Source organism: Coenobita brevimanus, chromosome 19, assembly GCF_032717465.1.
Source record: "Coenobita brevimanus isolate Jiangsu-jjx chromosome 19, ASM3271746v2, whole genome shotgun sequence".
Lineage (NCBI taxonomy): Eukaryota > Metazoa > Arthropoda > Malacostraca > Decapoda > Coenobitidae > Coenobita > Coenobita brevimanus.
Window position 1 is genome coordinate 10,179,769 of NC_136972.1, and position 72,089 is coordinate 10,251,857.

Consider the following 72,089-nt stretch of genomic DNA (forward strand, 5'->3'; position numbering starts at 1 on the left):
TCAAGGATGTTGTCACATCCTCCCATGCCTTCCTCTTCCCTTCCACGGCCGTAGCTCTGTCTTGGATCCAGTAATCCCGCATATTTCGCGGTAGTTACGTTCTTGTAACCCCCGCGAAAAGTCAATTCCGCGAATACTCTATTAACAATTGAAAACTTGCACTTGTGTCCACCATGCTGCCCATCACACAGTCATGTCCATACTGATTGCGAGACAATTCGCCGTCAGACAATTCCCCGTCAAAACATGGACGATTCCCCTTCAGAACAATTCGCACCCTGGACGATTCCCCGCCATTCTATAAATATACTAATCAATACTTTCATCAATATACTTATTATTAATTAATCAATACTTTAATAACTATATTTCAGGGGGATCCAGCAGTCTATGTTCAGTAGCGTAGGTTCTGGATATTATTTATTAGTTGTACCTTTAGTCAATAATTAACTTGTTTCTTCCTCGCTGTAGTCGCCTTTGAATTATATTCTAGCGTCACCCATAGCTATCTTCATTAATGAAGGCGAATTGTTTTGTGTTTGTTGTGACTGCGAATTGTCCCGAAACCTCCATACTCATCCCGAAATACCTTCTTACAAGATTGAAAGCACATACTCCATTATGAAGGAAAAACGTAAACACCGTACTGTAATACACAATTATCTACACATTTATTAACAAAACAGTACAAAATAAAAAGATGCATTAACTGGTGATAGCAAACACTCGCACGGTCGTTTCTTAGCTTGTCCAGTAACACAATTTTCTCTGCTAAGGTCATAACTTGATCGTTTTGTCACTTTGGAGTTCTTAATAATTGTATTATTAGCCTTTGGTGAGGCTGGCTTAAGTCCTGGGGCCATGTGGCAAGCAAGTGGGAGGCAAGAGGCTCATATCATAGTGTGGTTACAACCACAACATCCACCTAAGGCAGTCAGGCGTGGACTGAAGAATGCAGGACAGAGAGCAGTGTTGCCATATCCAAACAACGAAATTATGCTAGGGCAATGAAAAAATTATGCTAGATTGAGCATATTTGTTCCAAGTAAAAAAATGAATTATGCTACCTTGAAGCTAAATGATAAAATTCTATACATATTCGTGCAACATATTAATTATGTATTGTTTACTATGAAAATATTAAAATGAACCTACATACAGTAAGAGGATAAATATCGGTATCTACCCATACTGCTTTTTCCCACGAAACTTACATTTTTCTGATGGATTTTGATGTGATTCGTTCGATTTTGAGCATCATTTCCGTCGGAAATAACCAGATTTTGAGATATGACACCCCCCCATCCCCCTGAAATAATGAGGGATCTTTGGGGAATCGGAGGTTGTAGGGAGGGGGGAAAACACAGAAAATGGTCATTTCCGACTGAAATGAAGCTGAAAATCGAATGAATCATACCAAAATCCATCGGAAAAACCTAGGTTTCATGGGTGAAGTACAAAGCTCAAACTTATCCTAACCTAACCGAACCAAACCGAACCTAACCTAAAACCTAACCTAACCTAACCTAACCTAATCCAACCTAACCTAACCTAACCTAATCCAACCTAACCTAACCTAACCTAATCCAACCCAACCAAGCCCAAACTGAAAGTAACCAATTATTCAAACATCTTACCTTGTTCGTCTCTCTCTCTCTCTCTCTCTCTCTCTCTGATTTGTAGCTTTTATAAAATTATTCTAAAAATATTCCATTCCATTCTAAATTATGCTAGAATGATTCTAAAACTTCTAATATGCTAAAAAATATTCCAGACTCGAAAATTTGATCAAAATTATGCTAAAAGAATAAAATTATGCTAGATATGGTAACACTGGCAGAGGGGCCACGGGAAAGGGACAGAGGGTGGCGTGAGTTTACCGCGCTACAATTGGAAGCTGCGGGAATTTCAATTTTTTTTTTTTTTTTTCTGTATATTCAAGGATATTTTTGTTGAACTTATTAATGCTAAGAAAATCCGCCAGAGGGCAAAACCGTAGACAAAAAATCCGCAAAAAATGCGGGATTACTGTATATATACATACATAGGCCTAGGCCAGTCCTGCAGCGAACACTCAAACGGCTAATGATGATTATATATATATATATAGGCCTAGGCCAATACATAATGTGTATGACTGTAATCATACTGATGATCAAAAAACATCATTTTTCAACATTTGGCCACTAGCCATAGGTTACCTCAATCGACACCCAATTCTGACAGTTTCATAGGAAGAAAAAGATTGAATGCAAAAATAACTAGGATCTTTATTTAAAGAAAAAAATATATAACAATGCTGATACATGCATGCATAACCTAATGTACATTATAAACCATTACTATAATTTTCAACATGTAAAAAAGGAAAATGACAGTTGAACCATGAGACAAGAGTATTCAAAAGTAAAGTAAAAAAACTTACATTAAAATACTTTTGTAGAAAAAAAAAATGCTCGAAACAACGTCCTAGCTGCTTGGCCGACCTGGGGTTTTGGTCGGGGTTAGAAGCGTTCAAGGATGTTGTCACATCCTCCCATGCCTTCCTCTTCCCTTCCACGGCCGTAGCTCTGTCTTGGATCCACTTTTCCTTCTCTTTTATCAACTTCAGGAGCAGCACTTGTTGTGCAGAGGAAAGCGGTGGTGCTCTGTCCTGCTCCATATTGTTTATCTTGGCTACCAGAACTACCAACCTATAATATGTTGCTGTCATCATCGCAACCGCTAATTCGTACGGGAAGGAGTACTGGTACCAGTAACAGATGAATGATCCAAAGACACCTAATGAAATATAATAATCATTAACAAGTTATATAGCCATTACAACCACTTTCAGCCAGAATTTCTTGGCCTATACATCTCTAACGCGCATAGGTTGGTACACATGATCGGGAAGCCTGGCTGGTTGCCTTTACGAAGCGCGTCGGGGTGTCTTGTAATACGACTTCCCCTAACCCGATCCCCTTTCACGATCACCATCACTTTCAGGTCCCGAAGGTGGTCGGGTGCGACTTGTAATACGGCCGTATGACTCACTCTAAGCTGAATAACATCGTCTGTGATGTCCTGAGCGACTGTTACAGTGGTACCATTATCTCACTCATGACTGGAACATCTTTTTTTTTTTCTTTTAAGTTTACGTTAGGTGATGATATTCGGCTGAGAGTCAGTCATAGGAGCCTGAGTGTCCATCAAGAAAAACCTCCTTAACAGAAGCAATTAATAGGTATCGATTAAAACCCTTTCACCACCAGACATCATCATCTTCATTATCTTCCTCTGTTCAAGCATCAGTGTTATAATAAGCGTCGTTGTGCTTGAACGTGGTGATAACTGTTGTGACAGATGTGACCTGGAGGAGTTTAATAATATGTGGGAGAGAGAGAGAGAGAGTGGGGAGGAGTGGGGGGAATACGGGGAGGGATAGACAGAAACAGGCAGAAAGACAAACAGAAACACAGTATCACTGTGTGTGTGTGTGTGTGTGTGTGTGTGTGTGTGTTAATAAACTATCTCGTGTCAGACTGCTACTGTTTGGATCAGAGGTAGCATATACTTTGAGAGTCTGGGAAGAGATGGTTAGGTTAACTGGAGATCGGACAAAGGTAAAAGGTCGTGGGTGACGGTCAACGTTCAGGGTGCGGCGTTATCTCATTGATGTTTCATCTTATTAGCATAAAATTTCACACATACACTGTGTGTCGGGATGGGAAGAAGGGAGCCCTTATTGGTGCAGATCAATTAAATAACAAGGTCGTTGGCAAAGGTCAAGGTTCGGGCGATGTGTCTCTGTCTTCCTTAACCCGCGGCGTCCCGTCAACGTTCTTCTACGTCCACACGTTTTGTCACTGCCAATCCCATCGACGTACATAAACGCGAAAAAATTGCAAGGTCCCTAATTTGCACAATTTTCAATTTTCGCGAGTCATTTTTGGTACGTATACACGTGACACCTTCCTCAACAAGATGCTAGGCAGAGACAATGCCTTACCCAGCATGACCTCCTCCCCCCCCCTGCATGCCACTGTCTCAGCAATTCACCTGTTATCAGTGACCTGGCCATTATAGCCATGTCATGCCACGGTACGAAATTCAGGGTCAGAGCGATTCCCCAATCAATGACAATGTGGAGGACAAACTTTACATAGCATTAGAGGAAGAAACAGTTAGAAATGATGATCAGGTAATGTGGCAAAAAAAGGTCAGGTATTAGTGAGTGAAACAATGCTTATAATGCCTATATTACTGCTTGAAAACCAATATACTCTTGTACTACATATAAATTCGTAACAGTAAATAAATAAATACCGTTTATGAGTGGTGTGAAATAGTTATCCTCCCATAGAACTCGTTTTCTTTGGTGCCAGCCTGATAGAAAACCCAGTAAGGTAAGGAGGCACTCCTACCTGTAATGAGTATTTTAAACCTCAGGTGAGCGATTTCTCTATGAATTTTCGATGTTTCTCACCAAAAGCGAAGGTTTGAGCCAAAAAAAATTTTTCCTAAAATGGTCGGGATTGGGGGGAGTCAGTGGTGGAAAAGTGGTCGGGATGGGGCGGGTTAACTCCACCCTTTAGTTTGTTATACATTCCCATCCTTCTGGATTTTCCATGCTGGTCTTCCTCTCTGGGTATGATCTGTGTTTCTCCCTTCAGCCCCTCATGCACTGTTACATTTTAGGTTCATTGTATATTATATTTTTTTCTTTTGGGTAATAATATGTAAATCCATTTATAATCTTCCCCTGCAGGATATTCAATGTCATTCTATTCTTATCTCTTTTTTTTTCTTTTTGCCATCTCGAAACCGTTTCTCGAGAGATTTTGTAAAAAGGTGAAGGATTGTATAGAGCCTTCAGTAGTTCCTTCATTATTAGGGTGCTGTCTTAAGCAGAATAAAATTGTCTCGTAACAGCATGATGGAATAGAATTGACGTTCAAAGGATGAAGGAGTTACGGCTATGACATAATTACTCCCTCCAGGCTGTGTCACTGTCACTTGGTTATGATTATTTAATTTTCTCCGACCATCAGACAATACTATTCAGCTTAGGAGTCACAGTTCTGAACTGGAGGATATTCGACGCAACTCTACCCTTCTGTCCATATAAATAGTGTAGTTTTGTTCTTAAGGCTGGTATATGCAATCTCTCCCTGTCTCTAACGCATTCTTACTTCTCAAAATAATTCAGTTCTCCCTCCAGGACAAGATATCATTAACCCCTACGCCGCGGGCATGTTTACCAATGTTTTGCGTGTCCCACTGGGTTATTTGGCCTCCGACAGACTCTCAAAAAATATTTGCCAAAAATCAGTTATTAGTCCTAGAATAATAAAATTACATATGCTTATGGCACATACCTTCAGCTTTCTCCTAGAATGTTTGTTGAGCCTTCGTCGTTACCGTAGGACTTGTGGAGACCTCTGAAGTAGGGTAACGAAGTCTCCACTTTACACTTCCCGACAACCCGTAATATGATTACCACAGCCAGATATAAACACTATAAACACTATTCTATAATTTTCAAGTAGTTTGGGATCCATACTCCAAAAAAAAAAAACTGTGAAAGCAATGGAAATTACGAGCGTGTCTGATCGTCGCACTTGCGCTAGTTCACTCTTGGTACTCTGTCATTTATTATTCATAAAACCCCTCACACTTTATATTTCTATTACTATATCACACTTATATATATCTGGAGTCTTTCTCCATAAGTTTCCTTCAGTCGTATTAGTTTATTGTCACTGAAGTCATTCAATTTTTCATTCAGTAAAATACGTAGAGAGCCACGGATTCACTTTCACTGTTATAACATAAATTATTTGTACTCAAATTCTTATATTACTAATTACTTACATTACTATTTACATTTTCTGTTCTATTTTCAATATTTACCCTTCTATTTTACTTACACTATGTTATTCACTGTCACTTTCAGTACGATAAAACTATAATACACTGTTCAATCATATGTACTGAACATCCATTGCTTTCACCTGCTATTTACACATTATTTACACATTATTCACACATTATTTCCAAATCATTCTGCTTCCACACTTGCACTGTTAGAACTGCTTCTGGTTGTGGTAATCGAAGAAGCAGGTAACACAGAGGGGAACCTGGCACTCAGCGCACTGCCAAGAGGTGCGTTTGTGCTCAGGTGTGCGGCGGGTGGTATGCGCACATACCTTACACCTGCGAATCGCAGCCTTCCTCTTCCCTGTGGCAGGCATAAGCTCAAGTCTGTGCCGATCCATATACGCCCTCTGCTCAAGTCGGTCGGGAAGTGTTACTGGATGGCGCCTTGGAGTTGCTGCTGTCACCCTACCATATCTTTCCAGCAGCTGCTGGACACAAGTCCTGGCGAACAACCTCAGGGAGAAGGACTTGGGTGCCTTGACCTTCATCTTGTACAGGATGAAGGAGTTCAGCATCGTCATATCTATCAGATGCAGAAAAACTTTCCTATACCACCTAGTATTCTTCCTGAGGCAGTCGATCTCACCAATCATCATGTCGGACTTGTCCACCAACCGCATGTTGATATTATAGTCCAACACAGCATCAGGTTTCATCACAGGTTCGCCTGTCCTACGGTCGACCTTCCCACTGTCTCTCATCTCCCCCTTATGTACGGTGGTGAGCATGTGCACGACCCTCTTGTCATGCCACCGTATTGCCAGCATCTTCTCAGACTTGCATAGGTGCACGTCTCCTCGCTGCGAGGTTCCCACCTCTGGGAATTTGGGGAAGTGGGCACAATTACTTTTCACAGTGCCGCAGGAGCCAATGCCGTGCTCAGAAAGGTATTTGGCAAGTTTCGGTGCTGTATAGTAGTTGTCTGTATACAGCACATGATTCCCACCAAAATACTTTTCTAGGAGCACTTTCACTACACAGCCTGAAAAGCCAAGGGGGTGTGTTTTATCCAGATCGACAGTGCTGGCTGAATATATGATGAAGTCAAGGATGTACCCCGTCTTACAGTCGCACAGTACAAAGAACTTAATTCCAAAGCGATGGCCTTTGCTTGGAATGTACTGAACAAACCGAAGACGTCCTCTGAACAAAACCAAGGATTCGTCAATGACAACCTTCTGAAAGGAGTGGAAGAATGACATAAACTTATCCTTCATTCTGCTCAGAATCTCCCGGATCTTCCAGAGTGGGTCGGTTTGGGAAGGTACATCGTTGTCGGCAAAGTGCAGGTTTCCCATGATGTTCCGGAAGTGATCTCTGGCCATGTACTTATTGAAGGTGGGTGAGGGTAGTAAGGGGTCCATGGACCAGTATTCTTCCAACTCATGCTTCTTGGAGTGTGGCATGAGAAGCATGAGGGCAAAGAACACATACAGCTCCTGCACTCCCAGCATGGACCACTGTTGCATCTTGGCTGCACCTGTACCACTTGCAGCACGTTGTGATTCATACCTGTTGGTCTCATCACATATGTGCTGCATGACTTCGTCATCTAGGAAGGCCAAAAGGTAGTCGACACACTCAGCATTTTCGTCCATAGTGAAGGCAGGCTGAACTCCTGAGGAGCTCTCATCAAAAACTAAATTTTCTGGCACAAAATCTGACCCTTCCGTCCACGCGAAGGTGTCCAGGATTCCCTGTCATGGCGGTGTAGGGCGGGTGGTGGTGGTGGTGGTGGAGGTTGGCTGTGAGGCAGATTTATCTCGGTCAAGGTCACTCGCACTGACCCTAGGTTGCCGTACAGCACTAGCAGCCCTTACCCTACTAGCTACACTACTTTTCACTCTCCTTGATTTACCTCTACCTCTACGGCCTGCCTTCACTGTTGATGCTGGTGGTGACTCCGATGACGAAGACTCCGGAGATAACTCAGCCGACGATGATGAAGAAATGAGTGAAGTGGGGCTTGGGGAACGGGGAGGTGAATGCACTCGTGACTCATGGCGGGCTGGGTCACGTGGGGGCATTGTTCTGGGGCTAACACACCGCCTTTTCACTCCCTTCCCAAATTCCTGTCCTTGCTGCACTAAAGGCTCCTTTCCCTTGGAGCTAGACACTAATTCACACACTGTAGCACTCGTTGTTGCTGTTTCTGGCACGATAACCTCACCCGGCTCATCACAAGATTCACCCGAATCGTCAAAGTCACTGTCCATCATAATCATGGACAATTCTGCCAGTTCACGTGCCACTGCAGAGTCACTAAGGCCTTTCCTGCTTGCCTCACTACTTTTCTTAGAAGTAGAGGTCACGTGGCCCTTTGCAATGGGCGCAGAAGCGGCAGGAATGGCGGGGTGCGAGTGCGACATCGTTTCTCTACAGCGGAGGACAAGGAACTAAATGTCGCGGCTTATCTGAGAAGGGAAGGGTTGACAATGACACTTTAGGCTGACTGCTGCTAACTTACATGCTAATTTTTAATAGGTAGAAAATCTCGGCAATACATAAAGAAATAGGTAGTTCCAGGTGAATGTAAATGTCAATTAGGATTCTCTCTTCCTTTCTGATATATATTTTTATTACAGACATCGATTACAAGGCATAATTCAAAGGGGAAATTACCGTGGTAATGTAGCGAATGAATGCACGTGAGGTTTTGTCAGGTGATAATTAGCCAATTTCTGGTGTATAACACTATCACTTACTTGTTTTTTTTTTCGGTATATATTATTTTGTATAAGTTTAGGGCATAGGTCTTATTTCATTGGATGAAATCTGTGGAAAAATCCGGGGGAAATTTGCATAGCGCAGCGCAACGTGGGAGGTGAGAGGACAGGGTAATGGAGGGCATGTAGGGAGGGGAGTCACGAAGGGAGTAAAATTGCTAAATTGTCAACAATGGATGGGAGTACAGATGAGATTTGGAGTGCTGACTAGTGTTGGACATTGGCAGTACTGATAGATGATACAAGCCATCACTTGAGAGCCCGGGATAATTCAAAATAACACAGAATCACAAAAGTGATGCCCCGCGGTATGATCCATTGTGGCCGAGCGTCACGAAAGTGACGCCCCGCGGTTAAAGGGTTAACCATTTCAGTTCATGTACGTGATACACTTTATTTTTGCTGCTACTGAGGGATTAGGATCAGCTCTGGAAGGTTTCCTCAAACTGGAGGGACCAGATAAAACCTTTATTAACTCCCTCAGCAGGAGGGGTTCCTAAGGTGAACAACATCGCTTGGAGGTATTGTACCAAGAATAAGTAAGTTTTCTGACTTAAAGAGTTGATAATTTAATCTCAGCTCACTGTTCAACACAGTTTATATAATCCAAACTGCTAGGGGGAATGGCAACTGAGCTAGTCCATAAATCAGCGAGGCCTGATTGTGAATGGTTTGAAACTGCTTTGGTGTAGACCATTACACATAATAAATGAGAAATTTAATGTCAGTGAACGATTTATAAGAGGTAAGAAGTGAAGCGAACTGGGTAAATGGTAAATCTGCAGGACCTAATTATGGTGTGCTCAAGCCTGCCTTGCTGTAGATCATTAGGTGCCTCAGAAACATTGGCATAAAATAGGAGCTTATTTCTCCTTTTGGAATTTAAGTCTTAAAAAATAATTACTTAGATGAGATCATGAATTCTTAGGTCAACATGAAGTATGCATCAATATACAGAATATTTCAACATTATGATGAGAGTTTGCAATACAGTAATACTCGTACGTTAAAGCTGCCCAAAAAGCAGAGCCTGCCATTCAAACATTAACAAATAATAAAAGCTAATATTGCATCATGTCATTTTTTTCTTTTATATTTTGTCTTGGCATATTTATCGTAAGCGATTGAAGTCAACAGTGAAACAGGATTGACCTGTAATGCAAAATGGAATACTGTGTTGGAGCAAAGGTAATGTAGCTTCTGGGCAATGCATTTCATTGTTTAAAATTGGCTCATTTTACGTATCATAGGTGATTTAGGAATTGGAATGCGAGTTGGTAAATAGATTTTTTTTTTTTTCATTTATTGTGGATGGCTAAGGAAGAGAATATTGATTTTCTCTTGGCATATAGAGAGAAGGTGACCAACAATATCTGATCCTACGTGGAACTCAAGATTATATTTTCATTTCCACACCTGATCCACCACAGGCTTAGGACATGTAGCTTTAGACAGATTGATAGATAGAAAATACAGGAACAAAGTCACCAAAAGATAGTTGTTAAGTACTGTATCTAGAATTTCCTAAACTTTGGAGGGAAGAAGGGCTACATTAGGATAATACGGGAGTTTTGAAAGAAAGTGTACAACTGAGTCTGTATGGAGCACCTAAGTTTACAATATCTGTGATAATGGCACAGTAGTATGGAATGGCCCTGACTAAGCTGTTCAGTGCACTAACAATTACAAACCCTGGCTGTGTTCATCTGCTTGCTTGGTTAGTTAAACAGAGAAATATAGGTAATTAGACAGGTAAGATAGTAGAAAAACGGATAGACGTGTAGGTAGGTACATAAATAGACACACAAATGGATAGACAGATATGTAAAGAGAGTTATCATCATCTGTAATAACAGTCTGAATGTAGGGAGTGTCACTTAGTTCTTGGTTGGATTGACAATCACCATGCCTGGTCATTTATACCATTTCCTTAGGTTAGGTAGGGCATCTGGTAGCGCTCATGACTGGAATCAAGATCTATCTACGATCAGTGAATGGGGACAAAACAACCTTGTCTCTTTTAATGCTAGTAAAAATAAATATATACAGTTTACTAATAGACAGATATTGCCAGATTCGTAGATTACCTTCAATGCTACTAATATTCCCATCTCCAAAAGTATTGAAATTCTTGGCGTCTCACTTAACAGTGCCCTCAGCTGGACCTCTCATGTCAGATCACTTGCTAAAACTGCCTCAAAGAAACTTGGATTATTGTACAGAGTCTGTAACTTCTTCACCGATGAGCAGTTAGCTATACGAGTAATTTATAAGAGTCATGTGCGCTCTCAGCTTGAATGTTGCTCACCCTTGTGGAATGGTTGTGGAGAGGTTGCATTAAGACAACAAGACAAAATTCAGAATAAAGCTGTTAGAATCATTAACAACCCTATCATTACATTTAAACTACCTCCTCTGCAAGTAAGAAGGAATGTTGCCCCCCTTGCATTATTTTACAGATATTTTTTTGGCAAATGCTCAGACAAAGTTGCGTCCATGGTGCCACCTCTCCATGCCTTCCCTCGTGCTACACGGGCATCTGGTAGCGCTCAAGACTGGAATGTCACTCAGCCATATTGCAGAACTTCTGCCTATCAGAATTCTTTCATTCCCCGAACTGCATCTCTCTGGAATTCGCTTCCCCGGAGTTGTTTCCCTCTACATTTCAACCCACAGCTGTTCAAGTCTAACTGTTACAGATATTTTATGAACAGAGGACGCCAGTAACCTGGTGTATGGATTGTTTTTTTTTTACTCATTTGTTTTTCCTTCCTCCGTTCTGTTATTTCTATATATATCTATATATATATATATATATATATATATATATATATATATATATATATATATATAAAAGGTAGGTAGGTACATGGACAGGCAGATATACAGACTGAGTGACTGACATACAGACAGATGAACAGAAAGGCAGACAGACAAATTTTTAGTCTAAAAAGGTCAGTCATATTTTTGCCTCTCAAAGTTATTGTTAAAGCTTGTAATCCCATCTGGTGTAAGACTAACGAGGACAGTCTGAGGTGATATAAGACCGGTGGGAAATGGTGGAGGTGGTGAATTACTGAAGGTGACGTGGGTCTACTTAGAGGCAATGTAAAGCTGCTGAAGGTAGTGTAAGACTGGTAATGTTTGGCAGAGGTTGTGTAAGAGTGGTGACCGATGGTGGGGAATGTTGACACCTAAATTGTACTTTTATCATGAGGCGATCATTTATCTTCACTCCATGTTATTTTCACATCCCATGATGGCAGAACAGTCAGGCTAGAAGAAAAGTAAGATGTTACTGTAATCACTTGAGAGGTCAATATTACTATTAAAATGACAGTTCGTCACATGCAATATGTTATCGCGCCCCATGGCAAGGGCACAGTTAGGTCTGAAAATGATTTGGTGATACTACCGTCACTGATGAAAACATTTAAGTAATAGATCAAAAACACATACTACTTTATGATACATTCTCAAGTCACACACTGGTTGTTGCTGCTGCATCCCATGACAACGGTACAGCTTCGAGTGAGGTGAATGCTGTAGGGTGATAATTTCCCAATACATTCCACGCAAATGTGACCAAGTAAAGAACTATCGGAGTTGCACGGAGTGACAGTAATGGAACCTGGGCTCATACAACAACACAATGAAGGGTTGTGTCTAGGTAAGTGCTGTACTTAAGCCACTGGGCATTGTGGGAAGAGGAATGTGTGGGAAGAGGAAGGGGACATGAATGTGTTGAGTGGTGAGATGCGGAAATTGAAGGTATGGTATGTTGTGTTGAACTCTCTAAATATAACACTTCCGCATGGGGATAAGAATGGGTTGTATGTTGAATATGGTCACTGCCATGTGACATGCAGAGGGCGGGTGAAGGGGGTGCAGATGATAAAAAAATCTCTGGTTATATCATTGCATTACAACATGGTAAGAGACTGATATGGAGTGGAGTGATGCAGGCAAAAATGTCTCTGTCTGTATTGCTGCTTTGTGACCCAGGCAGGAGTGGATGGATGGAGAGTGGCAAAATTCTTCGGTTATATCATAGCCGTGGTCTGAGCATTGAGATGCAGGGGAAATATGTATCTGCAGGGTTGTAATTTCCTTTCCTTGTAATGCTTCATTATGTATATCATATCTGCATATCTAAACTGACATTGTTTATCAATAATATGATGCAAGCTAGGATTTGTCATATGCAGAACTACACAGGCGAGGATAAAGTGCTGGGAACCTTGATAGCTTATGAGAGTGTGCTCTTATATATTAAATGCCTCCCTCCCACCCTCATGTTCTTCCTGCTTTAACTTGGCTTAAAACTGCTACCTCTTAAACTTGAATGCTTATCGTTTCGTTTCGTTTACAGAGACTCCAGCATGTCTGCATGCATCGGCCTTTGTCACCTAATGGCGGATCTCCAAACTTTTCGATTTCTGGCAGCCTCCCTACTCAGTCTTTATTCATTAAGGACCCAACCTGTGACCTCAACCCAGGTCTTTTTTTTTCTGCCTCTCGCAGTCCAACCCTCATCGTTGACATTCTTCACTCTACACACGCAATTGGCATCCTCCTTCCTCTCAGCATACCCAAACCATCTCACTTTACCCCTCATCATAACACCAACACATTCTAGTTCCATCCATCCTCTCAAGTTTTCAACCGCAATATATTTTTTTTTTATGTGTCCAACACTGGGTATAGGCTTCACAGCACCCCTTCGCCTTACATCAAGGGATGCACTACATCCCTACTAATATCATCATCCTTTACTGCCCAGGTCTCACTACCATACAGCAAAACATTACACTCCTAACACATGCCGTGCACAAAGATCCCTTACCAAGGAGGGAGAACCGTCGAATTGTCAAGACAGGCAACAACTCCTTGAACTTCCTCTAAACACTCCTTAGCCGAGCCACAGAACTGGCTCAGGCACATAACAGGTCCTCTAATTAACAACACTCCTCCACACACTCAAGAGACTTACCAGCAAGATCAATTTTTTCACGCCTGACAGTATCAACATGCTCTCTCCAACACACCGTACACACAAAATCAGCACTTTCGCAGTCTACATCTAGTATCACTGCGTCTCTTATGCACCCACTAATCACAACCACTGAACAAGGTAGAGTTGTTTTCCACGCTCTTGTGGCAAACTGCACATGGCCAAACTTCCTGTGCTTTGATAGTACCACCACTAGCCCTACATATCATCACTTTTGTTTTATCTGCATTTTCTCTCAAACTCGTGTTACCCATTCTGTCTCTCCACTTCCCAAATCTTCCTCCAAATCCCTTTCGTTCTCTGTAGTCAACAACAAGTTATCAGCAAACAACATCTGCCATGGGAGTCCATTTCCGTTGTCACGTGGGAAAGCTTCAAGCATCATGACAAACAATAAGAGGTTCAAGATATTCCCCCTGATACACGCCAACATGCACGGAAAATTCATCACTCAGCTGTCCATTCACTCTCACCTCAGCAGGGGTGGATCCAGGAATTTTCGGTGGGGGGGTCTGATTTGCTGCTTCAACCAAAGACTTGATGCGACATACTGATATTTCAATGTTGAAATTGCCTCTTTATTCAATGATGCATGGCCGGTGGGGGGGGGATGCATCCCCCCATCTCCCCCCCTGGATCCATCCCTGCACCTCAGCACGAGCATCTACTTAAGTAGGAATAACCACTCTAACCAGCCACTCCTCAATCTCAAACTTTCTCATTGTCCACTACGCCACTTCCCTAGGGACACTGTCAAACACTGGATCCGTTGCCTCCAAAACTTCCCTGTTCTAGTCAAGTTCATGATTCAGCAGCCCGTTATAAAACTCTCTCTAGGCCTTTTTAATATCCTCATTTTTCACCTCTACCTTTCATTCGTTATTCTTCTCACGCTACTTACCAGTGATATCCCTGTTTTTCTTCTTCATCTCATGTACCACCTTAAATGCCATGTTCTCCCTCTCAGCACTATTTAGGTTATCCAGTAAAAGTCTTTGAGACTTAGATTTTGCCATGTGTACCTCCTTTCTAGCCCTACACTTGGCAGCCAGGTATTCCTCTTTGTTTTCACCCCTCTTCCATTCCCATAAGGGTTTTCTTTTCTTCTTAACTTCGGCTTCTGCACGCTCATCCCACCACTCTGTTACTTTTTGTCTTGGATGGCGCATTATCTATCCACGTACTGAATCAATAACTCTCAAGAGATGGTTTTAAGGAGCCTTTTTGCAATTAATTAACACTCTTGTCAACAGCTCCGAGTTCAGTGACTACTCTGTTCATCCCATTATAGAAAGCATTCCTTACTGCTTGGTTTTTCAACCTACATATTTTCCTCCATGCCATTACCTGCTCCTTCAGCACCATATCATGTATCATTACTATGTGTTGCTGAAGATACTCTTCACTCCTTACAACTTTAACTTCCTTCCCGAACCTCCTATCAACCCTCCTGACCTGGAAACAGTCAATCTGGCTGCTTTTACCCCCAGATCATAATATGTAATCAGCCTTCTTTCTCTTTTCCTTAAACACATGTTGCACAGTTATATTCATTTCCTCTACAGAATCAAGTGTCTTTTCCCTTTCCTCATTCATCATACCATATGAGCATCCCCCATGACCCCCTTGTGCCCTTGACCTGCTTCATTCACATGCACATTTAAATCCCCACCCAAAACTAATTTGATCATCTGACCTGTAACAAAATATTGAGGCTAGAATCTGATGGTAGTCAATTGGAAGTCCTATAAAAGTATTGGTGCCAGAATCTGACACTAGTCAAAGAAGAGTTCTTCAATATGAAAAACATGTAAAGTGAAAATGTTCATGTTCTATCTCCAAAGTTAAATGAAGTAAACAGCAGATGGACAAATCTCTGTCAAGTTAATGTAAGTAAACTAAAATTTAAATAACAAACTACGATGCTATAAGAAATTTGTATACAGAAAAAAAGAAACATCCCTTATTCAGGTGTATGCTTTATTTGTTGTTAATCTCAATTCAATGAAAACCACAGAAACTTCAATCAGTGTACTACATTATCCTTCTCATAGTCGGAACAACATTAATATTCTAATCCAACAACAGCAGACCATATTTTTAACTAAAAGTGAGACCCTTCAGAGAGTCTTAACACTGTCGCCTTAAGTCCTGTAGTGGTTCGAGAAGAATTGTATTCTAGCAAACAAAACCGATTATTTAATTTAATTATGAGTGTGCCATAGAACCCTGAAAAGAGGTAATACTTAACCATTAATTTCTTTAGTCCAGTGACATGTATTATGAATTTATTCATACCACTTCCAGCTGATTTTATTAGGTTTTATGGAGACTATATATAGTGACGGAGTGATTGATCTACGTCTAACCCTACCGATTTGCAAAGTTTCTCCAAAAGCTGAAGAGAATAGAGTGTATAATATGAATAACAATAATATGTCATTGGACTTAGGAGTAACCCTACCTTGAACTCAACATTAACTCCATCTAACACTAGATGATTTTGTATAGCTGGGAATGAGTGGAGTCCTGAAACAGTTAATACTCATGTAACAGATAATAATGGTAAATGGCTATGTTATGGAAACTCTAACCGACACTCTGGTAAAATAATTACCGCCACCTAACATAACAGTTTCACAAGCCCTCTGGGTCACAGTTTACCTACAGCCAGACACTCTAAGAAGAGAAGAACAGGGCAGTACTTATCAAAGCTTAGAATGACCTATTGTCTCTCCTCGTAGTAAAATCATAGTAAATTTTTTTTCTGAACTTTTTGTTGTGCATGTTTTCTCCATCATAATGTTCATGGAAGTAAATTTTATATAATTTCAAATGTTCTTATGTGACGTTCAGTGATATTACTAGTGTCGATTGAAAATGAAGCAAAATAGTACTTGTACAACGTAATATTAAACAATGTAAATACAGACATTTCCCAGGAAACAGAGAAGTGGTTAGAGAAACAATGGACATATAAATCTCATTTCCTGCCATATTGGCATTCGGGAAGCTGTTGTCCCAGAGCTTTACATAAACTTTAGAAAACCCACACCACTAACCTAAAATAACACATATATGTTTAGATATTGGCTATAATATTCTAATAAACTACTATCAGTTTTTCAAATAGTTATGCATTAACCCTATCACGCTATTAATGCACTACGTTGCTTGATACTGGATAACGCTTTGTATTTTTTTTCCAATGAGAGATATTCCAGCGATCACAGTATTAAGATCTTATTCCTGTTAAGAGAAATCCTAACAGTCACTGTAGCAGCCACAGAATTAAGATCTTACCCCAGTTAAGAGGAGTCCTAGCAGTCACAGGATTAAGATCTTATTCAATCCCTTGGCCGTGATGTTGGTGGTTGAGGTGATTTTGTAACACCACTGACTTACTTATTAAACTTACTTGTATAATTTTTACCTTCGTATGGTTAGTATTCAGTTCCAGCTAACGGTAAATAACACTTTTCTGCAAAAGTGTGTTATATCCATCCATCCATTGCCAGACGTCCTAATCCCGTAAGGGGACGGGGTGGCCACAGACAAATCGCCTCCATGTCGCCCTGTCCCCCGTCATTTCACTGGCCTGCTCCCAGCTCACCCCCCCGCTCTCTCACATACCTCTCCTCTCCATCCTTCTATCTCCCCCTCCCCCTCCCCCTCCCCCTTTATTTGTTGTAGTTCCGTTTTATTTAACACAATTTTACTGTTCCATTCCGGTAATGGAAATTTTGAATAATTGGCAAATATAAAGTAGAAGTGAATATGAACCCCATCCCTAAAGTGACGTTTTTTGTATTATACTGTGCTGTCACCAGAGCATGTTGTTCAGATTGGGTGAGAGTTTTCATTCTGGAGGGATTAGATGTAGTCTTCATTAACAGATTTACTTCAAGGCAGTTCCCTAATCTTTGGCCACAACAAGGGCATATAGAAGAAAAAAACGTCTATCATTGTGAAGTGTTAAAACTGCCATACAGCCTTTTTTTTCCTTTTACTTGAAGGATGTCCTCTTAGGGTTTACTCTTGCCATGTCCAGCTGAATTTATCCACTAATTTAGAAAAATTTCTTGTTGTGATGGGACTAATGGAGTACTTATCTAACCCCTCAAAATTTTAAACAGTCTATTAACCAGGATATAATCATTTGGATGTACCGATAATAATTTAGAGGTGCGAGGAATAAGGTACTGAAAATAAAAAAGGCATTACTGGTTGGATGAATTCAAGACAGAAAGGAGGAAGTACAATGAAGCTCCAAAGCTGATGAGAATACGACCATGTGTCCACTCTCCTGAGATGGCATACATGACCACAGCTGAAGCACACACACTGTTTATTATTTACATGTCGTAACGAATATTTTTTTTTTTTTTCAGGGACATGGGAAGCATCTATTATCATTCCTTTCATAACCAATCCTGCAAACATAAATCTTATGACAGAGAAATTATTAATAATCTGAAGATCCACCTTAAGTGATGGTATTTTCAACCAGAGTGGGTCTTCTACTGTCCACTGAGCCTCAGTACAGATTTAGCTCTCCAAAGCCTGCCAAGGATATCCTTGTGCTTCACACCAGCCATATTGCCTTACAAGGATATCCTTGTGCTTCACACCAGCCATATTGTCTTACAAGGATATCCTTGTGCTTCACACCAGCCATATTGTCTTACAAGGATATCCTTGTGCTTCACACCAGCCATATTGCCTTACAAGGATATCCTTGTGCTTCACACCAGCCATATTGTCTTACAAGGATATCCTTGTGCTTCACACCAGCCATATTGTCTTACAAGGATATCCTTGTGCTTCACACCAGCCATATTGTCTTACAAGGATATCCTTGTGCTTCACACCAGCCATATTGTCTTACAAGGATATCCTTGTGCTTCACACCAGCCATATTGTCTTACAAGGATATCCTTGTGCTTTTTATCAGCCCTAACTTGTAGTACTAGGTTATGTTTGTCTATATAATAAGTCATATAACTGACAAATATTTGTACGATATATTTTCGCAACAAACCTGCAATCAAAATCACAAATACTTCAATAATAACGTTGTGCTTGAAACCAGCTATACCAATATCAGTTATTTCTAGGATAAGTTTGTGTTTTAATCAGAAATACAAAAAACAAACCTTACCAGGAAGTATCTATGCTTATCAGTAATAAAAGTCACAAGCACCACTATGACATCTGCGTCTGCTAAATCAGTCATGTATTCGCAAGCATTACTGGGACATTTGCTTGTTTTGTTTTTTTCTAGCCGTACAAATACAAGACATAAGAACTTACAGTGACATCGTGCATGACAGATGAAATGTTTGTTGCCGAGGTGATGCAGTCTTTATAACTGGCACTGGTTTGCATCACCTGTGTTACTGGAGATCCAATCTAAGAACTTTGACACCCTGGTAAAGATGGATGGCTGGTTGCTTACAAAACATATCCTAAAATAAGAATAAACGTTTATATAGCCTGAGATGATCCCTACCTGAACGTACCTGTTGCCATCCCATACCACCAGTGGACCACCAGAATCACCTTCGCATGTTGAGGAGTTAATAGTGGTTGTACATAGCATGTGTTCTGTCAGATTCCAATTCAGTGACCAGTATTTACAGTCAGCGATGTATAGTGCTGTTTCCTGTAAAACATAAGGATAATCCTGTGAATTGTTTCCTAAGGAAACCCTTGTTTTTCCCCACCCTGCAGCCACACCAACCCAATTATGGTAAGTATTGTCGTCTGTTTTAGGGAGGCAAATGGTACCAAGCTGTATATTATTTATGACATCCATCACTGTGGCTACCTTAAGCAGTGCAATGTCTGAGTCCAAAGTATAGTTATTATAGTCTGGGTGAACAATATTTTTTTCAACCTCGATCATCCATCCTTCATTCCAATTACTTTTGTCATGTTTACCAATGATCACCCTAACTTCGTTTTTATGGTAAGCCTTCCGAGTATACGGAACCACAACACAGTGAGCAGCAGTTAGTATGTAGAGATTGTTGATGATAGAGCCACCACATGTGATATTTTTATTGGGAAAGTCTGATACTACTAGTGCCATCCAAGGGTACTTGTATCGAGGCCATACTTCACTCCCACCAACGATACGCAACACTTTGGACACTCCACACTGACATGCTGATGTCTTTCGTGATACATTTCTGCTGTTGTTTATTTCGACCTTGACCAAGGGAGCAGTGAGGCCAGATACTGATTTCACCACCCGTGGCTTGAGATGCGGCAATCCGTTCACAGCTACCAGGGCAGCGACACCCACCTGTATGGAAATAAAGCATTTTTAGATGCAAACTGCAAGAGCTAACCGTTATAAATTCCAGCCAGGACGGCACACTCTTTGCAGTGTTTTTTTTTGCCAAAAAGGTCAGAACTTTTTACACCTTCCAAATACGACTGATTGAGACACAAATTCAATATTTGGTCATTGTAGTTTGAGCACACCATACATGAGAGAAGTAGAATTATTCGAATTTTCATGCGTTGAACCCTATTTTCGTGTTCTTAGGGTGACCCTTAGATTTTCCTCCTTAGTTGGATGTAATGCATATGGTACAGTCCCCCCAAGAAACGATGGTAAAGTTTGAAACTGTTTTAGTCACTCTGTAGCTACTGGCCAAAATTCAAAGACGGGTGAATATATATATATATATATATATATATATATATATATATATATATATATATATATATATATATATATATATATCGCCACTGCAAAATTAGTTTTCTGAAGCTGAACGGGAAACGTATTACCCTGCGCAGTAGGCTTTATTCCTATGATCCTGAAGTAGTTTCATCACTGGTTTTCAAGCACAATTTGTCTAGTTTCAAAGGTTGGTTTGGTAAAACTCTTGATGAATGCTATATTTTCGATCATTTTCAAACACTGGGATCATAATAAAACACCAGTGAGGATGTCACAATGATGAAAACAATATTGTTAAATGCAAATATTACCTTACACGATATATCAGCTCCACCTGTTTACAGTATTTTTTTTTCCTCTCATTTGTAATATCATAATTACTGTAACGTTGTTCCCTACAGATAAAAGGAATATCTGTTATAAGAAAGAATTTAAGATTTTACCATTTTCTTACTTTAGGCAATGAACATGACCTGGATTTACAAACCCTGACATTGGAAAACTCATGCCTAACCTTTCTTTCTTCTTACATTCATATATATCACTATTCTTTTTGAGTAAACTAATTGTGTCGTGCTCAACTGAAGAAGTAATTTGGAGGTTTTCAGCTCAGGAACTTGTATAAAATCATCTGCATTCTACTATTCTAGAAGGCAATCGTTTGGCCTCTAAAGCTACTAGCCTTAGACCTCTTGTTTGCACTTTCCCTGAAGCATCGATTTTCAGAAAGTTTTCCAAGTTTTCTCTATTTTGCATCATATTTTTTTTTTTCACTGTTGCTTATTCTTCTGCATTATCCCAAGACTGTTATGTTAAGGATTCCTCATGCTCGAAAACCAGACATTTGCAACATACTAGCCGCTTGTGTCCCAACATCAATTGTCTTTCTTCGACCTTGCTGGTGAGCCATTTTGAATACCCCACAAAATTACATTGCTTACCAGCTTTCCACTATGGTAACAATAACGGAAATACAGTAATTGGATTTATACTATTCGTTAATGCTATCAGTATATTCGTTAGTGCTATAACTGATAGAGTTGAAACTTAATTATATATATATATATCATCTCATCATCAGCCGTTCCATGTCCATTGCAGGACCAGCCTATTCCGACCGAAGTGGGGACGATATAGCCAATATATCTCTACCAAGTGGTTTAGGCTGTCTGGTAGAGATTGTATGTAGGGTGGGAAGTACTTGTGAGTGTAATTGTAGTGTTGGAGTGGCTTTGGATGTGTGTGTAGTCTGTGAACCAAGTGTAATCGGCCCGCGCTAGCCAACTGGGTGCAAGCATACTTTATAGTATGCGACACGGGTTCAACCACAGCACCCCTGATGTCCGCCAAGCAGTATGTAGCCAGAAGAACGCTCCCAAAGTTTATTACCTAGCGGGTCGCAAACCCGAAAACGCACACTTTACCACTGTACCACAGAGGCTCAATATATATATATATATATATATATATATATATATATATTATATATATATATATATATATATATATATATATATATATATATATATATATATATATATATATATATATATATATATTATAGTTTAAACTTTGTGAAGTAACACTCAGAAGTTTTAAACTAGGATAAGGCTGAAGAGAATAAATTAATAAATAAATAAAAATTATATATATATATATGTGTGTGTATATATATATATATATATATATATATATATATATATATATATATATATATATATATATATATATATATATATATATATATTCTCTTCAAACTTATACAAGTTAAAAATAGCTGTGTGTTACTTCACAAAATTTAAACTCTGAAAATTAATCCTGATAACTTCCTGAACATTAAGTCTGGAGTTTCCGGATGTTCCGTTTGAAGGTTCCCTAATAAGCTAACGACACAAACTGAACACTTGGGACAAAACTGAAGTGCACAATTGTATGGGTTTTTCCTGGTCATTCTCCTTTACAGTTTCACGAATTGGGTTTCATCCTTTAAGGAAATGAGAGAGTGATCGAAAGAGGTCTATTCTGACATCACGTCCTTTGGTGGGAGTACCTTAATATTTCCTTAAATGTTAAGTCCTTTGTTTTTGTGTAAACATAGTTGTTGTTAATATAGTTTTTGATCAGGTAGAAATGCTGGGCAGCCTTATAATCCTACAAGAATACAGGTAAAAACTGTATTGGGGTACTGTAGCACCAGTCGAGCAGGGCAGTACTCCCGAGGTGGATGGAAAGCTGATGACAGGGAGTGCTGGAGCTCCCGTTTCATCAGCCCTCAGGACTAGTTCCTGACCATCCCCCTTTGCTGAACTTTTTCAGTGTCTCAGTTACACAGAGAGTAGGCCAGCATGCTCTCCAGTACAAATTTCTCTATCTATCTTCACCAAACTACATGCACAGTACACACTACACTTCCTATTCAAAATTTACCAAAATGGCGTCAATTCACCTAGCCTCGGAGTCCCCAGGGGGGGGGACCATAAATGCCCCCGCCATCTGCCCCTCTCCCTGTGACGACTCGAGGTGCCTGGAACCACTGTCTGACTCTCTTCTTCTTCATTTCTGCAACATTCGCGGCCTTTCATCTAACTTTCGCTCTGTTGAGCACCACCTCTCCTCCTCTAAACCTCACCTTCTTTTTCTAACGGAGACTCAGCTGTCTGAGGCAACTGACAGCAAACCCTTTTCTGTATCCTCCTACTTTCTCTATACTCATTTCAAAGCCAAAGGTGGCTGTTGTGTATACATACGCAACGACTTATCTTGCTCTCGTGTTCCTGAACTTGATTCTTCTGAATTCTCCACTCTCTGGCTTCGGCTTTCCTGTCATTCTCTGACTAAATATATCTGTGCTGTTTACTTATCCCCTAATTCTACTGACTATCAAAAATTCTTCGACTATCTTACTTCTACGATGGAACACATTCTGTCCATTTCTCCTTTCTCTGAAATCTCCATTCCTGGAGATTTCAATGTTCACCACCACCTTTGGCTCTCCTCTCCTTTCACGGATCCACCTGGTGAACAAGCCTACATCTTTTCTATCCTTAATGACCTAGAGCAGCTTGTACAGCACCCTACCCGTATCCCTGACCGCCTTGGAGAGAGCTCCAACATACTTGACCTCTTCCTCACAACTAATCCTTCTGCTTACTCTGTTAATCTTTTCTCTCCGTTGGGCTCCTCCGATCACAACCTTATTACCTTAACCTGTCCTATCGCTCCAGTACGGCCTGCGGACCCTCCAGGGAAACGTCGTCTCTGGCATTTTGGAGCTGCGGACTGGGAGGCCCTCAGGCAGTACTTCTTTGATTTTCCCTGGAATGATTATTGCTTCCATGGCCGTGAGCCATCTGAGTGTGCCTTGCGCATTACGGAGGTTATTCTCTCGGGCATGGAAGCATACATTCCTTTCTCATATCCTTTGACTAACGCAAGAAAGCCTTGGTTTAATCACGCTTGTTCTAATGCTGTCCACAACAAGGAGAAGGCCTACAAAAGGTACCGGAGCCAACCCACCCCTGAATCACATAATCTTTACGTTTCTGCCCGGAATCGTGCTAAGTCTGTTCTTCGCTCTACTAAAAATAATTTCATCCATACTAAATGCTCTCAACTCTCCAACTCGAATTCTTCCCGCTCCTTCTGGCACCTTGCCAAAAATCTTTCTAACAACTTTACCTCATCATCCTTCCCTCCTCTTTTCTACTCTGATGGTTCTGTAGCTATTTCTTCTACTGATAAAGCAGATCTCTTCGCACAGACTTTCTCCTCCAATTCCACCTTAGACGATTCCGGTGCTGTTCCTCCATCACTTCCCCCCTCTGACTTCCTCATGGCTGACATTAAAATTTCTTCAGTTGATGTATTTTCTGCCATTACTGGCCTCGGTACTAACAAGGCATATGGGCCTGATGCGGTCCCTCCTGTTGTTCTCAAAAACTGTGCTTCTGTGCTTACACCCTGCCTAGGCAAACTCTTTCGCCTTTGTCTGTCAACTTGTACCTTTCCTTCTTGCTGGAAGTTTGCTCTCATTCAGCCAGTCCCAAAGAAGGGTGACCACTCCCAACCCTCCAACTATCGTCCAATTGCTTTAACGTCCTGTATTTCAAAAGTTTTCGAGTCAATTCTTAATAAAAAAATTTTAAGGCATCTTTCCTATCACAACCTTCTTTCCGATCGTCAGTATGGGTTCCGTCAGGGACGCTCCACTGGCGATCTTCTCACCTACCTTTCAGACTCCTGGTCATCCTCCTTTCGGGACTTTGGCGAAAGCTTTGCCATTGCACTTGACATCTCAAAGGCTTTCGATCGAGTCTGGCATAAATCTTTAATTTCCAAACTGCCCTCCTACGGTTTCTATCCTTCTATCTGTACCTTCATCGCTAGCTTCCTTTCTGGTCGTTCTATAGCTGCTGTCGTAGACGGCCATCGTTCTTCTCCTAGATCTATCAACAGTGGTGTTCCTCAGGGCTCTGTCCTATCACCAACTCTCTTCCTTTTATTCATCAATGATCTTCTAAGCTGTACATCTAACCCTATCCACTCATACGCTGATGACTCCACCCTTCACCTTTCCATTCGGTTCCCGCAACGCCCATCTGAACAGTTACTTCAAGAAACAAGGGATGAGGCTATGGCACACCTACTGTCTGACTTGGCTCATATCTCTGACTGGGGTAAAAATAATATGGTTGTCTTTAATGCTTCTAAGACTCAGTTCTTACACCTATCAACCCGACAAAATCTTCCACAGGTATACCCACTAATGTTTAATAATATTCAGATTAATCCTGCATCATCCTTGAACATGCTTGGGGTTTCATTTACTCGGGACTTATCTTGGAAAGATCATATTACATCTTTTGTAAAATCTGCTTCCAAGAGATTGGGTGTGCTAAGCCGACTCCGCTCTTTCTTTACCCCTGCACAATTGTTGACTCTATACAGGGGTTTTATCCGCCCCTGTGTGGAGTACAACTCTCATGTGTGGGGAGGCTCCCCACATACAGCTCTTCTCAATAGGGTGGAGTCAAAGGCTTTTCGTCTCATTAACTCTCCTCCTCTTACTGACTCCCTTCAACCTCTGTCTCTTCGCCGCACTGTTGCATCTTTATCTCTTTTCTATCGCTACTTTAATGGTCACTGCTCCTCTGAACTGTCTGCTTGCATTCCTCCACCTCTACGACGGGCGCGTAGCACCCGTCTGGCAGCAAACTCTCATCCCTTTTCTGTCCAACTCTCTAATGCAAGAGTTAACCGTTACTCCCAGTCTTTCATTCATGCAACAGGTCAGCTCTGGAACTGTCTCCCTCTGTCTGTATTTCCTCCTGCCTATGATCTCCAGTCTTTCAAACGCAGTGTGTCCAGGCATCTCAAAATGATCGGATCTTGAATTTGGCTCTCTATTGTATTTTGTTTTTCTCTTGGAGGGAACTGTTACTGCGGGCTCATGGCCTTTGGTTCCTTCTTCCTCGCATAAAAAAAAAAAAAAAAGTGAAGGTACCACACACACACACACACACACACACACACACACACACACACACACACACACACACACACACACACACACACACACACACACAAACCACATTATTTGTTATGGAAGGTGAGTTTATGAGGCCTGATGAAAAAAATGATGGTCCTACAAATGATCCTGATCGTAGCTGTGAGAATTCAAACTGTAGTTGATGAAGGATTTGGATGAGAGCAATGCGATGAGATCAGATTCGGTTGTCCAGTTGATCCTAATAACAGACATGGACCAACACTACGACGAATCCACGATAATAATAGCTGTTCGTTGTACAATGCTTAAAGTAATAATAGCCAAAGAGTATGGCTTCAGGGAGGAATCATTTTATGTCATTAATGTATTGATTTTCTAAACACCAACCGGGGGAAATTATGTCGTAGAGGAACGGCTTAGTACAGTAGATTGTACCTACTGGGATCTGAGGAAGACTTGTAGCAAGGTGCCATTGAGAAAGGTGGCATGGAAAATTGTTTAGGGGGAAGGCAGTTGAGAACAGTTGTATGGATCAAGTTTTCCTGACTGAATACTGATAAGGAACAGTAAAGTGCGCATGGAAGAAAAAAACTCGCTTCATGATAGAACTGTATTCGCCAGGCTACTCTTAACATGCGGAAGTAGTTTTTGAACCTTGTTCGAAGGACACAAGTAAAAAGTAAGAGCACGGGAAATGTATCATTTGAAATAAGCATGTAGGTTTACATGGAGAGACAAAGAGGCACACAATAAGCTAAAGAAATGTTGAGGTGGGTGTGATTGTATGTGTTAAAGTAAATGATTTGGCCATGTGGAAAGGATGGAGAATGAGAGACTGAACAGCGGAGTGTATATGAGTGAGGTAGAGGAATCGAGGAGGAAGGGGAGATCAAGGATGAGATTAGAAGACGGCGTGAAGAGATATAAGGGAGAGAGGAGTGTGTGATTTGGAGGAACGGCAGTCAATATCATAGGACTGATCGAAGTGAAAGCGATTTGTTTTCGGCCACCCTTGACGGGATTATAGTGTCTGGCAATATTTAAGTGGGCAGATTAGTCTTGTGCCCCAAGTTTCAGTGTTGGTGCTATGTTTTGAATATATGGAAATCCCCAGCAACAAGGGTTGAGGATTATTTTGACTATGGTTGAAGATGAAAAGAAAAAAAATGGAATTTGTTTGTAGATGATTATAGCTGTAAGGAATTTCAAGATGAAGTGGAAAAAAATATCTAACTGAAATCATATTGTGGAAGTGGATAAAAGTACAAAAAATAGTCTCATACTCGTATCAGATATGAGAGTAAACGACAGCAACCTAATTATGAGTATTTAATGAGAAGAGAGGAAATCAGTAAGACTTAGGAGTTACCATACAGAATGACCTATGAACAACAGCAACACTGGAGATGTATATAGACTGTTGACGAACACAAGTTTGGCTGTTAGTTATGTGGATAGAGGGGGGTGTTCTGGTAACTGAAAATAGTGATTGCATCTTCGCTTACCTGATCTGCCATCACATAAATACTACACCTCAGGATGGACATGTGGATGCAGCAGCAAAACACACACACACACACACACACACACACACTCTCTCTCTTTCTCTCTCTCTCTCTCCACAAAAAAACACACAATAAAAAGATATTCCAGTTAAGCATCAAACACTTTAACCCTTATCCGCCAGTTGACATGTATGCACAACAGGATTCAGGGCGCGCAGGGTTGCCGGTTGCCTTGCTATACCGCACTCACCTTCCCGCCACTGTTTGAGTGTGGGACCATTTTCTGTGATACCTACGGGGTAGGTAGGACCCACAGGTACCCTGCGGTTGTGCTGTTCAGTCTGTACTTGGCAGAGGTAGCGAGAGGAGGCATGTCATCTTCCTCGACATCACCTGATTCCATTCCACTGCGTGAAGGGCTGATCGCCTCATCGACCCCCACTAAAGTCATGCCCTTTGTGCAAGGGAAAGGGCTTAGTGATAGTGCCATAGGACGTGCCCTAGACGAAACTGTGTTAACTTGAACACTGAGTGAGAGTACGTCATCAGAGGGCAAACAAAGCTACCACGTGGAGAGCGAGCTCTCTCGCCCTCCATCCCCTACTCGCTCTCTGACGCCAGAGAGGGCTCTCCGACTTGTACAGGAGGAAGGGAGAGCCTACGACAGCGATGATTTTGCTGATGAGGAGGCGGTAGATGACCCAGGATATCGGGAAAGTGGCCGTGGATTTGGCGGACATCTGCGGAAAAAACGCCGCAGAGCCATTTCCCCCACACTCTCACCGCCTGCTCTTCCTCCACCGCTCCCCCACACCTCAGCCTACCACTTCAAGGGCAGAATCACCTCAACCAGGCCCTTCAGGAGTTGTATTGCCTAGACGGGAGCCACGTGGTGATATGCAGTGCCGAACTTCTTCAAAGGAAAGTTCCGCGTCAGGTGAGTCATCACCCGCTTACTCACCCACCTCTCCCTCTCCCTCTCCCTCCCCCCTCCTCCCCTCCCGCCTGCCCGTGGCCGTGCACGTGGTCGTGCACGAGTGATTGGAAAACTCAGTGCAACTGCCAGACGGCCTGCTCTACCAAGTGTGGGTAGAGTAGATACATTTGTTTGGGAGGATGGTACCGGCTTTGAGCCATCTGTGCCGGTATTTGATGAGGAGGGTGCAGGTGTGCAGGAGAACGCACTTCCCCCCAGGCCTTGGACTATTAGTAGTCTATTCAAGGAAATTTTCACGACTGCAATTATGCAGTACCTGGTTGATGAAATTAATTTTCACCAGGCCATGTGCATGTGTTGGCGGGACGTACATGCTAGCGAAAGCACGCACATGCATGAATGGATACCTGTAAAGGTGGGGGAGATGTTTGTGTGGCTCGCCCTGACCCTGCTGATGGTGCATGTAAAAAAACATGTGCTTCACGACTATTGGTCGGTGGATGAACTCGTTGGCACACCTGTCTTCGGAAAATGCATGGCCCGTGATAGGTACCTGGCAATCCTGAGGTTCCTACATTTCAATCGAAATTACGGGCCTGCACCGAACGACAGGTTATGGAAAATAAGACCAATCCTGACAATGCTGAAAGAGTCATTCTCCAGGGTTTTCTGTCCGTTCCGGAAAGTGGTTATTGACGATTCGCTGGTGTTATTCAGGGGGAGGCTTGCATTTATTCAGTATGTGCCATCAAAGCGTCACAGATTTGGCCTGAAATTCTTTGTGTTTTGTGACTGTAAAACTGGATATGTGCTGGATGTAATGGTTTATTCAGCGAGAGATGTAATAAATACCTAGCGATGATCCTCATGGACTCTCTGCATCAGTAGTGAAAGTGCTGATGGAAAGGTATTTCAACAGGCACCACATTCTGTACACCGATAATTATTACACAGCCCCGGCATTGACAAAGTATTTGCTTGACCATGGTACTGGGTCCTGTGGAACTGTTAGGGCCAACAGAAAGAATTTCCCAGTATTTCCGGCAAATACTGAGAAAGGAGCCCTACTGACAAAGAAATGTGGGAACATGTTAGCCCTTCTCTGGCATGATAAGAGACGGGTTAACATGTTGTCTACAGTTCATAAGGGTGTGCTGGAGGAAACTGGTAAAACAGACTACAGGACCAGGGAACCCGTGGTAAAGCCAGATGCAGTCAATGATTACAATAATAACATGCGGCTGGTTGATAAATCGGACAAGCAAATTGGTGGGGTAGATTGCCTAAGTAAGTCCTGAAAGTGGTACAAGAAGGCGTTCTTACACCTTCTTGATATCGCCGTCCTGAACAGTTTCATACTGTTCAAGGAGCTTGTAAGGAAACCTCCCTCTTTACAAGAATTTGAGAGAGAGCTTGCAAGCGAACTCCTTGAGCAATATTCAACTGCTCAGGTGACAGGTGCTAGGCGGGGGACAGCGGCTCCAGCTGACAGGCTCAGTTGTGCTGAGTATTTCCGTCGGCACAAGATTGTGGAGATCGGGAGAACAGAAGCAGGTCGTCTGGCATACAGGCGGTGCCACGTCTGCCGCACAACCAAACGCCGTCCCCCAGCACGAAAAGAGACCTCGTACCAGTGTGCAGAATGCAAGGTACCCCTATGCCCCGCTTCTCAGAGTATCACTCCGAGCGTGAGTACTGAGCAGGTGTGTGGGGAAGTGTAAATAATGTACAGTAATGCAGAAGTTTGTGCATTTTCATAAATGAGTGAAAAGTGTGATAGTATGAGTGAAGTATAGTAAGTGCTAAGATGTAAGTAGTTTATAATAAGATCAACAAGTGCAAATAAGTGATTTATAGTAAGTGCAATACAGAAACTGATACTGTGTATTGGATATTGGTGTGAAAATTATTGGAAATACTTTGCTTTTGCCTACGTGTTACCTGAAAGAAAACCACTTGTGAGTGGGCCACAAAGAAAAATATCTGGTTGGCTATACCTAAATTATTTCACTCAATACTCAGGGAGATTGTGCCAAATATGAGCATCAGTGTATCTGTGATGTGACGTACAAATAATGTTAGTTGTGTGAAACAAGTCTATGATTTTCACTATAACCCTGAATAGTACAAAGGAGTATGATTTACATTACAAATAATTACCTCATACTCTACGATAATGCGTGAGAGAGGAACAACATTTACTTGTCAAAGTGTAATTACGTGTAATGGTGATGTACAGTGCAGTTCTAAGTGTCATAGTAAAGGAGAAATATGATTATTTACGGAAGAAGTGAGAACAGAAGAACGAAGTAAAGGAGAAATATTCCTTACGGAAAAAGTGAGTACAGAAATACTACGAGATATTTCCTTTCCCACACACCTACGGGGCATAGAGGCCTAATGGAGCGGGCAGTAAATCCTTGGGTGAGCCACATGAACCCGGTGATGAATCATTCTCACGGCGGAGAGTAAGGAGCTGTGGAAAAACGAGTGGAATCTTTCGCATTCCTTCGAAGGAAGCACGGGCAGTGTTACAATCACCACTCCAGGCAGTGCTGCCAAAGCTAGCCGGCTGGGCCAAGGCTGCAGCCAGTGGTGCGCTTGGAGCAGCACGCCAAAACATGAAAAACCACTCGTCTTCAACTCATCCTTACTCATCGACGGGACCACCTAGAGACCTCGGGGATACCATCATTGGAAAAAGGAAGAGTTGGTGAGTCTTATGAACTTTCATTTGAATCTCTAGCTATTATAGTTTGTCAGGTATGAGGGTTTGAAGTAAGGGTATTTTTTCCAAAATCTCGAAAATCGCTCGTGGGGAGGCGTGTGCCGTGGCCGGGAACCCCCTGGCGGCTAAGGGTTAATGCATAAAACAACATTAACTACCCAACGTTTCCCACTCACACAGCATTAAAGGCAAAAATACAAGAGGCTAAACTCACAAACAAGTGCAGTGCCCAATTCTTTTAAATTTGGTTACACTTAGACAAGAGAGAAATAAGAGGGATGAGGGTTCCCTATTACCCTCAAACACAAAGAATCTTGCCCGAACAGAGTACACAACGAAAAAATTTGCCCATAGCATATGATTTTCACTACAAAACTAATTATCAGTACATATCAAAATACAGATTGAACACAACAATGCCATTGTCTACATACCTCCACTTACATCATGTTCCAAGGATTCATTTGTATCTCTTACCCCAGTGTAGTAGTAGCTGAGGTACTAAATTCAATGGATCCATAAAACAACAAAATCAAGGCACAGGACAGATAATGGTCTTCATTTAAGTCAGCTTGAGCACTTCAGTATTTTATACAACCATACAACCACCACAGCCAATCACGACCACCACTCACAGTAGATTTGACGACCTACTCCCTTGACATTATTTTATGTACCCCAGCACTAGTCATGCAAACTTCATGGAAAGCAAAACAATATCAGTCATTAGACCATCTCCTCATTGTCATAAACAAACAGTCAAAGAAAGTAGAGAGAAAAATAGAACCTCCATCAACTGCAAGAAGGCAAGAAGGCATAGATAAATTCATTCATTCATTCATTGCCAGACACCATGTATCCCAAACGGGGTGGCCAACGGCTTAGAGTTAATTGTTTTACAGGGAGGGGCACTAATCCTCCTCCAACCCCACTTGACACGTAGGGATGCCAACAGCATCTGGTGTTCCCAGGCGGTCACCCATCCAAGTACTAACCAGACCCAACGTTGCTTAAATTAACAGAGATAAAAAAAATTAGAAAGTATTATCATAGATCATATTCCATAAATAGACAGTGGTCACCATCTTTTTTACATAAATCAGCAAAATCTCATACCCTTAGTAATAACACCAAAAATTTCAACCCTGACTTCTACTCGAGGAAAAAAACAAAATAAAGGAACTCAGCACACTCCAGCAATAGAAACCTTGCCTAATCTACAGTCAACAGCCTAATAAAGATGCTAATTAAAAATCACACGAAAACTTGTATGGACACTCTTAATCATAGAATGAACAGTAGCAGAGTCTGTAAAATAATACCATATAATCACACATCCAAACCTTCACCCACACAAACTCATGCAGGCTTTCTAAACAGTGATGGATTCATCCCTTGCCTGAAGAAACAAGCGAAGAACACAAGCATATTGTGTGCACCAAGTAAAGGGATTCACCTGTGGACAACCCAATCACATGAGCTCAGAAAGTCGAATGATCTAAAAACAGTAAGGAACCTTGGCAAAATTTTGATTTATTTCAAGTGTTTATAGTGTTTGGAGAAATGTAAGGAGAAAGTATATTGAAATATTATAGAACGAATAATAGCAAACAAAAAATTTATGTTAGGATGCAAGGTGAGGAAGAAATGAAACATGAGTAGGACAGTGTGAGCAAATGCAGGAAGAAACTAAATTGTTCTGCATGTTTATTATCAGCAAAAATAGGAGAACATAGACAGACTGAGGATAGGGGAAATTTTGTTTAAAAAAGAAAAGGAATGAAATACTACACAGCTGGTTACATCCCCTATTTGTATTGGTGGTTGACAGAACGAGACAGAACTGGAAATGAAAGTTCTAGTACATAATTATGTCGAAAGGTTTGGACGAGAAAAGCGATGAACCACATGGGATGGCTTTATGGATTTTGAGAGAATGCGCGGTTTAACTGGTGCAGCTATTCCATGATGTCATTAAATGTTTTTGGAAAGAGGCAGTTGACAATAGATGGAAAAGTAATAAGTATATTGACGATTTATACAGCTGGGGAGATACTACACAGGGTTCGGATTCTGGCAATGTTTTGTTGGAAGGTCGGGGTATTCCTCAGTATTAACGACCTTCTAAATGGAGTGAGAATGAGGGGAGGGTGAATGGTTCAGACCTTTTTGAGTAGGAGTTGCAAGCCCCCTGCAAGATTTTTTTTTTTTGGTTAGGGATGAGAACAGTAATTTTCCGGCCAAATGCTTTAGATGTTTAGATGTGGGGTTTTAGAACATATTTCAAGCGTATGAGATACAGTATGTCCTATGGCAAGATTATTGTCATATATCAAGCATGAATGATAACTCTCCCGTGAACAGCCAGATACAGGGGTGCATTACACTTTGTGGAGAAGGTCAAAGTCAGAGTATTTATATAAGGCATGTATATAATACATTTGCAAACCACGCTGCCGTTTTCCATTAGCCTAAGTACCGTATGTGAGGAGATCAGGGATGTAAAGTCACATTCATAGCCTTAACGTATTTTTTAATGTATTCTGATTTCTCCTGTATATATGCATGAACGATAGGTAAACCAATTCTTCTTCTTCACAGGGTGATGAACATTGTTAATAGACTGTAATGTAATTGTCCTGCATCTTAAGCAATTATTTCCAAGGTGAAGATAAAAGTTGAAATTTTATTTGCTTTCTGAACAAAAATAAACGTCAGTGAATATTATTTCCTTCGTTAAAATAGTTTAATTAGCGTTTTTCCCCCACAATGGACCCTCTTTAACTGTTTTTAATGGGTTGTAGGTGTCTTGAAAGGGAACACTTTGTTTTCTAGATTAAGATATAGTATTACCTGAAAAGAGTTAAAAATTTGGGTCGGCTAAGCTTGTTTTACTAGTCATCTGAATTTCTACAACAAAGCGATGGGTATTTAACAAGAAAATCTAGCAGGGTAGAGAGAGTATACTTGGATCTGAGAAAACTGTCAACAGTTTCTCCGCACAGTAGACTACTATGGAAAATATAAATTATTATAGCGATGAATGAGAAACTGTAGTCATGGAAGAAGAGCCACATAGTGGGAAAACAAGTGGGAACAGTTATAAGACGCAAGTATTAAACATGTGGAAATGTTACTAACGTAGTAACTCACCGTTCATTGTTATTACCTGTTATAATTTGATATTGCCTATGTAACTGACATGCGATAACGACTGAGGAGTATTTGGGTACATTTGCAGATGACGCAAAATTATAAAATTTAACTATGATAAAGACAACGTAAAGAGCCACGTAATGATTTAAAGAAACTGTATAACTGGAACCAGACACGGAAAATGCATTCCTGTTAAAAGTCCAGCATGCAAGATCAAGCAGTAAAAGATGAGTTACAAGGATAATCTAAAAGATAATAAAATATAAGTAATGCAGAGGGAGAAAATTATATATGAGTGATTATAATGCTCACTTTTCAGTGGAAAAACAAACCAGTAAGATCACTTCAGGGGGCAAATATACCGACGGTCAATATAGCCTGAGGAAGAGCAGGTGAATAGTTGATGTAAAACTGTTTCATTTCTCAAGTACAAGAATAGATATTTCGATGAGTTTGGATGGGGAAGTAATTCAAAGAAAGAACACCTGTTTGTTCAGAAATATTTGGCTAATGTAGACATGGGCAGAGAACAACATGGGCTTAGCTCACATCCTGTTTCCTACAAGGAAGCCATCAGATGCAGGTAAATGCACAGTTCAGAACTCACCACCATCACACAGATGTAAGCCATCTTGACTGATCTAACATGGCTGCTCTGTCACAAGTATATATACATTTACCTCCTCCCTCCACATACCCACTTTCTTACTTCCATTCCCCCCCACTCCCCAACCGTTTGCACCATTCCTCTCCATTCTCCCTCCCACCGTCCTAATCTACCTTCCTTCTTCCTTTCCCCCCTCCACTTTCCTTCTAGTCTTACCTCTTTCTTGCCCTTTTCCTCTTCCTTTTTCTTTCCCTCTACCCTTCCATCCCACCACTCCCCTTACTTCTCTACCTGTTCCCTTGCCTTATCTTCCTCCCATCCTTTCCCCCCCTTCCTCAACCATTTTCCTTTCTATCTTTCCCTCATCACCCCTCCTTCCCACCCCCTCTCACTTTCTCCCCTTCTTATCCCTTCTCTCTGCTCCCCCCAAATTTCTCTCCCACACTACTGCAAACATATCCTCTACAGGCAAACCAATAAGTGCTGCACTGATTACCTCAAATGCTTGATGACTTAACTACTTATAAATGTTACACTTATTTCAAGTGCTTAATGACGTAACTGTTTAATTTTCCATCAGGCTAGCAAAAGATTATCTCATGTACATGGGCAATTTGTAATGTCGGAAAACTGAGGAAATATACTCGTTTTTTAAAGGTTAGATATGCTATTTATGGAGGACGTAACCTGAATCCCAATACCAGATTATTTTGGTTATGTGTTCTGAATCTTTCCTTCTCTGTTTATTGGCAGTATCTGTCATTATTCCTGCAAGTTTTTGAAACAAGACAAGGAAGCTATGGAAGTAGGTAATCCATGTAAAATTCTGTTATCGTTGATCATTTCCTTTATCAATTCTCATTCGTGTGTTCACTTTTACATATTTATGTCTTCTAAGTCTTTCCTAGGAAGTATGTAAGATATATAACACTGGCACCTTTTTTTTCTCGTTCATCATTATTGCTGTTGAAAAGCCATATAACTGATGAATTGTGGAAGATGATTAAGATGATATACCTGATCACAGTTCCATTTATCATTCTGTTGTACTTTCGCATATGTCTTCTTCCAATGCTTTATTTTATCTTGTATACATCTATTGAGTTTAGGTAGGCACTCCTATCGTGACTACTTCGGCAATCAACTTAACTATCCAGACATTCATTCTTTCCCTTATTATCTAAATCAAAATGAATATGGGGAAACTATGGGGCCATAAATCAGAGGAATGAAAAAAAAAAAAAACAGCCTTTTCTCCTCTGCCATATGAGGTACAAGACCGCTTGCAAAGCCATTAACAACCCTTTTATTTATTTGATAGCACACATGGAATATGCGGTTGATATTACGCTTCACCAAAGAAAATTATCCCCCCAAAGAAAAAATCAGATATTTTATTTTATTGCAGGCATTACCTCAGAGGGACACGAGTAAATGTATATCTGTATATGTGTTCAGATAATTGCCCGACCTTTGACTTGCAATTACATAATCTTGTAATTTACATTATAACAGTCATATACCGTGGGGCTGCCCAACTACATAATTACACCGTAAACAGCTCAGGTATTTTGATGATGTGATGCTGCTTTCACAGTTGCTAATTTTTGTCTAGATGCTAACCAACGAAGCAGACACCCAACTTCATTTTCTTTCTACAGTTACGTTTATCGTTGATGGTGACAATCGCATGAACCACAGACAAGTTCATTATTAGAATGGGTACGACTAAATACCTAGTGAACCTCGCAGGCTGCGTCTCCAGTGAAACTTACTGTTTTGGGAATCTGTTAAGATGGTAAGATGAACGAAATCATATCTGTACATGACGAGGATCATAATAAAAGTCAATACTAATAGCCTGTATACATGTAATACTTAGTTGCCCTTACCATTCGTGAAGATTCACATAAAATTCTGAAAAAAATAAAAAAAAAATCTTTTAAAGTCACAAATATATGACCAAACCCTATATACTATAAACACTTACTAGTATACCACACTATACCTTAACCTTTATATTTCTTTGCAAAACTTCCACACTACTGTACTTACCATGTGGATATTTGTTTGAAGAATGGCTTTCATCATTCGTTTTGGCCGCATATTAGCCGAAAGGCTTATGTGCTTAACTGAAGGGTTTTGGCGACTGAAACTCTGGAGTTCCTTGAATTGGTAAGCTATATATTTATGAAAATTATTTTTTAGGATACAAGGAGAGTACATTAGGCTAAGAGTGCAAACTATTACACTGTGTCTGGTTTTGTGAATGACATTTAAAAACAGTAATGGCTCTCTGGGAATGTCAGAGTAGTTAAGTTAAAAGCAATGATGTATGCTGTTTGCATACTGTACTTGATCACTTGCAAATCCCCATAGTACACGACATGTTAAAAACTCACTTGGTTACAGAATACCAGCATGAATAACTGTTTTAAAGTGTAAAAGTCCACTGTCAGCAATCTTTAACTTCATTGGGCTGCATGAATCTGTTCATTAGCCTATCCTGTCACGGACCACTTTGGATGCAATACTTTGATAGACAGCCAAAAGAAGTGCTTTATTTGAAAATGGTGGTGGTTATTAACGGACCCACAGTGATCACGTACACTGGCACCAGAAAGTATCGGTGCATTGTGGGTCCAAAGCCATCCGGAATTATTCGACCATGCAGTAATGACAGCCCGTTAACACCTGTATATATATTAGAACATTTATGGCCATTTCCTACTCATTATGAAGGACACAAGAGTTATATCTGATATAGCTGTCATCTATCGTCTGGGATGCCTGCGTGTGGGAGGACAGAGCTGCAATTTCCAGTTCCCTTTGTTCCGTGTGTCATAATATTTAACACATATTCTGCACCGATACTTTTTGGTGCGAGTGTACCCAGCCCTCTCCAAACAGTACTCTTACAAAAACCTCTGAAAACTTTGTGGTAATTAATGCTTTCTGTCTTTTAGTTCGGTGTTAATGACTGACCTGTGGAAGGGCAGAATCATTGCATCACTGTTTTTTGGGTAGGGCGGGCAACGGATGGAGGGTTGTTTGATGGTCGTTTCATGTTCGTTAGTGGAGAATAGGAAAGGAAGACCATTATAGCACTGCACTGTGGGTAGGGTGTCTGGAACTAGCGGGAATGGGCAGTTTGATGGTCATGCTATTGCAATTATATGCGTCCTAAGTTTCTGTGCATTATGTACCAGCAGCAATATTTTTATCTTGAGCATTTTAGCTAACACAAAAAGCGACATCCACTTTTAGTTCTTTCTGAAAAAAATAAATAGCCTGCAGATCATTGATTTACATTTTGGTCAGGAATGATGCCATGGATAACAAAACCTGAGGCTGACGGGATGTGAGTCAGTGGGGTAGCTTAACCATGTGTGCCTTGTCAATTTACAGCCTTGTATGACCAAAGGATGTGTGATTGCTAGCATCGCATCCCACATGCTTGAGCTTGTAAATGTCTATCAGTGATTGTAATAAAGGTAGAGAGGGGATTTGATAAGGGATGGGAAGGATGACTGGAACGTCAGTTTACTCACAGTTTTATAACAATGCAAACAGATTAAATTTAAAAAATGGTAATTCATGTCCATCTGTTTACCTCTTTTTAAGCTAGATAATAGCTTTTGTTTGAACTTTACAAATTTAAGGTCGTTTCGTGGACATAATGAGTAAGATTTTAACGAGGTTACAAAAACAGTTTTTCGCTTGAGCACAGAATCGTAAAAACAAAGTTTTTCCTATTAAACAAAAATGGTCAATAGTAGCGTTATAGGAGGTATTATGCTGCAGATTACAATGTTTCAAGAAAACCCTTTGAAAAATAACTGCACATTTTGCCTCATATCACCCGATCCAATAGTCCAACACACATGCTGGAAATCGAAAGAGTGTTATAATAAAGGAATAAAAAAGTTTATGAAGAAGTCAGAATGGTCAATAAATCACCGATGTACAAGATGGGTGTTCATAATGACAAGTTTTGAGAAAGTTCATTGAAAGACAACAACATATTTACCTTATATTTCCTGACTTAACTCTCCTAGACACATGAAATCTATTATGGAATTAATTTTACGTTGAATTAAACAATTTAAGAAATTATCTATGTTTCAACAAACCTAAAATAAATACAACAGTACTGACAGGTGCATGAAATGGAGAATATGGCATTTGTTTCTTAATAAGGCCTTTATTTGTAATATACATTACCCCATCCCTGTGGATTAATAGAAAAGCGCTATCAGTGAGTTTTTTTGTGTTAGGAGGTAATACAGCTGTCACTTAAGGGAACACCGCTCAAACACCAAAACACACCCAGGTTATTGCTGTCATACCGTTCACACAAGATGTTGCATTTACAGCCTATGTCTGTGGCACAGTATCGCATGGTGTGAGTAAAGTAAGATGATACTGTACATCATAATTTACTCGGTCCAAACTTCACCAATTAAAGGCTCTATAGTTCCTTTAAGCAAGGACTGGACTGAATCCTAGCTCTACATGGCAGTATAGTGCATAATCGCATTAGGGTGAGCGTTGCTTTATGACCACGTGTTATAGCTCTATGGCAAAGGCTTTGGGGTTGGGTGGGGCAAAGCATGCGTCCTGTGTTAAGCTCTGTGTTATTTGTTGAACCTCAAGGTTGTAGACATGTGGCAGGCAGTAAGATGTATGTTGAGAGTTGATAATTGCATTTAACATGGGAGCTGGGAGAAGCTGTAGGAATGTCGTCGGATGAATCGTTGCACTTAGACTTGATAGGCTGGTGGGAGCAGTGAGGTGATCAGGATGTCGATGGCCATATCGTTGCTTTGTGTCACCGATCGGAAGTTTTATTTTTTTTTTTCTTTTGTTTGTTTAGGCTGCTGATTTGCGACATGGAGAAGTACAGAAGAAATTGTTCAGTTTTTCACTCCAGAGAAAGAAACAAGAGGGTGTTTCAAGAGAGACATATGTTATCAGTTCTGGGCGTAAAATAGTAGCATTAAATACCTGTACGGGTGTCAATATCCAGGATGGTGAGGCCAAATGGTGAATCAGATCCCAATTAAGTTAACAAAATATAAAGTTAGTTCCTGTGAGACAAAATTCTTGTGGTTGCCCGCGCTGTGATCGTTGAGCCACCTTGCCTGGATAAGTAACATTATTATAACCCAGTTCGTGAAGCGACAGCGAGTATCATGTTTGGATCTGTGTGCGAGCGAACACGTGTGTCTCCCTGTTTGCCTGTCTGACTATGTGTGTGTGTGTGTGTGTGTGTGTGTGTGTGTGTGTGTGTGTGTGTGTGTGTGTAGTTATGTATGTATGTATGTATGTATGTATGCATATAGATCGATCGGTGTGTGAACAAGATAACTCAAAAAAACTCTTTTAAAATCAATTTCAGCCTAATTTAGTGGAAATTTTAAAGGAAAGGGTTGGTGGCACAGGGTCCTACTGGTCACAATAAAGCGACTGTGCCGACAACTGTTACTGCTGACACTATTCTTGCTCGTCAGCGAAGTGCGAGTTAGGACTCATATTACGCTAATATCCATGGTCTCAATACCAGTCAGAATTGTGTTCACTTACTCCCCCAGTCTGTATCCCCTCTAGCCTTTTTTTATCACAGAAACCCAAATCTCTCCCTCTGCTGACATACCCCCGTTTAGTTTTCCTTGTTGCCATCTCCTCGCAAACTTCAGTTACAAGGCTGGCACCTGTTGTTGTATCAAATCAGAATTTGCAGTTGACTTCTGTGAGCTTAATGTCAGTTAACCTGGATTATTCCTTCTACAAACAAAATTACCTAAATATTACCAAATACATCTGTACCGTATAGTTTATCACTCCACTATGCTTCTTCCGAAACCAGCGTATTTAACTCCATATCCACACATTTGACTAACCTTAACCTCACCCTTACCACTGAAATTACCATTTTCGGTTATTTTAATGTCCGTTTTGTAGAATGGTTATTGCATTCTGCCAGGACTGACGATACTGGTCTAGAAAACAAGTTGTTTGCAGACTCATTTAAGTTCACGCAATTGATAAAACAACCAGCCAGAATACCAGACAATCCTGACCATAGCGCCTGTCTATTAAGCCTATAACTGACAATTAACCCAGATCAACACCGGAAAGAAGTAGTGTCACCACTTGGATCGTCTGACCATAGTCTGATCAAAACCTCCTTAGCCAGTTGCCCCAAACTTTCCCGATTTGAAACTAACTGGGCAGCCAGATGGCACTTTGAGAGGGTAGACTGGGACAGATTTAGAAATTATTGTGCTGATATTACAAATCAGTCCTTGTTCTCCACTGATATCAGTTCTACCCAATCCCACATTAATGATTAATACATACTGGTATGGAACTGTTCATTCCCAGTCAATAATTTATTAAAAGACCGGACTCCCCAAAATGGTTTGACAGCAATTAAGCTAGAGCAACAACGCAAAAATCCTTAACATATAATTATTAATTACAATGAAAAAAAAAATCCCCCTGCCAATTTAAAATCGCTAGAATCTATGCAAAAGCATTAATAAATTTACCTAAATCAAACTTTCTTCGGAACCAAGAATCCAGACTATTAAATAATCGTTATGAAAATAAAATATTCTGGTCAACTCTGAAGTGTCTCAAAAATAACTTCAGCATGTCAACACCCATTCCCCCAATAAAATCTTTAGATGGTAACACCATGAATGACCCACATGGAAAAACCGAACATCTTTGGCAGTACATTTGCCAGAGATTTTACCTTAGAGGAAGTCAGTCAGAACATCTCTGTACTAGAACTAGACTTCCGAAATTGCCCCATTTAAGATACTGACTAGATACCTAATATCCATCGTAGACAACGAACCAACAAAGCTCCATGTACAGATAAAATTCCCCTAATTGTTTTGAAAAAGAGTTCCCCAGAACTTTTTCTTGTCTTAGCTAAATTATTCAGACTATGCATACGGAATTCTTCATTCCCTAATTCTTGGAAAGAAGTCCATATCCACCCAATTCCGAAGCAAGGAAGTTCCTCTGATCTCTCTGATTACAGACCAATATCTATCACATCTTCTCATGGTAAGGTATTTGAGAGTGTGATTAACAAGCACAATGTTAATCATCTTGATTCCAACAACATAATTAGTGACAGACATTATACTTTTCGCCACGAATGATCCACTGTTGATATACTCATCTGGCTCATACCATCCATCAGTCAACATGGAGAAACCCATGCAGTAGCCCTGGATATTTCTAAAGCTTTTTACAGATTGTGGCACCGTTCCCTACTATTCAAACTTCCTTGCTGTGGCCTATCATCTGTTCCACTGATTTCCTCATATCTCAGTGACCGAAATATAAAAGTAAAAGTATATGATGTATATTCCAATTTCCACTCAATTAATTCCAGCATACCAAAATGATCAGTCATGGCTCCAACCCGATTTCTAATTCTTATTAACGATCTCTTATCTGTCAACCATAATTTCATTCACTCACATGCAGATAACTCAGCACTTCACAGTTCATTCACTCTTACACTCCCATTCACAGAGTTTAAAGTCTCTAACTCAGAACTCAGTACAGCAATCTCCATCAATCAAGACTTATTTAAGAATTGACCAATCACAGGCATCATTCGACTGGCGGAAAATTGGAAATGAATAATATCCTAATGTTCTGTTGTTGCTTAAAGTACACATTGAAAATTGTGACTATATGGTCATGTCAGGCTTTCTTGGGTAAAACTCCCATTCACAAAGATTAATATCTCTAACTCACAGCTCAGTACAGCCATCTCCATCAATCAAGACTTATTTAAGAGCACTGAATGGGGACAAAATTACATTCCCCCATTTAATGGTAGGAATACCAAATATGTAGTTTACTAATAGACATATATTGACTGATTCCTATATTACCTTCAGTGCTACTAATATTCGTATCGCTAAAAGTATTTACATTCTTAGTTTTGCACTTAATAATGACGTCAGTTGGATCTCTCATGTTACCCTGTATTACTTGCTACAACCGCTTCAAAGAAACCTTTTTTTTTTTTTGTGTGTGTGTGTGACAAAATCCGTAACTTCTTCACTGAAGAGCAGCTAGCTATAATTTACAGAGCAGCTAGCTATAATTTACAAGTCATGTGTGCTTTCAGATGGAATATTACTTATCCCTGTGGAATGGCTGTGGAAGGGTTGCATAAAAACATCTTGCCAAAATTCAGAACAAAGCTGTAAGAGTTATAAATAACGCTGCTGTTACAATTGTACTAACTTCCCTACAAGTAAGAAGGAATGTTGTCTCCATTGCATTATTTTACAGGTACTTTTATGGCAAATGTTCTGACGAAGCTGCATCCATTGTGCCACATCTCCATGCCTTCCCCCGCGCTATATGGGCATCTGGTAGCGCTCATGACTGGACTGTCACACCATCATTTTGCAAAACTTCTGCCTTTCAAAATTCTTTTACTCCTCAAACTTTATCTCATTGCAACTCACTTCCCGGAAACTGCGGCTGTTTAGTCCATCTGTTCCAGACTTCTTTTCTGAATGGAGGAAAACTGTAATCTGGTTTGTGGGTTATTTTTTATTCATTTGTTTTTCCTTCCTGTGTTCATCTGAAAAAAAAAAATGTCATTCAATGGGCTGACCTATTGTTTTTGAGAACAATAGTTCAAATGCCATGGCCACATGGTGTGGTCAGCATATGCAGGTTTAATCCGACTGAGACAAAAACATTGTGGAATGATTCACTGTGAGGCAGGATCAGAAGGGTTCGCTTCTGTGAATATAAAGTCATACTACAAAAGTACAGGGAAAGATTTGTTCAGAGCTGGACAAGATGACCAGATGAAGCAATTTTGATCCAGTTAAGATCAAACGATGTGCAACGGTTCAGGGTACTGCAAGAATGAAACGAGTCCATTCTGAAAAGAATAAGGTCAAACTCAGAAAGGTCAAATATAAGTGATACCACAGTCACATGGCAAGGTCACTCTATTTTTTTTTGCCAGACTTAGATCAATGTTGGTGAAATGTTAAACGTAAGCCAAGAACGAAGTTATTCGACTTCTTTTAGCCAAAAAATCAAGGTCAAAGTTAAAGATCAAATGTCAAGGCAACATGGCAAAGACTATATATCGTTTATGATCCAGTTAGACAATTTTTATTAGTGGGTCAGGGAACGGAAACAACGAAGGGAATCGATTTTGAGGTTAATTAATTAAAGGGAAAGTACCGTCAACCTAACTATTATAATTCGATTCCAAAAAGATACAGAGTAAGTTAGGGATGAATAGATTTCACTCATTCTGAGAGCAATCAGCCAGGTGTCGAGGTTACAAGAAAAGGTCAACAGGCAGGGTCAAATTCACATAAAATGAATAAGTTAAGCAATTTACCTCATTCTTAGACTATGAACCGGTTGAAGGTAAACCAGTGATGCTTGGATTCTGTTTTAAGAACTCTCAGCCAATAATTAACGTCACAAGGCATGATGAAAGCCCGACCCATGTGTGTTGTGTGTCACTAAAGTAACGAACACTGTTTATTTAATATTAGCAGAGCATGGCGCAACGGGTGAGTTTCAACCAATTTAGTGACCTATGGTTTCTGAGGATGAGTGAAAAGTTAAGGACGCGGGTAGAGGTCAAGTTCAATAGTTTTTATCTGATTTTAACATGTATTGTGGAAGGATTAAGTGCACTCCAACGAGAAAGGGACTTGTGTTGGAGAAAAAAACATCAACGATCATAGGACAAATCAAAAGTCCAACCCCACACCTTTACTAGCTTTGAACCGATCTGGGCAAAAATTGACGAAAAGAATGTGGGTTAACCACGGATGAATAATCAAAATCGAAAACAATCGGTCAGAGGTCAAGATCGCCTCAAACAGTTTTGATCTGATGTGGACGAAACCTAGTAGCAACTTGACGGTCAGGCAAGAATAAAGTAATTCGATTTTGAGAACTATCGTAAGAACGTCAAACCAAAAAGGCAAACTCAAATATTCGACCTGTGGACCATTACACCATTCAGATTGAATGTTCCAATCTCTAAGCACTCATTCTTGTTGTTGTATTTTACATTTTATATATCCTACTGTGAGCTAACTGTGGTTCGTGTGACGGTGCCCATGGTGAGTCGTAATTACAATCATCCAGAGTACAGGATCTCTTGTGTGTTCTGTTCTCGTTGTTAGTCGATTATATTCAGCTGAGAAAACCCCTGCTCTCTGAACTAGGAGAACTGAATTTGGAAAGAAATAATAAGGGAGAGAGGGGAGCGACGTGATGAAAAGTTTGGAGCTTATTAGAGAGAGAGAGAGAGAGAGAGAGAGAGAGAGAGAACAAATTTCAATTACTGTGGGGAAGATTGTGTGAATGAGTGAGAGCAGGGAAAAAAATAACTGCTAAACTCCGTGCCACCCAACTTGTTTGTGGGTTAACACCAATCAGTTGGCTCGTGTTGGCTATTGATAAAATGGTGATCTGCGTCACGCAGTGTATTCATGCTTTTGAATCCTGCAAAGCAAGATGTTATTTTCTGCAACAGGCCCTATACCACAGCAATATACTCAGTGTGTGTGTGTGTGTGTGTGTGTGTATGTGTGTGTGTGTGTGTGTGTGTGTGTGTGTGTGTGTTCAACGCCTCTTAGGCTTTTAAGGGGACTTGAATGAAACTTCTCACGTGAGTTCGCTGGGTTCGTATAAGGTTTTCCACCATAAGCAAATTTTCAACCATGATTTTAAAAGGAGTCACCCTATAAGGCAAAATAAAATTTCTCAGAAATAATCATTGGGGGGCACATTTTTTTTTTTTTTATGTGAGGAAGAAGGAACCAAAGGCAATGAGCCCGCAAAACTATTCCTTCCAAGAGAAAAAGAAAGTACAAGAGAGACCCAAATTCAAGATCCATTCATTTCGAGATGCCTGGACACACTGCATTTGAAAGACTGGAGATCATAGGAAGCAGGAAATACAGACAGAGGGAGACAGTTCCAGAGTTGACCTGTTGCATAAATGAAGGACTGGGAGTAACGGCTAACTCTTGCATTAGAGAGTTGGACAGAAAAGGGGTGAGAGTTTTTCCTGCTAGACGGGTGCTATGCTGCCCGTTGTAGAAGTGGAGGAATGCATGCAGACAGTTCAGAGGAACAGTGACCATTGAAGTAGCGATAGAAAAGAGATAAAGATGCAACATTGCGGTGAAGAGACAGAGGTTGATGGGAGTCAGTAAGAGGGGGAAAGTTAATGAGACGAAAAGCCTTTGACTCCACCCTATTGAGAAGAGCTGTATGTGGGGAGCCTCCCCACACATGAGAGTTGTACTCCACACAGGGGCGGATAAAACCCCTGTATAGAGTTAACAATTGTGCAGGGGCAAAGAACGAACGGAGTCGGCTTAGCACACCCAATCGCTTGGAAGCCGATTTTACAAGAGATGTAATATGATCTTTCCAAGACAAGTCCCGAGCAAATAAAACCCCAAGCATGTTCAACGATGACGCAGGATTAAGTTGAGTATTATTAAACATAAGTGGGTATACCTGTGGAAGATTTTGTCGGGTTGATAGGTGCAAAAACTGAGTCTTTGATGCATTAAAAACAACCAGATTATTTTTACCCCAGTCAGAGATGCGGGCCAAGTCAGACATTAGGTGTGCCATAGCCTCATCCCTTGCCTGTTGAAGTAACTGCTGAGATAGACGTCGTGGGAATTGAATGGAAAGGTGAAGGGTGGAGTCATCAGCATATGAGTGGATAGGGTTAGATGTACAGCTTAGAAGGTCATTGATGAATAAAAGGAAGAGAGTTGGTGATAGGACAGAGCCCTGAGGAACACCACTGTTAATAGATCTAGGAGAAGAACGATAGCCGTCTACAACAGCGACTATAGAACGACCAGAAAGGAAGCTAGAGATGAAGGCACAGATAGAAGGATAGAAACCGTAAGAGGGCAATTTGGAAATTAAAGATTTATGCCAGACTCGATCGAAAGCCTTTGAGATGTCAAGTGCAATGGCAAAGCTTTTGCCAAAGTCCCGAAAGGAGGATGACCAGGAGTCTGAAAGGTAGGTGAGAAGATCGCCTGTGGAGCGTCCCTGACGGAACCCATACTGACGATCAGAAAGAAGGTTGTGATAGGAAAGATGCCTCAAGATTTTTCTATTAAGAATAGACTCAAAAACGTTTGAGAGACAGGATGTTAAAGCAATTGGACGATAGTTAGAGGGTTGGGAATGGTCACCCTTCTTTGGGACTGGCTGAATGAGAGCAAACTTCCAGCAAGAAGGAAAGGTACAAGTTGACAGACAAAGGTGAAAGAGTTTGCCTAGGCAGGGTGTAAGCACAGAAGCACAGTTCTTGAGAATAACAGGAGGGACTCCATCAGGCCCATATGCCTTATTAGTACTGAGGGCAGCAATGGCAGAAAATACATCAGCTGAAGAAATGTTAATGTTAGCCATGAGGAAGTCAGAGGGGGGAAGTGATGGAGGAATAGCACCGGAATCGTTTAAGGTGGAATTTGAGGAGAATGTCTGAACGAAGAGATCTGCTTTATCAGTAGAAGAAATAGCTAGAGCCATCAGAGTACAAAAGAAGAGGGAAGGATGATGAGGTAAAGTTGTTAGAAAGGTTTTTGGCAAGGTGCCAGCAGGAGTGGGAAGAGTTCGAGTTAGAGAGTTGAGAGCATTTTGTACGGATGAAATTATTTTTAGCAGAGCGAAGAACAGACTTAGCACGATTCCGGGCAGAAATGTATAAAAGATGTGATTCAGGAGTGGGTTGGCTCCGGTACCTTTTATAGGCCCTCTCCTTGTTGCAGACAGCATTAGAACAAGCGTGATTAAACCAAGGCTTTCGTGCATTAGTCAAAGGATATGAGAAAGGAATGTATGCTTCCATGCCCGAGAGAATAACCTCCGTAATGCGCAAGGCACACCCAGGTGGCTCCCGGCCATGGAAGCAATAATCATTCCAGGGAAAATCAAAGAAGTACTGCCTAAGGGCCTCCCAATCCGCAGCTCCAAAATGCCAGAGACAACGTTTTTTTCGAGGGTCCACAGGCCTTACCGGAGCAATAGGTCAGGTTAAGGTGATAAGGTTGTGATCGGAGGAGCCCAACGGAGAGAAAAAATTAATAGTGTAAGCAGAAGGATTAGTTGTAAGGAAGAGATCAGATATGTTGGAGCTCTCTCCAAGGCGGTCAGGGATACGGGTAGGGTGCTGTACAAGCTGCTCTAGGTCATTAAGGATAGAAAAGGTGTAGGCTTGTTCACCAGGTGGATCAGTGAAAGGAGAGGAGAACCAAAGGTGGTGGTGAACATTGAAATCTCCAAGAATGGAGATTTCAGAGAAAGGAGAAATGGATAGAATGTGTTCCACCATAGAAGTAAGATAGTCAAAGAATTTTTGATAATCAGTAGAATTAGGAGATACATAGACAGCACAGATATATTTAGTCAGAGAATGACAGGAAAGCCGAAGCCAGAGTGTAGAGAATTCGGAAGAATCGAGTTCAGAAACACGAGAGCAAGATAAGTTGTTCCGTATATATACACAACAGCCACCTTTGGCTTGAAATGAGTATAGAGAAAGTAGGAGGATACAGAAAAGGGTCTGCTGTCAGTTGCCTCAGACAGCTTAGTCTCAGTTAGGAAAAGAAGGTGAGGTTTAGAGAAGGAGAGGTGGTGCTCGACAGAGCGAAAGTTAGAGGAAAGGCCACGAATGTTGCAGAAATGAAGAAGAAGAGAGTCAGACAGTGGTTCCAGGCACTTTGAGTCGTCACCGGGATAGGGGCTGAAGGTTGGGGCATTTATGGTCCCCCCCCCGGGGACTCCGAGGCTATGTTATTCGATGCCATTTTTTGACAATTTTGAAAAGGAAGTGTGGTGTTTACTGTGCATGTAGTTTGGTGTTGATAGTTGGAGAAACTTGTATTAGAGAGCATTCTGGTCTACTCTCTGTGTTACTGAGACACTGAAAAAGTTCAGCAAAGGGGGATGGTCGGGACCTAGTCCCGAGGGCTGATGAAACGGGATCTCCAGCTCTCCCTGTCGTCAGCTTTCCATCCACCTTGGGAGTACTGCCCTGCTCGACTGGTGCTACAGTCTACTTGTTCTAATGACATTGATAGTGTAGTATATGTTGTACAAGGACTCTTACCAGGAATGCAATATTTGGGGAGCGTAAGTCTCCCTGTGATTATTGGGGTGGGGGGGGGACCCTTCTTTCTAGATCAAAAATGACCATAAATAACGGAAAATCAGCAGATAGATTTTAACGAATTTTCTCAGGTCAGTTCCTCTGGTTACTTGACAATGTTTTGCACTACATAAAATTTGTCAACGGGAGTTGTAGGGAGGTCACACCCTACAAAACACATAATAGATGCAAAAAAGGGGAGGGATGACAGGCATGATTTTAATATCTTAATACATGTTGTACAGTGGACTTTCGTCTGTAATGCGATATTCTGTGAGCGTGACACCGTCAATGATTCTTGGTGGGGGGGGGGAATCCATCTCCCCCCCAAAATGTTAACGATCAGAAATGGGGGAAATGCATGAATAAAACTTATTAAGTGAGTTCGTTTTGTTACTGGGAAGGTTTTTTAGTATATACAATTGTCAAACCCTGGCTTTTAAGAGGTCAGCCCTCTCTCACCTAATTAAAAATTCTCAGGAACAGTGAAAAAAAAATGGCAGTTATAGCTTTCATTTTGTGGTTCATGTTGTAAAATGGACTCTCATCCATAATGCGATATTTGTAGAATGTGAGCCCTCGAAGATTCGTGGAGAAATAAGGCCACTTCCCCAAACTGAAATACTCTTAGGGGAATGTGAGCACCCGGATGTCAACAAAAGTGGCCTATATATGGCACGATTGGGTAATAGTTTTCATGTTTTCTCTGAATGCTCAGGAAGAAAGTGCACATCTACTTTATTCATAAATTTCAAGCTTAACCACTCTGAGTTTCGGACGGTGGCTGTAAAGGTGTGGTTCTAAGGCGAGTGCTGCTGAGGCCAGTGAGATGCCACTAATCAAGCAAGGACGATGGCTTGCTTGAGGGGTAGGCGGTTGGTCGATGCGGAAAATAAGGTTATAAAGGAAAACGACTACATTTTCAAAGGAAGAAGAGATATGAGTGAGAAAGAAAAGAAATGGATACCGAGGAATAAATGGCTTGGAACAGACAAGCTAATATCAGTGAAGAAAGTAAGGAAACAACAAGAAATAGAATGGAAGCGGAGGAAAGACGGGCAGAAGGGAGGAAAAAACAGAAATGGAAACATATGTCTGATAAAGAAAGATCAGCTAATTTAACATCTGGATGAAAATGAGAGACAAAAGGAATGGAAGGTAAGACGCGATTGGATGGCAATAAGAAAGGGAAAAACAGAAACAGGACTGTAAAAGAAGGATTGGTTAGGCATAGAAGTGAAGTAAAACAAGCGATAGGGAAAGAAAAGGGCACACCTGATGCAAGTAAAAATACCCTCTCCTCTCATGTAAACCAGCGCCATAAACCGGCTCCACTCACCTGCCCCCCTTATCCCCCCTACACCCTTCTTTCACACTCAGTCTCTTCCCTCACATACATCCTTTCCCATCTCCGACAACCTGTACCATAAACAACACCCTGTACCGTCACCTAAACCCTGTACCATCACTTACACGCTGTACCATCACCTACACCCTGTACCATCACCTACACCCTGTACCATCTCCTACACCCTGTAGCATCACCTACACCCTGTATCATCACCAACATACTGTACCATTATCTACACCCTATACCATCACCAACACCCTGTACCATCACCTACACCCTGTACCATCACGTACACTCTGTACCATCACCTACACCCTGTACCATCACCTACACTCTGTACCATCACCAACACCCTGTACCATCACCAACACCCTGTACCATCACCTACACTCTGTACCATTACCTACACTCTGTACCATTACCTACACCCTGTACCATTACCTACACCCTGTACCATTACCTACACCCTGTACCATCACCAACACCCTGTACCATCACCAACACCCTGTACCATCACCTACACTCTGTACCATTACCTACACTCTGTACCATTACCTACACCCTGTACCATTACCTACACCCTGTACCATCACCTACACTCTGTACCATTACCTACACTCTGTACCATTACCTACACCCTGTACCATTACCTACACCCTGTACCATTACCTACACTCTGTACCATCACCTACACCCAGTACCATTACCATCACCAACATTGTTTAGCTTAGTATCAGAGGAATGAAATTATCAGGTGAATTTAAAATCTATTTCGCCTTTAACAGAGAACTTCTGTAAAGGCATGGCCACCACCTTCTGTCACCGTCCTATCCTTCCCTCCCGATGTTCAGCAACATAGTACAGTTACAGAAGGGCCAAGGCATATCAGGAGGATATCTGAATTCTGGTCTGGTTCCACTGATTTTGATTATTTTTGTGTGTTTGCCCTTGATAATTTGCCACATTTGTGACAACAAAGGATGGAAGTGGTATATGTAGGTTTGGTGTCAGCGTCTCCCTCTCTCTCTCTCTCTCTCTCTCTCTCTCTCTCTCTCTCTCTCTCTCTCTCTCTCTCTTGACTGTTCGTGCATCTGTACAGTATAAATGCACTATCTTTCATTAGAATATTTGCTTTCCTTCTAGGGATTATTCAGTCACTTTTCATTAAGGCTTCACGAGTCCTTGGGTGCGATTTTTTATTGTTTGGATATTGACAATTGTTTTCCAGAGTCTGCCACTGTTCGCCCCGTAATCCAGGTTTTCTTCACAATTTTTCCAGTTATCTTGCTTTAGTTTTATTATCAGTTCATCAATGATCTTATCTAACTACGCAATAGGTCAAGCTTTTAGGGGGTCATCATTACATTCGGGCAGCAGAAAAGATCTCTGAATAAGTGTATAAAGGTTTCAACAGAAAGACAATGCATTAGCCTTACCTAAGCTAGACCTCCACCTTTCCCAACACAAACATGAATAGGTAAAAAGAAACTTCATGAGTAACAGCAGGATACACTAAAATCGTAAATACATTTCATCCAGTTAAAGACAAATTCTTCTAGTCAATGGTCATATGGATGGGAGAAGCGCAAAGTTCACTGCTTAATCTTAAGACCCGTCCAACCTTTTTACAGTAATTCTGTGTTGCTCAGCCCACTTTCCACAAAGTCAAAAAATGAATAACCACCCAACACAACACAGAGAATCTCAGTAACATCTACTACCTCCTTCACTCAGCACCACGGTTCACACTTGTACACCGTACATAAAACACACGGCCACCACAACCATTTGAAAGCCATAGCCAAGAAGAATACTATATGAACCACTGCCAGACATACTTCACGCAGAAGCTACCCCAAATATAGAAACGAGTGCACCTAGACAGTCTGCGATGCCGCAATCACCTTTCCCTGTTCAGCTATCAACACAAAATCTAGGTCACTAATTATTTATTGTCCTCACACTGTAGAGCAGCACGAAACATCGCAACACACTCATTGCATGCGCCATGCAATCACATCACAAAGCAGATTACTTTTCAACATAGACTCAGCAAAACATTTTAAAGAGTCCACTGGTGCTACGTCTAGCTGATCCTGGGGTCGAAATAACAGCAACAACGAAAACCCAATAACTTCCATTTACTTCCCTCCCATTCTCTTTCAGTTCCTGTTCCTGTATCGACAAAAACCTTTTACTGATACGCCTCTCACATCCTGTTCCTGTTTATTAAATGTAAAATGTTTTCACATCTGCCCCACGGATACCTGATGTATCGCCTCTTCCCATCAGCTGTATAAGCTCACCCGTGCCTAACATACATTTCACGCTCTCCTACCTCTCTTTCATTTTCCTCTTCATGTTCGTTACCCCTTTCCTTTCGCTTCCCTCCCCTCTCCTCCCCCTCTCGTTATATATATGTATATATATATATATATATATATATATATATATATATATATATATATATATATATATATATATATATATATATATATATATATATATATTGTTATGGGGGTGTATATTACGGTGCACTCTTAACCCTTAATTAAGCACCAAAAGGGATAAGATAAAGTTTGCACGAAAACTAACTTTACTGGACACTATAACATACACAACCAAAGAAGAAACCAGGGTTCGTTATACAAAAGAGAGGATTCATATAGGCTAGGTCTCAGGATACAAATATAAAACAAGTTATTTCTTATCTAACCAAAATACACTCAGTGGAAGCTAAGTACTCACAAAGCTCGAGGAAACGTGGAGACTTTGAAGGTTAAATCCACATAAAACACACTAGTGTAAATGAAGGAGTGAACGAAAAATGGAAAATTGTACACAAACAATGTGTTTTGTAATCAAAGTCACGTACTGAGTAGTGTTGGGGAAAAGTGCAACACAGTGTAACAAAAGTGTAACGTGACAGTAAATGGGACAAAATGTGTACAAATGACAAAATGTGTACAGGGATGTGTGTACAAAAATAAGACTAAATGTGTCTCTTCACACTTTCCTGGAGCTTATAAAGGAAACTTACTCCGCCTTTCTCAGCTAATTAACCACTAGGCTGTTATAAAAATAATCTCTGTCCATACAGAAACAATAGAGGCACCTGCTACCAATGAGAGCCTCATACACTCCACACAGAACAAATTGCGTGCAATCAAGAACGTGACGAAAGCGCCGTTTACGCTTCTAATTGGCAAACATCCCTACTTTGCTCCTCCCACATTATGTCACACCCACAGTTCAAGGACAAGAGGAACTTTCTGGTAATTTGTGAGAAAAACATCTTGTGTCTTTTCAGCTGAGAAGGCAAAAGTGACCGGTTGGTTTTACCCTTACAGGCAGCAAAACTGATAAGAAAAAGATTTTATGTTATTGATGGCTCGCTTCTCTCCCCTTTTATTATCACCTAATCCTCTATTTCACTCATTCGCTACTGTGACACCTCCCTTCCTGAGAGAAGAAATTTCCCAGGGGGAAATTTCTGGACAATTTACAATCAAGTTCTGGACAGGTAATCTGCTAAAACATTACTAACACCTTTTACATGTCTTACATCAAGGGAGTATGCTTGCAAAAATAGGGCCCAGGGGGTCACTCTAAGATCTTTGTCCTTAAATCGGGACAAAAATATCAGAGGGTGGTGATCAGTGTACACTACAACATCACCTGACCCTGGACCAACATATACATAGAAGTGTCGAAGGGCAAGTATGAGTACAAGGAGTGCTTTCTCAACAGTTGAATAATTTCTCTGGGCCTTATTGAACTTTTTGCTAAAATAGCACACAGGCATCTCAAAACCTTCATCATTATCCTGAAGCAAAATTGCGCCGGACCCTAGGCCACTGGCATCAACAGCTAATTTAAAGGGCTTATCAAAATTGGGAGCCTGAAGCACTGGGTGACTTGACAAGATGGCTTTGAGCATAGAATAGGCTTCCTCACATTCTGGCTTCCACTCATACTTGACTCCTTTTCTTAACAAATCAGTGAGGGGAGCTACAAGATCAGAGAAGTTCAGGACAAAACGTCTGCAGTACCCTACCATACCCAAGAATCGTTGCAACTCTCTCTTATTTTTGGGTTGGGGGGAATTGACTATGGCCTGAACTTTAACATCAGGTGGACTCACTTGGCCTAAGCCGACCACATAAACTAGGTACTGCACTCGAGCCCTCACAAATTCACATCTAGCTAAATTAAGCACTAAATTAAGCACTAAATTAGCACAGGACAGTCTCTGAAGCAAGGCATCTAGTTGGCTCAAGTGTTGTTCCCAGGTGATGCTAAAAATAACATCATCAGTATAAGTTACAACGTTCTTAATATCCCTGGTGAGATCATTCATCAGCCTTTGGAAGGTGGCAGGAGTATTCTTCATACCATAGGGCATGACGTCACATTTATAAGTCCTGCCACCAGCCACAAAACAGGAAATTTCTTGGGCCCTTTCTGTGAGTGAGACTTGCCAATATCCCTTCATTAAATCTAATTTTGTGATAAACTTAGCACTGCCTATCGTATCCACACAATCATCTACTCTAGGAAGTGGGTAAGTATCAGTCTTGGTAAGGGAGTTGACTTTACAGTAATCAATAGAAAAACGATGTGACCCATTGGGTTTTGCAACCACTTTGACCGGGGAGAACCACTCACTTTGACAGGACTCAATTAACCCCTGCTGCAACATGTAGTTCAGCTCCTCTCGAATGATGGTCTGCTTCTGAGGACTAGCCCGGTAGGGGGACTGCTTTACAGGGCTGGCATCTCCAACGTCCACATCGTGCTGTGCCACTTCCGTCCGTCCTGGGGTGTCCTGGAAGACATCAGGGAACTTCCTGAGAAGGGCAACAAGCTCAGCAAACCGCTCTGCAGTCAAGTGGGAGAGTTTATCAGTCAGTGTACTCCAAGCTTCCTGGTTTTCTCTCCAACTGGTCATCTGGTCCAAAGTCAAAGGGCAGCCCTCATCCTCCGCCAACTCGACAGCCGACACCACGCATGCAGCACTAGGGGGGTCCACGTCTCACCTGTTGTAGTCCTTCAACATATTTATATGGCACAATCTTCGTTCCTTCCTTTGGCCTGTAGTTAAAATGACATAATTTACTTCACCTACCCTCTTTTCCACTAGATAAGGCCCTGCAAAACTTGCCTGCAGAGGATGACGATGAATGGGAAGCAAGACAAGAACTTGATTGCCTGGGTGAAACACTCTGTGCCTAACTTTCTTAGAGTGGTCATACCACCTCTTCATCTTCTCTTGAGAGGACTCCAAGTGTGCCCTGGCTACTTCCATACTATAGGCCAGTCATTCTTTAAAATTTGAAACATAGTCTAGCAAGTTAATTTGATCATCATCCTTGACCCACTGTTCTTTGACGAGTTTAAGGGAACCTCTTACTTCATGGCCAAAGATTAGCTGAAATGGGGAGTAGCCCAAGGACTCGCTTGGTGCCTCTCTGGTTGCAAAAAGTAGGAAGGGCAAACACTTGTCCCATTCCTTTTCATCAACACATAGTTTTCTGAGCATACTTTTCAAAGTTTGGTGATACCTCTCTAATGCACCTTGACTCTGAGGATGATATGTTGAGGAAGTGATCTGTGAGATTCCTAACTCATTAAGGGTTTGTCTGAACAGTGTGGAATTATAATTACAGTCTTGGTCCGACTGCAGTTCTTTAGGGAGACCAAAACGGGTAAAGAAGGTAAGCATCTCCTTTACAATCAATTTAGCTGAAATATTTCTCAAGGGAATGGTTCAGGATATCTAGTGGCCATGTCTAACATTGTGAGGATGTACTGGTGGCCTGAAGAGGTCTTAGGCAATGGGCCAACAATGTCCACAAGGACTCTAGTGAATGGTGCCTCAAACACAGGTAGAGAAATCAAAGGACCCGCAGGGATGGGGTTATTGCTCTTACCGACTAGCTGACAGGCGTGACATGACCTACAGAACCGGGAGACATCTCGACGGATTCCAGGCCAGTAAAAATGCTGCCAGATGCGGGAGAGAGTTTTCCTCACCCCTAAGTGACCTGCTAAAGAAGAGTCATGAGCATTGGACATAATTTTTTGCCTATGGGGTCTTGGAACCACCACCTGATGTACAGTCTCCCACTCGTTATCATGAGCAACACTAGGAGGTCTCCACTTTCTCATTAACACGTTATTTGGCCTTAAATAACAACACTCTGTCAGTTCAGACTCACATTCATTTTCCCTAACTGCTGAGTCAGTGAAAGTGGCAATCTCTGGATCAGATCTTTGCATATCAGCTAACTTTGCACTTGCATCAGTTTGGGGGAAATCATCAACCCCTGAGTCATTTAACTAGGCAAAAAAAGTATCACCAAGCCCAATATCATCATCGGCATTGCCAGTGCCATTACTGTCAACATTTTCATGGCTGGTCTTTGCCGTTATAGCTCTAGTTACGGCACATGCAGGAAACAATTTAGGACATGTATCTTCCAACTCTTTAGTCCTATCCTCACTCAGAGGAGTTTTTGACACGCAGGGAACAGCACTCACCTGTCTCCCCGCCAGGTCATTACCCAAAAGGAAAGTGACCCCTTGTACAGGAAGCTGGTCAACAATACCCACACGCACTGAACCTCAACTAGGGGAACAGATACAAACTCAGCTATACCCTGCAATAAGACACATTGATTAGGGTCAGCTACATCAACAATCCCCTTCAACATTAGTGACTGTGAAGCTCCTGTGTCTCTAAGTATAGTGACTTCCTTACCACCTTTTCCATCACCTGAAACTAACCCCTTAGAAATAAAGTTAGCAAATAAATGACCTGGGAAGGAGTGACTTTGAGTACTGCTTGGGGGAGGACACTCTGATGGAGTCTTATTACCACTCTCACCTGAACCTGATGGCTGCACTGCTCCAGTCTTACTAGTGTCTAACAATGGCTCTACAGGAGTCTGTCTATCCACCACTGACAGTTCCACTCTGGCCTTATCAACAATATGCACCTGCTGGGGTTGTGTCTGACTACCGCTAACAATATCTGTGGGTGGCTGCTCTCTCATGGTGTCAAAAGATCCCCAAGAGTTTACCAACATAATAGGCTTTACCGGGGGACTTTTCCCTCGTTTTTTCCAGCACCAATCCTCTAAGTGCCCCATTTTCTGGCAATACTGGCAAAACCTGACACTTTTTCTTGACCCTCTGGCAGCACTGTCCTCACTTACTTTCGTAGAACTAACTTGCTCTGGGGTTGCAGTGTTCGCACTAGTGTCACTTGACATTAACTTGCCTTTACCAGAAGAAGGGTTCACAAAAACTGGTTGGTTCACTCTCCTACCCTTAACAGATAACTGAGGCTTACGTTCATGCTTATGAATTATACACTTCTTATCTGCTACAACAGCAGCCTCAGCTAGGGTATCTAAATCTTTCTCCACTAGGTATGTAGCCACATCGTTATCTATCTTACAAGTGAAGTTCTCCAAGATTATTAATTCTTTAAGTTTACAGAAATCATCAACTTTCTTAGAATGCAACCATTGATCAAATATGGCTGTGAGTACTCCAGCATATTCCACGTGACTCTGATCTTTCTGTTTAACCCTTACACCACGGGCATGTTTCCCAATGTTTTGCGTGTCCCGTGGGGTTATTCGGCCTCCGACAGACTCTCAAAAAATATTTGCCAAAAATCAGTTATTAGTCCTAGAATATTAAAATTACATTTGCTTATGGCACATATCTTCAGCTTTCTCCTGGGATGTTTGTTGAGACTTCTTCGATTACCGTAGGACTTGTGGAGACCTCTGAAGTTGGGTAACGAAGTCTACACTTTATACTTCCCGACAACCCATAATATGATTACCACAGCCAGATATTAACACTATAAACACTACTCTATGATTATCAAGTAGTTTGGGATCCATACTCCGAAAAAACCTCACTGTGAAAGCAATCAAAATTACGAGCGCGTATGACCTTCCCACTTGTGCTAGTTCGCTCTTGGTACTCTGTCATTTATTATTCATAAAACCCCTCACACTTTATATTTCTATTACTATATAACACTTATATATATCTGGAGTCTTTATCCATAAGTTTCCTTCAGTAGTATTAGTTTATTGTCACTGAAGTCATTCTATTTTTCATTTAGTAAAATACATAGAGAGCCACGGATTCACTTTCACTGTTATAACATCAAGTATTTGTACTCATATTCTTATATTACTAATTACTTACATTACTATTTACATTTTCTCTTGTATTTTCAATATTTACCCTTCTATTTTACTTACACTATGTTATTCACTGTCACTTTCAGTAAGATAAACTATAATACACTGTTCAATCTTATGTACTGAACATCCATTGCTTTCACTTGCTATTTACACATTATTTACACATTATTTTCACATTACTTTCCTTTCCCACTTGCACTTTTAGAACTGTTTCTGGCTGTGGTAATCAAAGAAGCAGGTAACACAGAGGGGAACCTGGCACTCAGCGCACTGCCAAGAGGTGCGTTTGTGCTCAGGTGTGCGTCGGGTGGTATGTGCACACACCTGGCACCTGCGGATTGCAGCCTTCCTCTTGCCTGTGGCAGGCATTTGCACCAGTCTGTGCCGATCCATGTACGCCCTCTGCTCAAGTCTGTCGGGAAGTGTAACTGGATGGTGCCTTGGAGTTGCTGCTGTCACCCTACCATATCTTTTCAGCAGCTGCTGAACACAAGTCCTGGCGAACAACCTCAGGGAGAAGGACTTGGGTGGCTTGACCTTCATCTTGTAGAGGATGAAGGCGTTCAGCATCGTCATGTCTATGAGATGCAGAAAAACTTTCCTGTACCACCTAGTATTCTTCCTGAGGCAGTCGATCTCACCAATCATCATGTCGGACTTGTCCACCAGCCGCATGTTGATATTGTAGTCTAACACAGAATCAGATTTCATCACAGGTTCGCCTGTCCTACGGTCGACCTTCCACTGTCTGTCATTTCCCCCTTATGTACGGTGGTGAGCATGTGCACGACCCTCTTGTCATGCCCCCGTATTACCAGCATCTTCTCAGACTTGCATAGGTGCACATTTCCTTGCTGCGAGGTTCCTGCCTCTGGGAATTTAGGAAAGTGGGCACGATTACTCTTGACAGTGCCACAGGAGCCAATGCCATGCTCTGAAAGGTATTTGGCAAGTTTCGGTGCTGTGTAATAGTTGTCTGTATACAGCACATGATTCCCACCAAAATACTTTTCAAGGAGCACTTTCACTACACAGCCTGAGAAGCCAATGGGGTGTGTTTTATCCAGATCGACAGTGCTGGCTGAATAAATGACGAAGTCAAGGATGTACCCCGTCTTACAGTCGCACAGTACAAAGAACTTGATTCCAAAGCGATGGCGTTTGCTTGGAATGTACTGCACAAATCGAAGACGTCCTCTGAACAAAACCAAGGATTCGTCAATGACAACCTTCCGAAAGGGGTGGAAGAATGACATAAACTTATCCTTCATTCTCCTCAGAATCTCCCGGATCTTCCAGAGTGGGTCGGTTTGGGAAGGTACATCGTTGTCTGCAAAGTGCAGGTTTCCCATGATGTTCCGGAAGCGATGTCTGGCCATGTACTTATCGAAGGTGGGTGAGGGTAGTAAGGGGTCCATGGACCAGTATTCTTCCAACTCATGCTTCTTTGAGTGTGTCATGAGAAGCATGAGGGCGAAGAACACATACAGCTCCTGCACTCCCAGCATGGACCACTGTTGCATCTTGGCTGCACCTGTACCACTTGCAGCACGTTGTGATTCATACCTGTTGGTCTCATCACATATGTGCTGCATGACTTCGTCATCTAAGAAAGCCAAAAGGAAGTCCATACACTCAGCATCATCGTCAAGAGTGAAGGCGGGCTGTACTCCTGAGGAACTCTCGTCAAAGTCTAAATGTTCTTGGACAAAATCGGACCCTTCTGTCCATGCGAAGGCGTCCAGGATTCCCTGTCATGGCGGTGTAGGGTGGGTGAGGGTGGTGGGTGGCTGTGAGGGAGATTTACCATGTTCAAGGTCACTCGCACTGACCCTGGGTTGCCGTACAGCACTAGCAGTCCTTACTCAAGTAGCAACTTTACTTTTACAGGTCAGGGATTTACCTCTTCCTCTATGGCCTGCCTTCACTGTTGATGCTGGTGGTGACTCCAACGACGAAGACTCCAGAGATAATTCAGCAGAAGAAGAGGAAGAAATGAGTGAAGTGGGGCTTGGGGAATGGGGAGGTGAATCAACTCAGGACTCATGGCGGGCTGGGTCACGCGAGGCCATTGTTCCGTGGCTAACATGCCGCCTTTTCACTCCCTTCCCAAATTCCTTCCCTTGCTGCACTAATGGCTCCTTTCCCTTGGAGCTAGGGATAACTTTGGACACTGAAACACTCGTACTAGTACTTTCTGGCACGATTTCCTCACCCAGCTCATCACACAAATCCCCCGAAGGGTCAAAATCAATATCCATCATCAACAGTGACAATTCTGCTAGTTCACGTTCCACTGCAGAGTCACTTAGTCCTTTCCTGCTTCCCTCACGGGTTTTTCTGGGTGTAGAGGTCACGGGGCCCTTTGCAATGGGCACAGAAGCAGCAGAAATGGCAGGGCGCGAGTGCGAAATGTTTTGACCACAGCGGAGGACAAGGAACTAAATGCCGCAGCTTATCTGAGAAGGCAAGGGTTGACAGTGACAATGAGGATGACAGCTGCTAACTTACATGCTAATAAATTATTGGTAGAAAATCTCAGCAATACATAAAGAAATAGGTAGTTCCAGGTGAATGTAAATGTCACTTAGGCTTCTCCCTTCCTTTCCGATATATATTTTTATTACGGAAATAGATTACAAGGCATAATTCAAAGGGGAAATTACCGTGGTAATGTAGCGAATGAATGCATGTGAGGTGTTGTCAGGTGATAATTAGCCAATTCCTGGTGTATACCACTATCACTTACCTTATTTTTTTTGGGTATCTATTATTTAGTATTAATATAGGGCATAGGGCTTATTTCAATGGATGAAATCTGTGAAAAAATCCGGGGGAGATTTGATTAGCGCAGCGTGGCCGGGGAGGTGAGAGGACAGGATAATGATGGGGAGGTAGGGAGGGGAGTCAGGAAGGGGGGAAAATCGGTAAAATGTCAACAATGGATGGGAGTACAGATGAGATTTGGAGTGCTGACTAGTGTTGGACATTGGCAGTACTCATAGATGATAAAAGCCACCACTTGAAAGCCCGGGATAATTCAAAATAACACAGAATCACAAAAGTGACGCCCCACGGTATGATCCATTGCACCCGAGCGTCACGATAGTGGCACCCCGCGGTTAAGGGGTTATAGGTGGTTCTAAATTTAAGCCTATATGCCTCTGGCACGAGTTCATATGCTTTGAGAATGGCATCTTTTAAACAATCATAGTTAGCACTTTGATCAACAGATAAAGAAATATAAGCCTCTTGAGCCTTTCCTTTCAAAACACTCTGCAGCAGTACTGTCCAAGAGTCTTTTGGCCATGAGAGACGACCTGCTACCTTTTCAAATATATGGAAATACTTGGTGACATCTTGCTCATTAAAGGGAGGTACTAGCTTAATGTTCCTGGCAACATCAAAAGATTCCTTGGCAGATGAACAACTTGCTCTAAGTAAACCAGGGTGCTTCAGTCTGTATTCGTCATCCATTTCCTTTTGTCTCATTTGAGCCTGTAATTCTATTTCCATCATTTTGGCATTCCATTCTTGTTCTCTCATTGTTGCTTGCACTTCAAGTCCCCTCAACTTAATTCTGGCTAACTCAAGTTGCACTTTGTCACCAGTATCATGAGCAGAAAAATCACCAGGGTCAGGTATCTCTGATGCCAAAGGCTCAGGGTCAACACCTTGTGCAGTATCAAATGGCTCAGAACTAGCTATAGAGGACTAACTTTACTCAAACATGGTGTCTAATGTTAAATCAAGGAACTTAGCCTTAGTGACTGAGGCAGGAAATCTCAACTGTAAAGCTTGGCCAAGCAATATGAGCTCATGTTTTGTGAGTGGTTTCACTCTGGTTGGGAAAGACTTAGAATCCAAAAATGCTTTCACATCACTATCACTCATTAGGGCCATGATTACTGATTACAGTTAACCCGTCATGTCTGCTTGGAAGCAGATTTTACAAGAGATGTAATATGATCTTTCCAAGACAAGTCCCGAGCAAATAAAACCCCAAGCATGTTCAACGATGATGCAGGATTAAGCTGTGTATTATTAAACATAAGTGGGTATACCTGTGGAAGATTTTGTCGGGTTGATAGGTGCAAAAACTGAGTCTTTGATGCATTAAAAACAACCAGATTATTTTTACCCCAGTCAGAGATACGAGCCAAGTCAGACATTAGGTGTGCCATAGCCTCATCCCTTGCCTGTTGAAGTAACTGCTGAGATGGACGTCGTGGGAATCAAATGGAAAGATGAAGGGTGGAGTCATCAGCGTATGAGTGGATAGGGTTAGATGTACAGCTTAGAAGGTCATTGATGAATAAAAGGAAGAGAGTTGGTGATAGGACAGAGCCCTGAGGAACACCACTGTTAACAGATCTAGGAGACGAACGATGGCCGTCTACAACAGCGGCTATAGAACGACCAGAAAGGAAGCTCGAGATGAAGGCACAGATAGAAGGATAGAAACCGTAAGAGGGCAGTTTGGAAATTAAAGATTTATGCCAGACTCGATCGAAAGCCTTTGAGATGTCTAGTGCAATGGCAAAACTTTTGCCAAACTCCTGAAAGGAGGATGACCAGGAGTCTGAAAGGTAGGTGAGAAGATCACCTGTGGAGCGTCCCTGACAGAACCCATACTGATTATCAGAAAGAAGGTTGTGATAGGAAAGATGCCTTAAAATTTTTCTATTAAGAATAGACTCAAAAACTTTTGAGATACAGGATGTTAAAGCAATTGGATGATAGTTAGAGGGTTGGGAATGGTCACCCTTCTTTGGGACTGGCTGAATGAGAGCAAACTTCCAGCAAGAAGGAAAGGTACAAGTTGACAGACAAAGGTTTAAGAGTTTGCCTAGGCAGGGTGTAAACACAGAAGCACAGTTCTTGAGAACAACAGGAGGGACTCCATCAGGCCCATATGCCTTATTAGTACTGAGGCCAGCAATGGCAGAAAATACATCAGCCAAAAATGTTAATGTTAGCCATGAGGAAGTCAGAGGGGGGAAGTGATGGAGGAACGGCACCGGAATCGTTTAAGGTGGAATTGGAGGAGAAAGTCTGAGTGAAGAGATCTGCTTTATCAGTAGAAGAACTAGCTACAGAGCCATCAGAGTAGAAAGGAAGAGGGAAGGATGATGAGGTAAAGTCGTTAGAAAGGTTTTTGGCAAGGTGCTAGAAGGAGCGGGAAGAGTTCGAGTTAGAGAGTTGAAAGCATTTTGTACGGATGAAATTATTTTTAGCAGAGCGAAGAACAGAGTTAGCACGATTCCGGGCAGAAATGTATAAAAGATGTGATTCAGGGGTGGGTTGGCTCCGGTACCTTTTATAGGCCCTCTCCTTGTTGCGGACAGCATTAGAACAAGCGTGATTAAACCAAGGCTTTCGTACATCAGTCAAAGGATATGAGAAAGGAATGCATGCTTCCATGCCCGAGAGAATAACCTCCGTAATGCGCAAGGCACACCCAGATGGCTCCCAGCCATGGAAGCAATAATCATTCCAGGGAAAATCAAAGAAGTAATGCCTAAAGGCCTCCCAATCCGCAGCTCCAAAATGCCAGAGACAACGTTTTTTTGGAGGGTCCGCAGGCCGTACTGGAGCGATAGGTCAGGTTAAGGTGATTAGGTTGTGACCGGAGGAGCCCAATGGAGAGAAAAGATTAACAGTGTAAGCAGATGGATTAGTTGTAAGGAAGAGATCAAGTATGGTGGAGCTCTCTCCAAGGCGGTCAGCGATATGGGTAGGGTGCTGTACAAGCTGCTATAGGTCATTAAGGATGGAAAAGGTGTAGACTTGTTCACCAGGTGGATCAGTGAAAGGAGAGGAGAACCAAAGGTGGTGGTGAACATTGAAATCTCCAAGAATGGAGATTTCAGAGAAAGGAGAAATGGATAGAATGTGTTCCATCGTAGAAGTAAGATAGTCAAAGAATTTTTGATAGTAGAATTATGAGATAAGTAGACAGCACAGATATATTTAGTCAGAGAATGACAGGAAAGCCGAAGCCAGAGTGTAGAGAATTCAGAAGAATCGAGTTCAGGAACACGAGAGCAAGATAAGTTGTTGTGTATATATACACAACAGCCACCTTTGGCTTTGAAATGAGTATAGAGAAAGTAGGAGGATACAGAAAAGGGTCTGCTGTCACTTGCCTCAGACAGCTGAGTCTCAGTTAGGAAAAGAAGATGAGGTTTAGAGAAGGAGAGGTGGTGCTCAACAGAGCGAAAGTTAGAGGAATGGCCACGAATGTTGCAGAAATGAAGAAGAAGAGAGTCAGACAGTGGTTCCAGGCACCTTGAGTCGTCACCGGTATAGGTGCTGAAGGTTGGGGCATTTATGGTCCCCCTCCCTGGAGACTCCGAGGCTATGTTATTCGATGCTATTTTTTGAAAATTTTGAAAAGGAAGTGTGGTGTTTACTGTGCATGTAGTTTGGTGTTGATAGTTGGAGAAACTTGTATTGGAGAGCATGCTGGTCTACTCTCTGTGTTACTGAGACACTGAAAAAGTTCAGCAAAGGGGGATGGTCGGGACCTAGTCCCGAGGGCTGATGAAACGGGGGCTCCAGCACTCCCGGTCATCAGCTTTCCATCCACCTTGGAAGTATTGCCCTGCTCGACTGATGCTACAGTCTACTTGTTCTAATGACACTGATAGTGTAGTATATGTTGTACAAGGACTCTTACCAGGAATGCAATATTTGGGGAGCGTAAGTCTCCCTGTGATTATTGGGGTGGGGGGGGGACCCTTCTTTCTAGATCAAAAATGACCATAAATAACGGAAAATCAGCAGATAGATTTTAACAAATTTTCTCAGGTCAGTTCCTCTGGTTACTTGATAATGTTTTGCACTACATAAAATTTGTCAACGGGAGTTGTAGGGAGCTCACACCCTACAAAACACATAATAGATGCAAAAAAGGGGAGGGATGACAGGCATGATTTTAATATCTTAGTACATGTTGTACAGAGGACTTTCGTCTGTAATGCGATATTCTGTGAGCGTGACACCGTCAATGATTCTTGGTGGGGGGGGGAATCCATCTCCCCCCCAAAATGTTAACGATCAGAAATGCGGGAAATGCATGAATAAAACTTTTTAAGTGAGTTCGTTTTGTTACTGGGAAGGTTTTTTAGTATATACAATTGTCAAACCCTGGCTTTTAAGAGGTCAGCCCTCTCTCACCTAATTAAAAATTCTCAGGAACAGTGAAAAAAAAATGGCAGTTATAGCTTTCATTTTGTGGTTCATGTTGTAAAATGGACTCTCATCCATAATGCGATATTTGTAGAACGTGAGCCCTCGAAGATTCCTAGAGAATTAAGGCCACTTCCCCAAACTGAAATACTCTTAGGGGAATGTGAGCACCCGGATGTCAACAAAAGTGGCCTATATATGGCACGATTGGGTATATAGTTTTCATGTTTTCTCTGAATGCTCAGGAAGAAAGTGCACATCTACTTTATTCATAAATTTCAAGCTTAACCACTCTGAGTTTCGGACGGTGGCTGTAAGGGTGTGGTTCTAAGGCGAGTGATGCTGAGGCCAGTGAGTTGCCACTAATCAAGCAAGGACGATGGCTTGCTTGAGGGGTAGGCGGTTGGTCTATGCGGAAAATAAGGTTATGAAGGAAAAGGACTACATTTTCAAAGGAGGAAGAGATATGAGTGAGAAAGAAAGAAATGGATACCGAGGAACAAATGGCTTGGAACAGCGAAGCTAATATCAGTGAAGAAAGTAAGGAAACAACAAGAAATAGAATGGAAGCGGAGGAAAGACGGGCAGAGGGGAGGAAGAAACAGAAATGGAAACATATGTCTGATAAAGAAAGATCAGCTAATTTAACATCTGGATGAAAATGAGAGACAAAAGGAATGGAAGGTAAGACGCGAATGGATGGCAATAAGAAAGGGAAAAACAGAAACAGAACTGTAAAAGAAGGACTGGTTAGGCATAGAAGTGAAGTAAAACAAGCGATAGGGAAAGAAAAGAGCACACCTGATGCAAGTAAAAATACCCTCTCCTCTCATGTAAACCAGCGCCATAAACCGGCTCCACTCACCTACCCCCCTTATCCCCCCTACACCCTTCTTTCACACTCAGTCTCTTCCCTCACATACATCCTTTTCCATCTCCGACAACCTGTACCATAAACAACACCCTGTACCGTCACCTAAACCCTGTACCATCACTTACACCCTGTACCATCACCTACACCCTGTACCATCACCTACACCCTGTACCATCTCCTACACCCTGTAACATCATCAACATACTGTACCATTATCTACACCCTATACCATCACCAACACCCAGTACCATCACCTACACTCTGTACCATCACCAACACCCTGTACCATCACCAACACCCTGTACCATTACCTACACTCTGTACCATCACCTACACCCTGTACCATTACCTACACCCTGTACCATTACCTACACTCTGTACCATCACCTACACCCAGTACCATTACCATCACCAACATTGTTTAGCTTAGTATCAGAGGAATGAAATTATCAGGTGAATTTAAAATCTATTTCGCCTTTAACAGAGAACTTCTGTAAAGGCATGGCCACCACCTTCTGTCACCGTCCTATCCTTCCCTCCCGATGTTCAGCAACATAGTACAGTTACAGAAGGGCCAAGGCATATCAGGAGGATATCTGAATTCTGGTCTGGTTCCACTGATTTTGATTATTTTTGTGTGTTTGCCCTTGATAATTTGCCACATTTGTGACAACAAAGGATGGAAGTGGTATATGTAGGTTTGGTGTCAGCGTCTCCCTCTCTCTCTCTCTCTCTCTCTCTCTCTCTCTCTCTCTCTTGACTGTTCGTGCATCTGTACAGTATAAATGCACTATCTTTCATTAGAATATTTGCTTTCCTTCTAGGGATTATTCAGTCACTTTTCATTAAGGCTTCACGAGTCCTTGGGTGCGATTTTTTATTGTTTGGATATTGACAATTGTTTTCCAGAGTCTGCCACTGTTCGCCCCGTAATCCAGGTTTTCTTCACAATTTTTCCAGTTATCTTGCTTTAGTTTTATTATCAGTTCATCAATGATCTTATCTAACTACGCAATAGGTCAAGCTTTTAGGGGGTCATCATTACATTCGGGCAGCAGAAAAGATCTCTGAATAAGTGTATAAAGGTTTCAACAGAAAGACAATGCATTAGCCTTACCTAAGCTAGACCTCCACCTTTCCCAACACAAACATGAATAGGTAAAAAGAAACTTCATGAGTAACAGCAGGATACACTAAAATCGTAAATACATTTCATCCAGTTAAAGACAAATTCTTCTAGTCAATGGTCATATGGATGGGAGAAGCACAAAGTTCACTGCTTAATCTTAAGACCCATCACACCTTTTTACAGTAATTCTGTGTTGCTCAGCCCACTTTCCACAAAGTCAAAAAATGAATAACCACCCAACACAACACAGAGAATCTCAGTGACATCTACTACCTCCTTCACTCAGCACCACGGTTCACACTTGTACACCGTACATAAAACACACGGCCACCACAGCCATTTGAAAGCCTTAGCCAAGAAGAATACTATATGAACCACTGCCAGACATACTTCACGCAGAAGCTACCCCAAATATAGAAACGAGTGCACCTAGACAATCTGCGATGCCGCAATCACCTTTCCTTGTTCAGCTATCAACACAAAATCTAGGTCACTAATCATTTATTGTCCTCACACTGTAGAGCAGCACGAAACATCGCAACACACTCATTGCATGCGCCATACAATCACATCACAAAGCACACAACTTTTCAACATAGCCTCAGCAAAACATCTTTAAGAGTCCACTGGTGTTACGTTTAGCTGATCCTGGGGTCGAAATAACAGCAACAACGAAAACCCAATAACTTCCATTTACTTCCCTCCCATTCTCTTTCAGTTCCTGTTCCTGTATCGACAGAAACCTTTTACTGATACGCCTCTCACATCCTGTTCCTGTTTATAAAACGTAAAATGTTTTCACATCTACCCCACGGATACCTGATGTATCGCCTCTTCCCATCAGCTGTATAAGCTCACCCGTGCCTAACATACATTTCACGCTCTCCTACCTCTCTTTCATTTTCCTCTTCATGTTCGTTACCCCTTTCCTTTCACTTCTCTCCCCTCTCCTCCCCCTCTCGTTATATATATATATATATATATATATATATATATATATATATATATATATATATATATATATATATATATATATATATATATATATATATATATTGTTATGGGGGTGTATATTACGGTGCACACTTAACCCTTAATTAAGCACCAAAAGGGATAAGATAAACTTTGCACGAAAACTAACTTAACTTTACTCTACACTATAACATACACAACCAAAGAAGAAACCAGGGTTTGTTTTACAAAAGGGAGGATTCATATAGGCTAGACCTCAGGATACAATTATAAAACAAGTTATTTCTTATCTAACCAGAATACACTCAGTGGAAGCTAAGTACTCACAAAGCTCGAGGAAACGTGGAGACTTCTAAGGTTAAATCCACATATAAAACACGCTAGTGTAAATGGAGGAGTGAACCAAAAGTGGGAAATTGTACACAAACAGTGTTTTTTAATCAAAGTCACGTACTTAGTAGTGTTGGGGAAAAGTGCAACACAGTGTGACAAAGGTGTAACGTGACAGTAAATGGGACAAAATGTGTACAGGGATGTGTGTACCAAAATAAGACATGTGTACAGGGATGTGTGTACAAAAATGAGACTAAATGTGTCTCTTCACACTTTCCTGGAGCTTATAAAGGAAACTTACTCCGCCTTTCTCAGTTAATTAACCAATAGGTTGTCTTAAAAATAATCTCTGTCCATACAGAAACAATAGAGGCTACCAATGAGGGCCTCATACACTCCACACAGAACCAATTGCGTGCCATCAAGAACGTGACAAAAGCGCCGTTTAGGCTTCTAATTGGCAAACATCCCTACTTTGCTCCTCCCACATTATGTCACACCCACAGTTCAAGGACAAGAGGAATTTTCTGCATAATTTGTGAGAAAAACATCTGGTGTCTTTTCAGCTGAGAAGGCAAAAGTGACCCGCTTGGTTTTACCTTTACAGGCAGCAAAACTGATAAGAAAAAGATTTTATGTTATTGATGGCTCGCTTCTCTCCCCTTTCATTATCACCTTATCCTCTATTTCACTCATTCGCTACTGGGGTAACTACGCCAGTGACACCTCCCTTCGTGAGAGAAGAAATTTCCCACAGGGAAATTTCTGGATACTATACAATCAAGTTCTGGACAGGTAATCTGCAAAAACATTACTAACACCTTTTACATGTCTTACATCAAGGGAGTATGCTTGCAAAAATAGGGCCCAGGGGGTCACTCTAAGATCTTTGTCCTTAAATCGGGACAAAAATATCAGAAGGTGGTGATCAGTGTTCACTACAACATCACCTAACCTTGGACCAACATATACATAGAAGTGTTGAAGGGTAAGTATGAGTGCAAGGAGTTCTTTCTCAATAGTTGAATAATTTCACTGGGCCTTATTGAACTTTTTGCTAAAATAGCACACAGGCATCTCAAAACCTTCATCATTATCCTGAAGCAAAACTGCGCCAGCCCCTAGGCCACTGGCGTCAACAGCTAATTTAAAGGGTTTATCAAAATTGGGAGCCTGAAGCACTGGGTGACTTGACAGGATGACTTTGACTTTAGAATAGGCTTCCTCACACTCTGGCTTCCACTCATACTTGACTCCTTTTCTTAACAAATCGGTGAGGGTAGCTACAAGATCAGAGAAGTTCAGGACAAAACGTCTGTAGTACCCTACCATACCCAAGAATCGTTGCAACTCTCTCTTATTTTTGGGTTGAGGGGATTTGACTATGGCCTGAACTTTAACATCGGGTGGACTCACTTGGCCTAAGCCGACCACATAAACTAGGTACTACACTCGACCCTGACAAATTCACATTTAGCTAAATTAAGCACTAAATTAGCACAGGACAGTCTCTGAAGCAAGGCATCTAGTTGGCTCAAGTGTTGTTCCCTGGTGTTGCTAAAAATAACAACATCGTCAGTATAAGTTACAACGTTCTCAATATCCTTGGTGAGATCATTCATCAGCCTTTGGAAGGTGGCAGGAGTATTCTTCATACCATAGGGCATGACCTTACATTTATAAGTCCTGCCACCAGCCACAAAACAGGAAATTTCTTGGGCCCTTTCTGTGACTGAGACTTGCCAATATCCCTTCACTAAATATAATTTTATGATAAACTTAGCACTGCCTATCGCGTCCACACAATCATCTACTCTAGGAAGTGGGTAAGTATCAGTCTTGGTAAGGGAGTTGACTTTATGGTAATCAATACAAAAGCGATGTGACCCATAGGGTTTTGGAACCACTTTGACCGGGGAGCACCACTCACTCTGACAGGACTCCATTAACCCCTGCTGCAACATGTAGTTCAGCTCCTCTCGAATGATGGTCTGCTTCTGAGGACTAGCCTGGTAGGGGGACTGCTTTACAGGGCTGGCATCTCCAACGTCCACATCGTGCTGTGCCACTTCCGTCCGTCCTGGGGTGTCCTGGAAGACATCAGGGAACTTCCTGAGAAGGGCAACAAGCTCAGCACAATGCTCTGCAGTCAAGTGGGAGAGTTTATCAGTCAGTGTATTCCAAGCTTCCTGGTTTTCTCTCCAACTGGTCAACTGGTCCAAAGTCAAAGGGCAGCCCTCGTCCTCCGCCAACTCGACAGCCGACATCACGCATGCGGCACTAGGGGGGTCCACGTCTCGCCTGTTGTACTCCTTCAACATATTTATATGGCACAATCTTCGTTCCTTCCTCTGATTTGGGGTTAAAATGACATAATTTACTTCACCTACCCTTTTTTCCACTAGATAAGGGCCTGTAAAACTTGCCTGCAGAGGATGACCATGAATGGGAAGCAAGACAAGAACTTGGTCGCCTGGGTGAAACACTCTGTGCCTAAGTTTCTTAGAGTGGTCATACCACCTCTTCATCTTTTCTTGAGAGGGCTCTAAATGTGTCCTGGCTACTTCCATACTATAGGCCAGTCTTTCTTTAAAATATGACACATAGTCTAGCAAGTTAATTTGGTCATCATCCTTGACCCATTGTTCTTTGAGGAGTTTAAGGGGACCTCTTACTTCATGGCCAAAGATTAGGTGAAATGGGGAGTAGCCCAAGGACTCGCTTGGTGCCTCTCTGGTTGCAAAAAGTAGGAAGGGCAAACACTTGTCCCATTCCTTTTCATCAACACATAGTTTTCTGAGCATACTTTTCAAAGTTTGGTGATACCTCTGTAATGCACCTTGACTCTGAGGATGATATGCTGAGGAAGTGATCTGCGAGAGTCCTAACTCCTTAAGGGTTTGTCTGAACAGTGTGGAATTAAAATTACAGCCTTGGTCCGACTGCACTTCTTTAGGGAGACCAAAACGGGTAAAGA

General features: G+C 41.5%; 1 protein-coding gene across 1 annotated transcript; it reads right to left on the bottom strand.

The window, feature by feature from the left end:
- Nucleotides 1–15,079: 15,079 nt before the first annotated feature.
- Nucleotides 15,080–28,683, bottom strand: LOC145391689 (chymotrypsin A-like). Its single transcript, XM_080266234.1, has 4 exons — nt 28,627–28,683; nt 19,484–19,972; nt 19,202–19,327; nt 15,080–15,100 (listed from the first exon to the last, which is right to left on the bottom strand). Exons 1-4 carry the CDS (start codon nt 28,681–28,683, stop codon nt 15,080–15,082), a joined length of 693 nt encoding a protein of 230 aa, XP_080122360.1.
- Between the last annotated feature and the right edge of the window lie 43,406 nt (nt 28,684–72,089).

Excerpts from the sequence above, each read along its gene's own strand:
- LOC145391689 (XM_080266234.1), bottom strand. The coding sequence starts at position 28,683 with ATGTACGTCCCGCCAACACATGCACATGGCCTGGTGAAAATTAATTTC. Across the intron at positions 19,328-19,483 it reads CACTGCTTAAGGTAGCCACA|GAAACAGCACTATACATCGC; the intron begins GTGATGGATGTC and ends TATGTTTTACAG. Across the intron at positions 15,101-19,201 it reads ATTCTGGTGGTCCACTGGTG|GAGGTTCGGGAAGGAAGTTA; the intron begins GTATGGGATGGC and ends GAGGGTTGATAG.